The 57,913-nt window shown below is 36.8% G+C and overlaps 1 protein-coding gene across 1 annotated transcript; it reads left to right on the top strand.

Moving 5' to 3' along the window:
• The first annotated feature begins 5,491 nt into the window (after positions 1–5,491).
• Positions 5,492–48,872, top strand: LOC129250976 (zinc finger protein 205). Its single transcript, XM_054890488.1, has 5 exons — positions 5,492–5,753; positions 32,565–32,705; positions 45,182–46,038; positions 46,107–46,203; positions 48,545–48,872. Exons 1-5 carry the CDS (start codon positions 5,549–5,551, stop codon positions 48,685–48,687), a joined length of 1,443 nt encoding a protein of 480 aa, XP_054746463.1. The 5' UTR covers positions 5,492–5,548; the 3' UTR covers positions 48,688–48,872.
• Positions 48,873–57,913: the final 9,041 nt, after the last annotated feature.

The following is a 57,913-nucleotide window of genomic DNA, read 5'->3' as shown; positions in this document are numbered from 1 at the left end:
TTAGTTAGGTTACATGGCTGCACAATATAAAAATCTTTTCAGGTCGCAGTGCACCAATAGCCATTTATAATAATAATAAAGACGCGGCATGGTACAAGTAAAGAAACAGACGAATTTGTACTAGATTTTCATCTGCATTTTTGATAAATCCCCACTAAGCAGGATCTCAAAGGTTCACTTCCAAACTTACCCTTGTATTAATTCACAACGCAACCAACTATCTAAGACTCAAGCTCTATCTTCAGAGAAAATTGAGCTACTTCATAACCTACCGCGAAAATAAAAGGAAATAAGTTTCCAACAGTAATCGGCCGCCTACAAGTAGTTCTTCGAGTTCAAACAGATTTAACACATCCTATTTGTAAGCCAACTTAGACACGCACGCGGTAAACTGTTCCTCCTCGGGTCAAACTTTTCAAAGTTGGATGCAAAATCCCATTATATGTATTAGTAATGATCTTCTTAAACATATTAATTTAACGGATGCTTTATTAAAAGTAAAAAATTATTTAAAATTAATATGGCCTTTTATAATAGGCTAGCTGTTCAAACAATGTGAAATGAAATGAGTAACCAACCAATTCCGTTGTTAATTCCCTAGCAACACTGTGGCAATGAGAGTAAGAGTAAAAATGTAGTGAATTTGTTTTGCTCGCTTTATTGTCATACTAAGCTGCTCAAAGGTTTACCTCTGTACCAGTCACCAGCGGAATTTCTCAATAAAAGCGTCACAATCATTGGCTCTCCCCACCAAAAAAGCGTTTGACACAGTCGCTCAATGTACTCATACTCGTTTTATTGACTAATAACACTCACTCACGCTTACTCTTAAACATATTACCGATTCGTGAGTGAGTGAGTGCCTGAGTTGATAATACTCACTGGGTTACTCGTTGCAAAGAGAATGGTAATGATAAGCATTTGATACCCACAGGCAAAAACAGCATTCATAAAGGCATATAGGCACAGGCGCATATACATATTTACATATACACATACATACATACATATTTAATCACATGACTTTTATGACTCTACACTATAGCAGTACATACAATAAGCGTAAACCACCCCCAACCATTTACATAGGCACACACACACACATACCGAAAAATGCATGTGCGCCTCACCCCACTTTTAATGTCGTATGTTGATGCTGTAAAGTATGAGTAAGTGCACCCTTCCCCCATACCACCAAGTGCTCGCTAGCTTGGCAGCAGCAACGACAGTTCACATCGTGGCAAGTGAAAAGTGAAACATTTCCCGTTTAGCGTATACGTTCATGTGTATGTATGTATATATGTTTCGACTCACATGCGATTTCCACCCTCGAAATGTAAAGCACAAAAATAACAACAAGAAAAATATCAATAAAAGCAGTAAGAACAACACATGGGAACAACAATAAAAAAGAGGGATAAAGGCAAGTATCAGAATAGCGACGCCAGTTGAAATTCCAGCCAAGGAAAATATACCATCTACAAGGTATAGTAGGTAGTAGTAACATAAAAGAAAGATCACTTAATTCTTCATGAAAAGCAGCTACTTCGTGATTTCATTAACGGCGTGAAGGCCGAGTTTAGCTAAATAGGCTCCGAGCTGGGGTCCGTATCTCTGCAGTTGGTCTTTCCAGCGTACAGCAGGCCCACGAATTCTTCCACTCGCAACAGTGAGCACTACAACGAATACTTCACTGATGATGTTTTTGTGTTCATTCCTTCGATATGGCCTACCTAGCGAGGCCACAGGATCGTAATTTCCACACTATGCCTATTGGCGACCAGCGTAGACGAGTGAGTTTGTACATGACTACCATTTGGTGGGTCTAAGCTCCAAGCTCAATATGGGCAGCTATCAAACCACTCAGTGTCGCTTTGTCCATAAAACTTTCACAGTAGTCCAAAAATTATCAAGAGTTCAACTTGACATCAACTTTTCCAAACTCCAATTCACTTATTCTCTTCGGATATATCTACATGTACATATGAGTACTTCGGTCGTCGTAGCCAAATGGATTGGTGCGTGCCTGCCAAAGCAGCTCTGGGCTACCAAAAATTTACGAAATCCGTCATTTTATCAGTAGTCTACACTTTTTGTGGTATAACATTGATTCGACTTACGGTATACTTTCACTTTACATGCGCTGAAAAAAGGGCATAATAAATTAGAGAAAGCATAGCAAATCAAGCTCGCTCGCCACTCTCCCCCTCATTAGAAACAGAAAAGCGACAGGCGACAGCCCGCAGTTAGTAGGATAGTCAGAGGCTGATCCCAGTAGGAACTGAAACAAAAGAATGTATCACTCATTCGCTGAAAGAATGTCACAACCCAAAAACACCAAAGTGACTAGAAAAGCAGCCTTCAATTTACTAAGTAATAGATATTTCTTTATTTCTTATTTAAGTCAATGGTAACAACCTTACTGACTAGATTTACAGTATTATATAACAAAAACTTAAGAACAAAAATTGAATAGATAGTTTATTTGACAAATAATAAGACTCAAATAAGGCAAACATAGACTTTGGCATCGCAAAATCAAGATCAAGACTTCGAGGAAACCGATTAAACTCTTCAAGCCCTCTTGTAAGAGGGGCGACATTAAGATAATTAGATGTGAGAACTTCAACATAGAATAGTTTAAGAGAGAAGTACTGTATATTAGGTACATTGAAACTTATTCGGCCGAGTAGATCTTGCTGGAACGGCTCCCAAGATAAAGCTGCACCCCTTTCCTGTTACATCTTTGGCAAGCCTTCGGGTAAGTTCCTCATGCGTCACCATTAAGTTAGTGGGGCAGGCTCAGTTCAGAAATTCTGACATTGCCATGAAGGCCCGCTAGCCTTTATGACAAAATCTTTATTCCACTACAAATACGGCACCAAATTTATGCAGCTTAGTGTGAGAGCTCCTACGAAAGTTGCACGGCTCAATAGTGCACTATTTTCGCTCCAATCGCAACATCTCTTAGAGGACCGTGCAAATTTAAACTAACACATTTCCCATTCCAATTGCAAATCCTCAAATTAGAGCTTGTTGACACATTTAAAGAATTTTTTAAATTCTTATAGAATGAGGTTTAAACGAAGCAGGCCCCTGTACCCAATACCATCCGGAGCATTATTATTGTATGTCAATTAAAACGGGTAGACATATCTTAATGGGAGTGAGTTTTTGACTTACGAGCACTCAATCTTAGAATAGTTAATCTTTACCAAAAGCTCGACACGCTGCTTGCCGAAACTTGATGGCTGGGTTTCTCATATATGCCAAACTGCAGGTTGTGGTGTTACAAACCTGAATTGAGTTAAATAGAAAAAGTTGCACCTCCGCTTATACTGCAAATAGAAATACACTGTGTAACATCTAATCCGACACGAATTTTTTGATAGATAACGACGAGTAGTTCTTATGAAGAAGTTTTCTCGCAAATTTTCCTTTGTTTTACATATGAAATATGAAACCGGAAAACAAGAATTGGGGGGAGAGCAATTCTGACAATTCAATTCTCTTAGTCATAGTTTAAATACGTATTGGGTGTTTGGCCGAGCTCCTCCTCTTATGTGGGGCGTGCCTCTTAATATTTTCCCCCAAATGATGGGAATAGAGTTTTATGCTGCTTCCGAAAGGAAGATGATTTTTTATGAGTTTTTTTTTTCATGGCAGATATACACTTGAAGGTTTGCCATTGCCTGCCGAGGGGCGACCGAAATTAGTGTTTCATACCCGGAGTTTCGGGCCTGGTGCTATCGAATTTTAATCACGTACGAACCCACTCAGCTGCGTTGGCCGCCATAATGACAGATAAAAGCGCACCGTCCAGACTTTTCTGGCGTGAATTTAACATATTTCTATTATAGCTAACGCACTAGAAGGCTAATCATTTCCTATGGGTCCTTCATGCTCATACATATGCACATATGCACGCACACATATGCATGACAATCGATGGGCCCACCCCCGGGGTGGCAACCCAACTCAACTCAGCTCAACTTTCAACATTACTCTACTTGCTTTGAATTTTTGTGTTGCTACGAGTATTGCAGCAGATTGTTTTTGTCGATTCTACTGTTGTTATTGTATGTGCCTTCTACCATCTAGTCGTTTGTTTGCTGTTGGAGGGAGCTTTTACTTAGTTTTCCAAAGTCGTTCTCAGTGCTTAGAATTATTTTTAGTCTGCTACTTGTTCCTTTTCTGTTTTGACTACTTCGACAACTTCGTTAATGACATGCGTTGAGCTGCTCGTTGTGTTAGTGGAGCCGCCTTCTTAGGCTAGAGAGAATGAGTCTCATAGCCAAGACCAAAGGAAATGGCAATTTAGTGCCAACGTCTCAGTTGCCAATTTAACAACAGCACCGCTTGACGTTTACAGAAATTGAAAGTTAAAAACAGAAAATCTTTCCTCACTGTAACTACAGGGACACGTTGTTTTCTTGTTTTTTCCCCACTTCTTAGTTACCTTCTCAGCGCCACAACTGCACACCACCCACCAACCCCAGTTCTTAATGGATTGAATTGGCTGGCACTAGGCGTGCAACTGCATAGAGGGTGAGGAAGAAGTAACACCAATACATCAAGCAACTCACCCTTAGCCATAGTAGAGACACCTCGGCAGGTTTGCTGGCCCACACTGTATGCAGACAGGAATTGCGCCGCGCGCAGACGGACGAACGGACGAACAGTGGACGCATTAACTATTCCGAGTCGGCAGTGAGACGTCTAACACACGCGCGCACGTAACGAAGTAACAGTTATACATACATATGCACATATATTTACATACACATACACATACACATATTTATAACTGCGTACGCATGAGTGTAGATACATACATTCATACATACATACGTAGGAGTGTAGTCGCGGCCCATCGCAGTCACTTCAGCAGAAAGGCTAGTGGTGCCGTGATTAAATCATCGCCGCCACACTGTGCGCTCGAGAAAAACGAAAGTTAAGCTCTTCAATAGTTTAGCAGCAGCAGATGAAGTAGTAGGAATAGCAGAGGCAACAGCAATACGCAGAAATAGCCACCTTGTCGTTGTCATCATCAACGCTGCGGTACGGACGTTGCGACTAGTGAGAGAGTCTATAAAAGCATGATGGCGTTGTTTCAGTAGGCAAAATGTTAAATCTTTAAAAAAGTGAAAAGTGAGAAAAGCTTTTTAAAAAACCACAAACCTTTTTAGTTTTAAAAATAAAAAAATAAAATTTGATTCAAAAGAAAATAATTCCCAATATTTTTAACAATTCTTTTTATAATAGCAAAGAAACAAGAATCTTCTAAAAACTTAGTGTAACATGAAAAGTTGTGCAATTAAGCCACAACAACAAAACAAGTGCTTAAGTGTGCTGAAAATAAATTGCTAAGCGTGTGAAAGTAGTAAAAACGGATAAGCAATAGGAGAAGCGGTCATCATAACGCATCCTGCCAAGTTTTATATTGTGATTTTCATTTTGCTAAAACTTTAAATCGTAGCTGATCAGTGCAAATACCGTTAGCTGGTGACTTTTTTCATCTATACCTCAAACTCAACGCTAAGGTGTCATGATGAATTTCTCCGCGTTTGGTGGTCCTTTTTCCGGCATACATCAGTTTGCGGCTAAATTTGGCCACGACACACAAGGTCCGCCGGGCGCCTTCGCCACGCCCACCGGCATCAATGGCAATGCGACGGCTGCAACGGTCGGCGATAATCATGTGCAACGCTATCAGACGAATGGCAATCATTTCAATCAAAATATACCAAATGGTGAGTACCATAAAAATTTGTATTTTCACAAACAAAAAAGAAGAAAGAAATAAAGCGAATGCCAAAAGCGTAAGCTATAAAAATATGTACAAAAAAAATACAGCTGCCTAAGATAGTAAAAGAGGTATTTAACAAGGTCGTTGTAAGGCAATTGTATCACTCGGCTTAAAATATGCAGCAAGCAATTGACAGATATTTTTCATTAGCACGAGAATAAGACGAACTACATGATAAGGCTTTAAATTTGGAAAACTTTAATAGAGCAGCGCATATCCAACGAGAACTAAAGCCAGCTATTTTATTATCGATTATTTTCGTTTTATTTTCACTACCATACAAAAACACCACCCACTTTTACCACCCTGCTCCAGCGTACAATCATGTACATATGTATGTCTGTTTTTATGTGTATCTGTGCACATGTTCATACCATATATATGTTACTTGCTTGTGTGCGCACTTATAAATTATGCTTTTATTGTATAGGCTTTTCGTGCTTTTGACTCATTACCATGCCACCCCAGCCACTTTAAGGAATCGAGTTGAAAACGTACTAAACACACAACTCAACCCCCAATTGCAGTTTAAAAAGCGTTTGTAACAGCAGTAAAACCAACTCACTTTACTCAAATAAACCCATACAAACAACCCTAATTCCGCGTACCCCTTCAACGTGCAATACAATGCGGCAAAAGTACAGAAGTCAATCAAATAGTAGGTGCAGCAGCCAGGCGTTGCGGGCAAACGCGTTGTAGGCTCCACTGCAGCATGCCTTCCCCTTCCCATCAAATGTTATCACTACTAGGGGCGACTGTTAAACCAAAACCAGCTACACTCGCTGCGCGGCCATTGCACTGCCTGCACCATAACGATTGCCATCCCCAGCAGGGCTCCAACAACCGCCACCACCACGTTTTTGCTGACATCCCTCCTGCTCATAACCCTTGGCAGGGATGGTAAAACGCTTTGGCGGCAACGCCGCTTTTGAAATTGCAATGAACTCAAATTCGCGTAGTGCTACGAGTACTCGCTCCCCGCATACGCATGCAGTGCAACTGACTGTCTTCTTCGCGCTATACTTTTGCCTCTTATACTTTGCTTTTGCTTAACTTCACTTACCCACCCCCGTTTGCGCAGGTTGTTGCCATCTGTTTGCCCATTCCATGCCATTGATTTTGTTTTAGACGTTTAAGTGTGTACATATGCATGCATGTGTGTGTGTGTACGAGATATGGTTTTGTTGATTGCTTGAGTTGCAATATTTGCATACTTTTTGTTTTGTATTTTAAATTTTTTTTTTGCTTGAGTTGTAATATTTGCATAATTTTTATTGTTTTTTTTTTTAATATGTTTTTCTTTTATTTATTATTATTTTTTTTTTTTGTTTTTTGTTTTATTTTTTTTTCTTTGCCCTCTAACTTCCGCTTTAAATTACCGACCCACTTACTTCTTACCTGTCCACCGTCAAAGCTTCTTCGAAGTGCATCATTGTTGTTGTCAGTTTAATTGGCAGGCATGCCAATCGCCAGCAGCAGCAGGGACAATGGTCGAAAAAGTACGACTCGCTAAAAATTGCATTCCACAACTTCACCCCAACCTCACTTCCGCTCGCTTCATAATTCGTAAGCAAGTCAAAAACCGGCAGCGTGCAGTCTTTCAACCTAAAGCAAGCAATCCATCCATCGTCAACCAGTCAATCACCTTCAATCATTCCAACATTTATCCAACCAGTTCCCCACGCACGTGCATACATACACACACCTCCTTTCAACCATCGGCATTGCCCGGCAGCGCGCTCAGTTTCATAATCACATATGCACTTACAAACATACTTACATTCCCCGAAGTGACTTTCTCCCTACCGCAGAAAAGGGTTGAGTTTTGCGTTTTGAAGGATGCTGCTATTTCATAATTTAATTCATTGTCATGGCAGCGCTATACGCGCACGAAAAATGCGCAGCCATAAATACACACACACGTGTGTGTGTGTATGTATGTGCATAGAGTACATTTCGTTCTTTCGTCCATCCTTACTTTCTTCTTTCGATTTGTTGCTTCACACTTTGCAATTGCTCAGTTCTTTGCAACAGCTTAGCTCAGCTCAGCTCAAAGTTCATTGATCTCATGCTGCGTGTAGCATATTGCCATGCCATTTATTGCAGGTATTGAACAATAAATAATTTATGTATTGAAATACTCGTGTGTGTGCACATTTTTTTTATTTTTGCTTTATTCCCTGAGGCTTAACAATTACTTTGTGTGTTATGTCTTAGAATAATGCTTGTATTGTTCATCAGAAGAGTTTGAGTGCAATTAATTTTATGCAATACTGACATACATACACACACATGCATAATTTCTATTAAGAATGCAATACCCTTACATTTAATAGAAGATAAATTAGCAGATTAGGTATGAATGAAATTATTTTAATCAGATAAATGAAATAAGTCGCAAATGCTCTATAAATCTTTCATGACGCCTGTCCTGTTCCATCGGCGTATTCGCAACTTACGTAGAGAAATTAAGTAATGGATACCTGTTTGCGATAGCCAATTAGGTGGAATGATGGTCGTGCAAGTAGGGTACCAATAGGCCTGTAGATTACTCCGTTTCTGTGCGCTGGAGATACCTGCTGCAGAAGAGCTTGTCTTCAACTGGTGTACTTAAACCAACTGTTAACTTTTATGAGCTGGCGAGGAATAGAGTCTTAGACTCAATTTTACTAAGACATACAAGGTTACCTTCCTGCCTAGGGAAGAGTGGAACACTAGCCCAACTTGGCTACATAATGACTCGCAAAAATTGTTTGTAGATGGATCCAAAACGCTCCAGGGAGTAGGAGCAGGAATAGTGCGACCTAGAGCACACAAATCTTTAGCACTGAGTACAGGCACTACAATTTTCCATGCGGAGCTTTTCGCCATAATAGAAATAGTGAAAATCGTATCCAAAAGAGGGTCAGGGTCGGACAGTCAATCAGTCCTCAGAACCTTAAATACCTTTACGCTTAATTCAAAAGTCCTTATGGAGTGTAACAATGCACTCAACAAACTTCTTCTTCTTCTTAATTGGCGCGAATACCGCTTACGCGATTTTGGCCGAGTTTAACAAAGCGCGCCAGTCGATTCTTTCTCGTGCTAACCGGCGCCAGTTGGACACACTAAATGAAGCCAAGTTCTTCTCCACCTGATCTTTCCAACGCCGAGGAGGCCTTTCTCTTCCTTTGCTGCCACCAGTTGGTCGCGCATCAAATACTTTCAGAGCCGGAGCGTTTGTATCCATTCGGGCGACAAGACACAGCCAAAGTAGCCACTGGATCTTTATTCGCTGCGCTATGTATATGTCGTAGTAAAGCTCATAGGCTCATCGTTCGATCGCCTGCCGATGGATGAAAGGAGGTGTGTGTATGTATATATGTACATACGTGCGTGGGGAACTGGTTGGATAAATGGAATGATTGAACGTGATTGACTGGTTGACGATGGATGGATTGCTTGCTTTAGGTTGAAAGACTGCTCACCTTCACCAACGTTCGAAGGCCTAAAAATCTTCCGCAGAATCTTTCTCTCAAACATTCTAAGCGATGTCTCATCGGATATTGTTATCGTCCAAGTTTCTATGCCATACTTTAGGACAGACAAGATCAGAGCCTTATAAAGTGTTAGTTTCGTTCGTTGAGAAGTGACTTTGCTACTCAATTGCCTACTTAGTCCAAAGTAGCACTCACAAAACTGGCGACTCTTAATCAGGTCTCCCTGCTTTGGGTACCAGGACATGAGGGACACGAAGGAAACGAGAGAGCGAAAGGTCGGAAGGGCTATTTATTGGACCAATTTCTTTTTCGGCCTTAACAAAAACAACCTAAAACAGAAAAGCAAAAAATGTATCCAAATAAAAACCACAGAACAATGGAACGACACAAACGGCTTTAATCACTACAAAAAGTTCCTGAACTTTAATACCAGGAGAGCAAAATCTGCCCTAACCCTAAATAAAAACGGCCTTAGATAACTTTGCCGAGCACTAACAAGCCACTTTGCCTGCAATAAACATTTCAATACAATAGGACTACATTAGCACTAGTTTATGCAGGTTCTACTGTGACGAAGAGGAGTCCATGGAACACTTAATCACCAATTGTGAAACCTTAGGTCACAGGAGTCACAGAATTCTGGGCTCGTACCTACTAAATGAAGACTTACGAATAGCTAACACTTGTTTTTTTTTGGGTTTTTTGTCATTGTACCGACCTCCGAAGAAATCTGAGTAGATATTGTGGTGCCAAGGAGGCAAAGTGATCGCTTCTTAACACATCAGTGCCAAACACCTCAAGCCTGATTCGAGCGAAGGCTGGGCAGACGCAGAGAAAGTGCCATCTCATCCTCCATCTCGCCATCAGTCTAACCAGCTGTCTACAGTCCCTTCTGCTTAATGACAGGAGGATCTGCGACAGTCGGTCGGACGTGACAGGTAACATCAGTTTTGTCCATCTGCAGCCTCTCTCTTCCTACCAAGCTCGCTTATGGGTTAAAGTAACCCGTTTGCTAACCGTGGTTTTGATGGTTGCAGAAGGGAGTAGCAGAATAGGCTACGGGCCAAAGAAGTTGGTCTCTTACGTTATTGACAATAAATTTGTGTCAGATTTTCTATGCAACCCTAAGAAATATGTTTGACGAGAAGAGTAAAGCGTCTCTTGAAGCAATAATTAAAGGTGATGTAAGATGTTTAATTTTCATCCTATGTCGGCACTCTTGAGCTACTTAACAAATCCGTGATGACCTCTTGGAAAAGCTACTTTTTATTTCAAAGCATCTTTTAAAGAAAAAGTAGTCAAAGTACAGAAATTAAAACTTTTGCTAAAAAAGTTAGCAGGCAATACTGTTTTGCCATTCTGCTTTGCTTTGACTTTCGCAACTTTCACTTCGCATCTTCCAAAGTTCTTTAAGATACAATAAAAGAAAACATTCGTGGCACCATATTTTTGTTTTTAACAATCTTCGGGGAAAATTTTATCAAAGCTGCCTATGCTTTTGATAACAATTAATTTATGTTTGAATATTTTAATAGACTAAATGTGCCATAATATTGGGTACCACATAATGACTTTTGTCGAAATTGTCAAGATATTGAAGAAGAGGAAACCGTAGAGCACCTTCTGTGTACATGCGTTGCTCTATACAGAAAAAGGCTTTCCATGCTCGGTAATGAAAAAGAAAAAATTAACACCCCCTACTTATACAAAGGCAAAAGTTATCGTTCTGATACTTGCGTATACGTATCCGATGCTTGAATAACGCACTTGACACTTTATCGAAAATATGGAATTATTATTAATATCAGTATTATTGGTCGGCCGGGGGAGGCTATTTCACGATAATGGCTAAGTTGCAATAAAAATATAAATAATTAAGGGCCATTCATAAAATAACCTGAAATTATTCTATAGTTTACATCGACCTTTCTTCAATTTTTACTACCTTTCCAGAAAGGGGATAAACTCATGCCCTTTTTCCCATACTTCCAAATTGCATTAATGGATTAAGTAGAATCTGAAACCAGTTGTCAAACTTTACAGAACCTTTTATTATTGAATCTTTGAAAGCGTCTGTTCAATGAGGAAAAAAACATCATGAAAATGAAATGGCAGAAAAAAAAACACGAAATGAAATTAAAATGAAATAGAGAAAATACAAAGCCGATAATTTTCAAATGATAATATACTTTCTTTCCTCATACAAATCCAAATGATACTCATTACAAATCCAAAATCCAAAATGAAAAGGCTGGGATGGTGTGCGGGGGATGAATCGCTGTTTTCGACTTTTCCAGGGGCTGTGGCATAACGCAATTGCAATTAATCTCTCAACCAAAAAAATAATGTCGCTTCTATAATAAAAAAAAACGGGTGTTGATTGGAACAAAACGAATTCTAATTCCATTTACCAGCTCCAAGAACGCCTTTGAGTTGCATTTTGTGCTGATGCTGCAAGAAGCAATAGCTGGGAGGCAGCAGAAACTTTGAAGAATAAGCAAGTTGTTCTTTTTTTCTGAACAAAGCCAGAGTCCAATGAAAAGTCGATTGTATTCACCAGTGAAGTACAGTATGAAAATCTAATAAAATAAACTTATCTACTAAAAACTAATGAAATTCGTTCTAAAGTTAAGTTAGTCTCCATTTTCCTCACACTCCATTTTCTTCCATTTTTCACAAGGAAAGTGAAAATTATTTCAGCTTTGAAATATGATATTAATTGCTAAAATTAAAGCTAAATTGTATGTGTGTGAAAACCAAACTCAATGATGCAATTTAAAACTTAATTGCGTTAGCTCATTCGCCTGTTTGGAGATAGTCTTACTGTGCCTTTACAAATTGTGCAAAGTACGCACCTTGGAAATGAGCTTCATAAATATTGAAGTTATTTTTTTAATTTTGACGGTTGGTCGGTCAACCGTATATTGCTTGCATGGAAATAATACTTAACTGAAATATATAATTTCGAAGTTAAAAAAGTAATTATGATGACGGTATGTCTTCTAAAAGAAGTATCCTTCTTTGAAAAACAGTATCCTCCACGAAGGAGGCTTTATTCAAAAGATGCTATATTTGTATTCGACAGGGTTAGTCCAATGGGTTGGGGCGTGACTACCATGCGGTAGTGCCCGAGCAAAAAATACCAAATTATAGAACACATTGCATCTCGGCAAAAAACACAACAAGGACCCTTGTGAAAGAAGTAAAGATAGAGTGAATATCATTGGATAAAAATACTCCTAGTTCATATGCATATATGTACATATGTATGTATGTGAGTATGTAGTATGTATAGTAAGTATACATATATAATTCACGCACAAGAAGGATAGAATACAAGATTGAGGCAACCTTAGAAACGAAGATAAGAGGAAGAATAAGCGAAAGCAAGAGGAGCGAGAGGAAAAAATGCATTTTGACGCTTTTTTATTATTCGTGTATTCACAACTCAAAACGCGACACCTCATGTTTAGTATTTTGTTATTCACTGACTATTTGCAAAAAAGTAACTTAAAGGAAGCGATGAAGGCGGCGAAGAAAAAAACGAAGACAACACTGGCCACTGTCAGCCCTTCTTTGGCTTCGGTAGGAAGTATGATGTTTTGATTCCAGATAGATATCAATGGTTAAGTCCAGAGAACCTATTAACGGGATATCAGCACACATTCTACACCGAAGGATCCAAAACCAGTGACGGTAGCGGAATAAGGAATAAGGACAATACTTAGACGAAGACACTAAGTACTCCTATGCCAAAGGTATTATTTACGGAAGTCAATGCCATCTTGAACGTGGCATACTGGATGATTGAGAAAAAGTGGCGGAGTAGCAGTATTGGAATTTGTAGTGACAGTCAAGCCCCTGCTAACCCACGCGGCTCTTCAAAATTAGTCGCTGAATGTAAGACAAAACTGAACAGTGTTGCAAAACCAAACAAAGTTAGTCTTATTTGGGTGCCTGGACATTGTGGTATTACAGGGAACGAGTTAGCTGATAAATTGGCTAATGAAGGCTCTGCAAATATGCCACTAGGCCCTGAACCCTTTCTAGGTGCCAATTCTGCATCGATCAAACTATGAATTGACGACTTCATGAGGTCTACCCATAGCGGACGTTGGTCTGGGTTGAACTCGTGCCAAGTGCTTTCTGAAAGAATCAAACAGGAAAATAGCGATCTTTCTCCTAAAACTCAGCAGAAAGATCCTGAGAGTACTGGTATGTGTAATCACAGGGCACAACGCTTGTGGTCAGAATATGGCTGTCATGCCTATCCTGTCTTGAAGATGACTTGGACTTGTCCAACCCCCCACAAATCTAATCTAATCTAATATAGTTTTTTATGCTGACGTCACTTAACCCTTTCGGTACGGAAAGCCGCTAACGGAAATACAAATTATTTTATATGTTTAATAGTTGCAATGGGTGAAATAAAAGTCTTTTGACCCATCAAAATTGTAGGTATCTTCAAACATTGCCGGGACATATAAGTCCCGTTCGGACCGAAAGGGTTAACAGCCGATTCTGTCAAATTAGAACAAGAACAAAAACAAAAACAAAGTATCGGTGCTGTGGAGGGCATCATCTTTGGATTATCTACATCTCATTATTCGGGGATAACAGACAGACATATGGTTTATAGTAGTAACCCGCTGAGGCCAAGAGGTATTAAATGTGGGAATTTTTTTTTTTTATTATTGCGGCCAGCCCTCAGCAGGCAGTGGCATACCTCCGAGAAACGAAATGAGTCGCTTTATAATGAGAAAATTCAGCGATGATTTGCTCGAATTGCGTGATGATTAAGAAAATTTGTCGGACGTAATGAATTAACCAATGCATATGTGTTAATCACGTTTTTCCAAAATAATTTTGAGACTCAGCAGTTTAAATGGCCTTGGCCGAAAAATCCACTTTTCTGTCGATCAACGGTTAACGCTGCAGTTTAACTTCTCGTGGGCTGAAATTTGGGTTACATGAATTTAAAAAAAATTGAGCTTTGCTGATTTGAAATATTTCTGCCTGAAAAAATGCCTGCATATGCACCAAATAGGCCACATTTTAAAAACTACCGTCCGTGCACAAAATTGAAATAATCTAGTATACTAACGCGCTTCTTGTTTAAAAACTATCTCAGATTTTTTGATTTTTAGGCTACTAATGTTTACGTTCATTAATAAATTTTCTACGCTACTTGCATTGACCACGAATTGCGTGGATCACCAAAACGACTCGTTCTAAGTTACTCTATTTTTAACACCTTCGAGTATGTAACTTATAAAGCTTACATTTCCACACTTCACTTCTTCTTCTTCTTCTTAATAGGCGCGATAACCGCCTACGCGGTTTTGGCAGAGTTTAACAAAGCGCGCCAGTCGTTTCTTTCTCGTGCTAACCGGCGCCAATTGGGCACCCCAAGTGAAGCCAAGTCCTTCTCCACCTGATCTTTCCAACGCAGAGGAGGCCTTCCTCTTCCTCTGCTCCCACCAGCTGGTACCGCATCAAATACTTTCAGAGCCGGAGCGTTTGCATCCATTCGGACGACATGACCCAGCCAACGTAGCCACTGGATCTTTATTCGCTGCGCTATGTCTATGTCGTTCAAACATCACTACAGCTTTTTAATAGATCTCTCTAAGCATATTTTTTAAACATAAGGTCGCTTATTCTATGCTCACCATTTAAAACTTTCTTGGGTTTTGGTAATGACGGTAACTTTTCCAGGAACTTTTCAAAAACTGATGGCACCCTTTTATTATTGCACTTAATATTTCACACCTTTTAATATTCTTGTCATTGATAGTATATGGGAGGTATTGGCTAATTTATGATACAATTTTGTTGATCGACTCACAATTTCATTTCTTAATTTAGCTTTGTAAAGGACATTTCCATCCAAACCAGAGTTTTATTTCACATGAAGGTCATCTGAGAAACAAATGGTAAAACTTTCCATATTTTGTTACGAGTGAATTATGTTCACAAAATGTGCAAATACATTTTCGGCACTTTTTAGCTCTCGGTGGATTATTAATTAAAGACTCCAAAAGCTTCTTCAGACTTTCAAAAACGTTGACCTCACCTTTTATTTTTGATGTTCGGGAACAAAAAGAAACCATTAGGTGCCAATTCAGAGCTCTAAGACGGATGGCCCATTAATTCGATCTTTTGAGTGCTCAAAAACACTCCTGTGTGAGCCGTAAGAGCTCGCATTGTCTGGGTGAAGGATGATTCCTCTTTGGCGGTTGGTTTTCCTTAATTCCCTGAAAACTTCTGACTAATAAATGGTTGTATACCACTCAAAATTGACTGTTTTAAGTTCCTCTAGTGGTACAATTTTTCAGATGTTTACAGATTTTCCGAAAAAATAGGCGATCATTTGCTTTGAGACGACCACGAATCGCATTTTGGGCAATTGTCAAGTTATGCGGTATCTAACGAGAAAAAATCTTCTGGATGACCAAATGTTCACGCAATATTCAATGTATGCTGGTCTCACTAATGCACAAGTACGCCTTTATCTGCCGCATGACGATTTTGCGTTATCAATTGACACATTGCATCGATTGTTTCTGATACAACAAACGTTTTTGGATGGCTTTAAAGATGTTTGTATTCCAAGGATCCACGACCACGTTGGAACCAGCACTTCACAATGGATAAGTATGGTGCTTCAACGCCAAAAGTCGAAGTAAATTGACGAATGCACTCTTTTCTCGATAATCCACGTCGAAAATCGTCATGAATCATCGCACGACAATTTTCCCGAGTTAATTCCATATTTTGGGCGAGATACATTTTTCAACTCACTAAATAGGAAAGCTCGTAAGAGAAAACGTTAAACGTAATTTATGTTAAAAAATATTAAACTTTTCGATAAAAATATCGAATTAGAGCTCATCCGTCACGTGTGTTGGAAAGGCGCAAAATATAAAAAGCAAACCCTCGTAACTTTTTTGGATTTCCCAGACGAGAACAGGCATCATATAACTGGCCATAATAATAAAGTTTCCTATTATGCGAAGCTTCATAAAAGAAATCAAAGCATTAAAGAAATGTTCGCCGCGAAATTTCTTGCAATAAATACTGTACTGTGCGAACACAAAAATTCGATAGCAGCAGGTCAAAATCTCGATTGCAGCGATAGTGACTCAATGTCAAACCCTGAATATTTATTTCAATATCTGGAATCCAACGCCCCTTAGTAAGTTAATTTTTGGCAAAATCATTATTTCTTATATATCCAACTCGGAATTAAGACGAACCATGAAAACGATTTTTAAAATTTTTAAACGTATCTCCTCCTTGCTTCATCACCACCTCTATTTTTTGCAAAAATACTGATTTTATATTTCATGCATTTTGAATAGAAGATAAAATTTTTGTGAATAAGCCTCTTCTTTTCGCCAAGCGTTAGCAAACATGGCGTCAAATAAACATATCTTGGCAGCGCTGGAATAGAGCTGCCTAAATTTGCATTTGTTTGTAAAATAGTGAGTTATGCCAGTTTTATGGGACGCCTATACTAGTTAGGGGCGAGTCTTTCTCGATAACCTTGTCGTTGCTTTCAAATGCAAATTTTTCGTCAAGTGAGCTGAGCAGAGGGATAGCGAGCAGAGAAGTGGCGAATATAAAAGGCCCAATATCTCGATTCCAGCACTACCTAGCGGGTCCAAATAAACTTATGAACCATCCCTGGCCTCCCAGCCAAATGAACAACAGAGCTATGGTTGAGAGGTTATATACAGTTAGAAGGCCAAAAAAAGCGAATTTTCTAGAATTTTTTCTGAGAAAACTTTTAAATTTATTGATCTAAAAATTTGTACACATATTATGATATCTTTTAACTGTATTTAAAGATTTTGTATTAATAAAAATATTTATTTTGAAAGGAGCTACAGCTGATCACCGGGTGCTCCTCTCAAAAAAGACGTTTTGCGGTGACCAATATATCTCCGAACTAAATCCTCTGAAATAAAAAAACCAAACAGATTTCGTTAGAGTAATGTTAAATCTAGTAATTAATGGAAGGAATAAACAAAATAATTGTTTTTTTAAAAAATGGCCGTCTCTCAAAAAAAAAAATCGATTTTTAACCAAAATTCCGGCCTTAAATTGTTTATAAAAAAAATATTTATCGGTGAGAAAAAATCTTCGATAAAAAATATATTGAAGCAGCTCGTGTTAAAATGTGAGACTAATCGGCTTAGCCGTTTTCGAGTAATGTTGGTCACCGACTTTGAAAACTCTAAACATAAAAACGCGCTGCCACTCTGAAACTGCATTTAATTGCGTTTTGATTATTTATTTACTTTTATTTACATTTTATTATTATTATTATTTTTTTTTAATATAGTTTATGCTACAAAAAATTTTAACAATCGTTAAGTGGAAGAAAATTCATAACACCGTCAACATAAAAAACGCGAATTTTTAGTCACTTTAAACTGGCTTATTATTATACCAAAATTAAAAGGACAACGCAACTATATATTAAAAATCTTTCTAAAAACTAAAAAATTTAATCTTTCCAAAAATTAAGAAATTTAAATTAAATAAGAGAAGTTTGAATTATTGATGACAGTTTATTGATTTTTTTTTTAATTTTTTATAAAGTTTGAAATTTTAAGTTATATGGTTTTCTTATGGTATAAACAATAATTTTATAAAAAATTATTTGAAAAATAAATAAATAGTCAAAACTTTGCAATATGTCGAGCCGCTATCATCGTGAATGATTGAAAGACTTCCGCTTCCTAAAATTGGAGCCGGTGGTTAAAACTCTACATACGAGTACATCCATATGTTATTCTTTAATTCACTGAAAGGTGCCATTTCCATGAAAGAGAAAAATATGCAAAAGACAAATTAAGAAAAAGAAGACAAGGAATTAACATAATTTCACTTTTAAACAACAACTTCCACTGCCATTTTTAGATGCCACTCAGCGGCATAGAAACTTGCTTAAAAACAGGAAAATCCGTATAAATAAGTATTATACGAGTATTGCACATAAATGGCAAAAAAGGAGACAAAATCATTTTGAAGTAAACTAGTGGCGTTTTTATTGATTTTTCGAAGTTACCGACGATGATGATGATGGCGATGTCGGCAATGACGGCGACGCTGGTGTTTTATGAAGTTTCTGAGACGATGGCTATGGTGGCAACACATTGCAGGCTAGGTTGAATTAATGTGTACAAGTAAAATGCTGGCGGTGGTGATGCGCTAACGATAAGCGGCATGATCATAGACAAGATGATAACGATGTTGAGAATGATAATGAAGTTACTGATAAATAAAAAAAAAACTCCGACTGCCAGTCTGAGAAAATGAGTTGAGGTAAGTTCAGTTTAGTGCACAGTGATGTGCAGCTAAAGAAGTTGGAGAGTCAGGTGTGCAAGGATGATAGGGAGGTGGTTGGTGCATTGCAATGGTGATGGCGATGGTGAGCTCCAACTTTGGTGGAGTGCTGTGAAGTCAACTGTCTTTCCACATCGCTTGCTGCAGAGGCGAGCGACCTCTCTCTAAAAAACGCCAACAAACCATTGTAAAGCACAAACAGAACAACAAAAAAGTCGAATAGAAAAAAAAATACAATAACAACAATGCAGGGTGGGAGAAGAACAAAAGAGAGAAAATGCGAAAAGCGAAAACACACCACCGGTTTAGCAATGCTGGCTGGCTTGAAAGTTAACGTGGATGGGTGTGTTTGTGTGTGTGAAAGCTAGAGTTTTATTATACACAACCTACCCACAATATGGCTATTAGATGCAGTGGTGGAGCTCTGCTCGTTGGAGCTCTTTTCAAGGAGATGGAGTGAAAAAGGGTGGAGGGGGGACGTGATTATCAGCGGAATGATGATGATGTATGCACGTGTATATGTATGTGTGTATATTTGTATATAATATGCATGCATACATATGTGCATATATGGAAGTGTGTGTGTGCATTTGTTAAGGTTTGAGTCATCTATTTATTTCATCCCCAAGCATTTTTCTGCGAAAAACATTAAAGTTGATAGTCTAGGCTGTCTGCAATAAAGTTGATAAATTTTGTTTGTCCATACAAAAAAACACTAAAATAGATGTGATGAGAAATCTTGAAAGGTCAGTAATAAAGGCTCTTTAAATCAATAACACGAAATTGATATGAAAAAATAAGAAACAACAAACATGTAAAACATAAAGAATAAAATAAAAATATAAAAATTAAAAGTATAAACATTTAAAATAATTTAGAAAAGTTTAAATAAAAAATAAGGTTTTGCCCATAACTATTATCATAACATTTCCAATAAACCTGCATATTAGAATTAAAGTTAGTTTATTTTTAAAGCCTTTTTATTCATTTAATGAATAACCCAAAAGTTTTGCTATAGTTTCAAATGTTTGTACCTATAATCCCAGCCTTTATTTGCAATTCTTCCATAAGTGTTAGAGTTAATTGTTCTTATTCATAATTCCTTCGTGGAAAAGCGTTCAGCTTTAAGCGTCCAAAGGTTCCCATTTTAAATAGCGCTCGACAAGCGGCGTTACCAATCAACCCCAACTATTAAGAGGGTTGCAAATACACCAACAAGAATACACATCTCCACATGTACTATAGATACATACATATGTACGTAAATAGATAGATATGTGTAATATAAGAGCACGCTTATTCATATAAAAAACACTCACATCATGCTTTCGAAACTTGCGCTCGTTTTCACTAATGCCAGCGCCGTATATCTTCAATAGTACGAGTACCCCAAGCTTACTCGTGCATATACTTTTACATGCGAGTATGTAGTATAAAATTATCTACCAACACCACCAACAGCGTTACACATCACAATCGAGCTACTCCTACAGCTACAGCACTATCCCTTTAAATTACTCAAACTGCTTTGTTTGCGCTCTCATTCGCTTCACCTCAAACACTCAGCATTTCGTATTTCTTCCGCAATCACACTCGTTAATCGTTATTCTCGCATGCTCCTACTCTACACTGGATCTTACTCTCATTTACATGCCTATATATTATATAAGTACTTCTCCCAACTAATATCTCTAGCCGCCGCTCTAAAATCATTACTACTTTCTACCCTCTACTCGTAGGTACATCGCATAATAACCTCCGAACTAGCAGAGTCACCCACCTTAGTGAGTTTAATGTATGCGGCATATAGGGACTCTGTGCTTAGGCATCCAATCATCTACATGTGGACATTTCCATCATGTCGAACGTGGCTACCGTACATAGTAAAACTGAAAAAAAAAACCGTCGGGTAAAACGATGTTTTGTTTTTACAATAAACTTAGCTTATAGCTCTTAATTAGTACTATAAAATTGATTTTGGAAAATTTTTCGTTTTCAAAGTAATTACAAAAAACTAAGGCATTCGCATGGGACAAAAACAGAACAGGATTTCGCGAACTTGAGTCAATATTTCAATGTGACAAATTGTAGACTGCTGTGCATTGATGTCTCTTAAAGATGGCTTTCATTTTACCCAAAAATATATTTTTATATTTTGTTTCATAAAATTTTAATCACTGCGGCATGAGACATGTCGCACGTGTCATTTTCCCCCATAATATTTATATTTTTTCTTACTCTTTTTACGAAATTATACATCAAATTAAAAAGAAAAAATTATTATTATTGGTTATAGGGGATATACACAATATAACCCTAACTTAATTAGCGCACAGGCTACTAGGGCCTTTGGTGAGTAAACAAAAAATACATATAACCAAGCTCAGTAAAAATGTTTTTGAATCGCCAAAAGTGAGTATTTATTTAGAGTAGAGAGAGTTTTATTTTCAAATAATGCGAGTGTTGTCTTTTGTATTTGACGCCTTTGTAACACTACGTGCGATGTGCTCTAGTACGATATTTTTGTCGAAAAGTTTGGCATGTTTTTAGGATAAACTTACTTAAACGTTTTCACTTACGAACTTTTTTTCTGTAACATACTTCGACTTTTGGCATTGAAGTACCCCACTAAGCCATTGTGAAACGTTGGTACAAGTTTAAACGTGGCCCTCGGTCCTCGTATAATTAATTTCGTGAAGACCGGCCAAAAATGTTTGTTGTGCAAAAGCAATCGATGCTGTGCGCCAATTAACCCCTTAACCTGCGATTTAGATTCGAAGATGTTGGCTGAAATCGTTTACAAGCCCGCGCAGTTTTTTTCTATTATCTAGTTTTAACACACACCATGGCACACGTAATATTCACTTCTGCGCGTAATATTTACGTTTGGCCTGACCATCGTACACCGGCTATGCCCGTCATTGTTGGTTAAGGGATTAATAACTCAAGATCATTAGGTGACATATCGCGAGATAAAACCATCCTTACGCATTAGGGGATCAGCTTACATTAAATATTGCATGGACACTTGATCGTCAAGAAGATTTATTCTGGCTGGACACCGCATAATTTTACAATTGCCCAAAAAAGAAGCTCTTGTCGATTGGTGTAAAGAAGTATTGAAGAAATTCTGGCGCGATAGTTCAAAACACATCTTGGATCTCTGCATATTAACGGCAAACAAAACAGCAATCGATAGTATGGGTATTCCAAGACGAGCTTAATCCAATAAAAATTGTTCGCCTAAGAAGCACCTCGAAACAAATGGTCATCTTTTTTTCCGAAAATCTAGTCATATCGTAACTGTAGCACTGGAGAAACTTAAAGCAGTAAATTCTGAGTTCTACATAGCCATTTTTTTGTCAGAAGTTTTCGGAGAATTAAGAAAAACAAACCGCCGAAGAGGAATCATCTTCCACTCAGACAATGCGAGCTCTTACGTATCGGCTCAAACAAGAGAGTTTTTGAACACTTCAAAGAATGCATGGATCATCTGCCTTAGGGCCCTGATTTGGTACCTAATGATTTCTTTTTCTTCCCAAACAACAAAAATAAAATACAAAGTGAACACTTTTCAACGCCTGAAGAAGCTGTTGGAGGTTTTAAAAAGCTCGTTTTGGAGGCATCCACGTTTGTGTAGCAAAATTTAATTGAAATTTGATTCAAGCGAATGCAGACTGAGTGTATTGGCTTTGAAGGAGAATATTTTGAAAAACAATTATTGTAAACCATTTTCATTATTGTTTTACTGAGTTTAGGGTATTGCACGCAAAGTATAAAATCCAAGCCTCGTAACAACAAGTTAAAAAAAAAATACGTGATGTGGATAAGGTATTGTGTAGTATTAAATTTAATAAAAAAATAAAAATAAAAATAGTATCAGGAATACCTCGAAATTGGTTATAAATACCTTCATTAAATTTGGTTGTTTCACAATGAAAATATACCAAAATAATATTTTATATTACTATTATTTATATTTAATATTTTGTCTGCCGCAGACCATCTGGTGGACATGCCCATATGTATCCTATACCCAAACACTCTTTGTCGCAGTACTCATACTCTTAAACACAACTACTTTCCGCGCATACTCATATCCGCTGAATGCAGAAATTCGATTCAGCACATTTCACCGAGTTATTTCCTCTTGGCATTTCATTCGTATGTAGGCTAAGCGCTCGCACCTCTACTCACTTTCTCTACACCACTCACTTTCTCACTCACTCATTCTATGCGCAATGTACATAATTGCACTTGGTTGAGTGTGAGAGTTTGCGCGCTTTCTAGTTATATTTACCCAAGTTCCAAGTTCGTTGAGAAATGAGTAGAAGAGTGGCTATTTTTTGCTCGTACGAGTAAGTTGGTGAAAGTGAAGTGAAAAGTGAAAAGCCACTGTTATGCGTACCATCCAAGTAGAGTTGGTTTTGTTGGCTGTTATTGCATTTGCTTTTGCTTTTCCTGCTCTACTATGCCAGAGACGATGAGTCCGTTCCGTAACTGGAGTAGGGTTTATAGACTCGCATGTAGAATCGTGTACTCGTACTGGTTTGTATTCGTACCCGTACCCGTATTTGGTGAATTTGCGTTTGATTTTACTTTGGCTGTTGGCTTTCAATTGTAGACCAATATTTCTTGGATATTTGTTTGTTTGGCACTACTTTTAATGGTTTATATTTGCCATTACTTATATAAGTACATACACAATATATTGCTCTAGTAGACGTATATTTTCATGGCTTTATTCGATTCAGATATAGTTGCAGACCACTGCTACGTATGTACGTATGTGTGTACACACTTATAAATATGTATGTAGAAGTTGTCTTGCTATTGAGTTATATTGTTTACAAAATTCTCAATTTATTAAATGTCTGCATTCGTCCTTTGCATTTTGTGTTTTCATTTTCTTTGTGCGGCACTTCCACTGTTTTGGCACATAATTTATTTAATTTCCATATACTTTTTTGTGTGCGCGTGGCTCTTTTGAGAATTGTGGCATATTTTCCTGCTGATTGTACATTTGCAGCACAAGCTGTGTTTTTTGTGGTCTTTGATTAATTGTATACATTCACACCCCTTTGTAGTAGCCATTGTAAAGCGACTAATCTACCACCTTTTAGTAGTACTGGCAAGGGTAGACCGCTATATGGTAGAGCATCTGCATTATGTTGCAAATCTTAAAGCTATTACATCTACGTGTACGCAATGAACTCTTACTTATCAGACATCTTTACACAATGAACAGTCATAATGATAAATAGCACATCTTCCCGAAAAAGAAAATTGAAGAACATCAAGAGATTACTGAAACGGGCAAGATATATTCTACATTTCCTAATTATCAGATGCCGATTTACACAGTTACTTATCCCAGTTATGCATTAAGTAATATGAGAAACATACTTTTTAAATACAACTCTGGGTGAACTCGTGTGGATGACTCAGACTTTAGCTGCTATGGGTGCAACCTTCCCACCGACTGGGAGGTTTAACGCTCACCAATCTAAAAAGAGTTAAATTACTGAAACAAAAATTCTTGAGCGGGTGAAACCAAGTCATTCCGGTATGTACGGGGTGTCTGGTGGCAGATTTTGGATTTAAATTTAAAGTTTCTTCCTAATCGTTGAGGGTATGAGCGGGAAGGAAACCGCTTTAGCTTCGTAATTCGGGCGAGTTATTTAGTCAGTGGACGGATGAACAATGTGCGTTAGCAATCTAAGAGTATTTCAAGCCCAATGATTCATGGGTCACTGCTCTTCGTAGTTTTTTTTTCTTGTACTCACCGTTTACGTGATGCCCTAAATGAAGCTTTGATTTTCTCGTGGATGCGAAGTTCCCGAGCAACATGTTTGATGGCAAGTAGCCCTCGGCCGAAGCCCAGCCGGACATAGAGAACAAATGAAAATATTGAACTAGTCGCGACAAGTTTGTACGATCATCCGGCTCTGTCCGTGCGCAAGAGAGCAGCTGCACTGTGACTTCCAAAAACTATTGTACATGAAATATTGAGAAAGGAGCTTAGACTTCACCCCCTCAAAATTCAAATCAAATCAAGTGAAAATTTGGATGCGAAGGTTCCGAGAAATAAGTTTGGTGGCAACCACTCTGTGGACGGGTCCAGCCGGACATCGAGAAAAAATAAAAATATTGTATTCGTAGCTACAAGTTTTCACGCGTCTGTACGTGTGCAAGAGAGTGGCAGCCGTGGGACTTCCAAAAACTATTGTGCATGATGAGAAAGGAGCTTAGACTCAAAATTCAAATCGTGCAAGCGCTTAAGGGGCTCAACCAGTGTGACTGACAAAAAAACAGGTGGTTTTTGAAAATTTATTTTTAAAAAAGTTTTACATTGATTGTTTTAAAACTTTGTAAGTATATTAATATATAATTAAACTTCAAGTACAAATTTTTTCAAAGGAAAATCTGGACTTTTCTTCTAATAATAGGGCATCTCTCGAAGGTCCAAAAAAAAAAGTTTCCCCACTGCTGCCTTTGTTACGGTCTTCAGAGTGCCTGAAATAAAAAAAAACAAAAAAGTCATTAAAGATGATGGTTGATTAACGCAGGATTGTGGTGAAAAAACGAAATCCAAAAAAATCCCGCAGTTTTGAAAAACGTATAAAAATTTAGCTTGAAAATGTGATAGTATTTCACATCGCAAATTTACAATTTTTATTAGATTGAAATATCGGAGGGTCATTCAATGTAAAAATGAATACTTAAAATGAGGAAACCAGATTCAAGTCGATCGTAAAATTAGTTTTTAAGTTACAGTGGCAGCAAATTAAGAAAACGCTATTTTGAGAAAAACGTTTTTAAAGAAAAAAATACTGATCTCACATTTATAAAACGATAAATATCATACCTAATCCTTATCTGCTATTCCAGGCCCATATAATTCACCTTCTTCTTCTTCAAAAAGTTGCTGCTTGTTTGCTGAAAAATATGAAAAAAATTTTTTTGAATTTTTCAAAGTTTCACACTGGTTGAGCCCCTTAAGCCTAACGCTTACAATTCGCATACAAATTTGCGCGAGTATATTAGAGCGATTTCATACGATAAACACTATATTTTGCAGTTAAATGGGACCTAATGGACAGAGCCCACTATTAAAACATCAACAGCCACTACTCAGTCCCTAAGTGACGGTTTGCTGTGTATTTTTAAGCAGTAAAATAATTGGACCATATTTTTTTGAACATCGTCGAGGGCAGACAATTTCTGTGGGCGGTGTCTCTTATCGGCGCATGCTGATTAATTATTTTCTGCCACTAACGAGAGAACATCCTGCCTTTAGTACCCTCACATGGTTTCAGTGAGATCGCACTATGCCGTACACGTCCAGAGTCACCATGGTGATACTGCGTGATTTCTTCCCTATCAAATTATAAGTCGTTTCGGTGATATATCTTGGCCTCCCAGGTCGCCCGATCTTACCCCTATGGACCTTCTTCTGTGGGAGTACCACAAAAGTAAAGTCTATGAAGCAAACCCAGTGCCCATCTCAGCACTAAAAGAAAATATGGCTTGCGAGGTTAATGGCATACGGCATCACTTCTCCAGCGAGTGACACGGAGTATGGAAACCAGATTTCAAGAATATATCCGAAATTTTTTTAAAAAATACTTTTTTAAAAAATTAAATCCGCACTTGTCTCTTTGTAATAGCTATTGAAATCTACTGTTGTCCTTAGTAATCCTTTTTTAATTTATCTAATTATGCCACCGGAAACCCTGTCCTTAGCAATGTATTTACCTTCGACAGTTCGCTCCCCTTTTCATAGCATGCAATCACAATCATAAACTCTGGACAAAGCTGCAACAAATTCCATAAATGACTAACCGGCAGCACTCGAGCAGAAGCAAAGGAACTTTGCTCTGCTTAAACTATGCAGGTCGAACTTTATCGTCGTGGACTAATAGAACGGAATAAATGAAGTTATAAACTACGACAAGGTGGCTTCTTATATCGCTCAAATATAGCAGGGTGCACAGCAATACCCTTATGCTTCCCTTCAAGGCCCAAATACAACACTTTGCAAACAGTTGCCACCCCTTATACCTACTACCGCAACACACTATTGCTGGAAGCTAATCCACCTTATAGGCATATCAAACCCACCACCCTATACTGAGAGATAAGGTAAATTAATACAAATGACAACAAATGAACCAGATGGTCTATCGGCCGACAACCTACAACATTCACCGAGAGCCAATTAACTCCTTCATCAAATTATCATCGCTCCCAAGAGTCTCGTTATCAGAAATCAGTCACCATATATACCGGCGAAGAGCTCGAGTGACGCCCGAAAAAAATTCACAGGAAATTTTTTATTCGCAAGTTAGGAAAATATGTATTGAGGATTTCTCTTCGAATTATTCGACCACAATAATATGAAAAGCTGAATATTATTAAGTATAGTAGATTGATTGACATTTCTGTTCAAATTTAAAATGCATCCATTGCAATGCGAGTTTTACGTGAAGAATAACAAAACGTAGAACATCGGGCAACTAAGAGATAACTGAGAGACAATTCTAGTGCATTGGAACTAACTGAAGCGTAAAGTAATTTATTGTTTGAAGTTTTTAAATATTTGTGAGATGTACTAAACAATTTATTACTGCACTCATGACAAAATTTGCTATTCCACCAATCACCAAATTTAGCGCAGCATTGAGGTTTTATGAGAAGGGGGATCCAAAAAGAGTGTTGGTAAAGCTTTTGAAGTAAGCCTTGCGCATTCATTTCTAAAGTTTCGTTTCTGAAGTTTTGCTTGCCTGATATAGGAAGAACAGCGTATAACTCCTCAAGACTTTTATAAGAAATGTCTTGCTTTTTCTGCATCCTACTCAATTAAATGTCACTTTAAACTTTATTTATAGTTTCACTATACAAATAAAAATAAATGGAGTTAGTTGAGGTTTTCAGTGTTATTCTCTAATATAAAAATAAGTACCTTACAAATTAAAATTTTGTTGTTCGCCTTTCAAAACTAATTGGAGATAAAAATAAGATGAGCATTGAAAATAGCTTCTATTCTCGCCAGAAGGGAAATTTCCGAGTGAAATTCATATTAAGAGAAAAGTGGAAAGTGAAATATTTTTGGTGAAAGATAAATTCAAAATAAGGCTGATTCGGTTAAAAGATTGAAAATTTTTATGAAAAAATTTATCGAATTTTTATAAAGCTGTTAGCTCTGCCTTCTCCAACTGTACAAAGCGGATGGGTCTGGTGGTGAACGAGGACAAAACGAAGTACCTCCTGTCTTCAAACAAACAGTTGACGCACTCCCGTATCGGCACCCACGTCACTGTTGACAGTTATAATTTCGTGGTTGTAAAATACTTTATATATTTAGAAACCCGCATTAACACCGATATCAATGTCAGCCTTGAAATTCAACGTAGAATCTCTCTTGCCAACAAGTGCTACTTTGGACTAAGTAGGCAACTGAGTAGTAAAGTCCTCTCTCGACGAACAAAACTAACACTCTACAAGGCTCTCTAAGCGAAAGATTCTGCCCAAGATTTTGCACGTTGGCAACGGTGAATATCGCAGGCGATGGAACGATGAACTGTATGAGCTTTACGACGACATAGACATAGGACTGGCTGGGTCATGTCGCCCAAATGGATACAAACTGTCTCTGAAAGTATTGGATGCGGTACCAGCTGGTGGTAGCAGAGAAAGAGGAAGCCCTCTTTGCGTTGGAAAGATGTGTCCAAAATATTTTGAAAAAACAACAAAATGGCGGACTTTTGAAAAAAACGTATGTTTTTCGTTTGGAAATGAGACTGCAGTTTTCCCATGCTAGTACCTGCCAGAATGACAAGCCTACAGAATAATAATCAGTTTTACTTTTTCGTTTCAGATGTCTTGAAGAGCCAAAATCCTATTGACAAGCCACCTATCTTTTTTTAAGACGCTTACTTTGGTGCCACACTACTACAAAAAAATTTGTCAAACAAAAAATGTTTTTGTATACCATTTGATGCCAATAATAACATACTATAAAATCAAAACGATCACATTTTATTTTCTTAAAAAAAAATTCCTAAAAAATATATATAAAAAATGGGTATTTGACCAGACTATTACCTTAGGGGTCTATAAGTTCGGTGTTATGTGGTCATGGAAATTTTCAGCCATCCAATCTTATGTCACCATCGTTTCGTGTGAAGGAACAGAGTCTTGTTAAAAGATATATGGGTACACCATCAATACAGAGTTTCACTACTGCACAACAACTTCCATAGGATTATAAAATAACAATCTGTCATTTTTGTGGTTCGTCTTTTTAAACATCGTGTTATCGTTGCTATCATGTTTCACTCAGTTTTAAAAGGCGAACAGCAAAATTTTAAAGGTATTTATTTTTATATTGAAAAGAAAAATTACACTAAAAACCACAACTAACTCCGTTTACTTTTATTTGAAGAGTAAAATTTAGTTGAGTAAGATGCAGGAAAAGCAACACATTTCTTATAAAAGTCTTGAGGAGTTATACGCTGTTCTTCCTATGTCAGCAAAACTTCAGAAAAGACGTATGTTAGAGATGAATGCGGAAGGACAACTTCAAAATTTTTACCAAAACTCTTTTCGTATCCAAAAATTAAATAAACTTAACTTTTGTTAGGTATTTGGCCGAGCTCCTCCTCCTATTTGTGGTGTGCGTCTTGATGTTCTTCCACAAATGAAAGGACCTACTGTTTCAAGCCGACTGCAAACAGTAGATATTTTTTATGGCAGAAATACACTCGGAGGTTCGACATTGCCTGCTGAAGGGCGACCACTATTAGAAAAAACTTTTTGTTCATTATGGTCTCTGACCGAGATTCGAACCTACGTTCCCTCCGAATTCCGAATAGTAATTACGCACCAACACAATCGACTACGGCTGCGCATAACGTAGGTTTTATACCAGAGATCTTCACGCACAATTCGATGGATAAGACCTTCTGAAACATTAAGTTCCCTTGCAAGGTTTTGACTTTGATGGGTCCTCGTCAATGATCGCTTGCGCTTGTTGAATAAATCCTGCAGATCAGACAGTGTGAGAACTTTCTCGTATTTTTTGCGTTTTGCAACAGATTCTGCACCGCTACCTGATGTCTCCAATTTACGGCAAACGAGGGCACTTACACCATGCACGAAAATTTAAGATTTTTAAATCGGTGCGATTTGCAAATAAAGCGACGATAATTTCATGTCTCTTCATTTGTTAAGTTGAGTTGTAGTCATCCATGGCTTATCTGAGAAAGAGCAAACAGCAGAATTAAAAAGCAAAAGCTTTCGTTTTTTGTACAAATTTTTTGAGCATTCGTTATATGGAGAAAATTCACAAGACCATCAGGAAGAAAAATTGTCAAAAATATGCATAAATTAACCATTTGAAACTTGCACTTTATTGTACCAAAATTTAATCTGCTATAAAACTGCAGATACCATAACAATTATTTTTAGACATTCTATCTCAACCTCGTAGAGTTGGAATGAAAAGTGCGAGAAATTTTTCTAGTTTTTTGATAAGAATTTGAAAATGTGTCTGAACATAGAAAGAAACAATCAAATGGGTATACTGACAGTATAAGTATTTTTACTTTAAGATTATAAGATATTTCATGTCCTTTATTTATTTTTCTTCACTATGTTCAATTGTATGTGAGTATTCTTGTACGCAGCCAAACTTCCGAGTGATTTATTTATTAAATTACCTCAGTACATAAGACAGCACATGAATGTTCTATTTAAATTACAAACATGCGCCAGCACCAAAGTTACAGCTGCTAATGAAATATTAAAAACTTCCGTGAAACATATGAGCCGACGCGACGGTTGTGTACATACGAAATTATACATAAAATGATGTATATATGTATCCAAAAATTGTCCTTAAAGCACTGAAGTATATGTATGAATGTATAAATGCGTAGCGACACGTTTCCTATATAAAAGTGTGCCTACCAAAATTGCTCAAAAAAAGCAAATGGAAAACAAAATAAGTAATTGACAACAGCAGCCTGAGCCATGCTGCAAAGTATATGAAGTGTATTGAAAAAAAAAAAAAAAAATTAACAGAAAACCCACACAGATTTTCTAGACGAATATCGCACGAATGCCGACCGTAAAATGTATGCATAAGTGTATGCAGAAGCACACGTTGGCTGGTTGGTCGGACGACGGCGCGTATACGTAACATTTGAGCGGAGCATAGCAGAGCCCAGATATCGGCTATTTGCCGACGCTACCAACAAACAACCGGCTTTTCTATTTCCGTTTTCCTATATAAGCGTTCTACTGATTACAGCCAAATTGCTCAAACATACATACCTGCATATATACATTTAAATTTATTGTGTGTATGCCTTCACATCCCTGCTTTCCCCTTTAAGCACCAAACATCACTGGGACATTTGGCAGACATTCGGTGTCTATGTTGGTGGGGCGTTTGCTGCCGAACTGTCGTTGAGCTGAAGGTTCGGCACGGCACTGTTGATAGGTGCCACACACCTACACACCGACACACACACACACACTCACACAAGCATGCTCTCATACATATTCATGCACGCGTCAACGCAATCGCTCGAATGGCCTTGGCAGTCACGACGAGCCAAATAAATATTATGGATACAAACAATCATAGCTCTACCCAAGTATAGGTACAGGCCAGCCAGCCAGCAACCAATACAGAAAGGAATGTGTAGATGCGTATATACTACGAATATAAGTATGTATGTTTGTATGTAGGCATCAAGCAGCCCAAATTGGCTATATGCGTGTTCTGACGCAGCTTGTCGCCGTAAGTATGTATGTATGCTCCAACGGTTCAGATGGCTCGGGCGGCACCTCGGCATCTCGGCTCACCGTTTTTGCTCGCTTGTTGACAACCCTTAGTTGCGCTATAAGTCGGCAGCTGATCGCTCGCCTTTAACTGCAACAACAAACTTTTAGGCAGCTGTAAGTGCTCCACCATAGTTGCCGGTTACGCGGGAGCGGCTAGGTCATATGGGATTTTGGGCACTACTTTTTTTGCATATTAAATTTTTCGCCGTCGTTCTCGACTTCGTCATAATCATCGGTGCCATCGTCTGGATTTAGGCTGCCGAAAGCGCGTTACACGCGCACACGTAATTTTACACGAATACATGCATAGGCGTGTATATGAAAAGCACGCATGACTAAAGGTATACGCGTACAAACATATAAGAATATTTTTCGAGTTTGGGGGCCCGTACCGCAACGACTGGTGTCCCAAAGACCACCTTAATTTTCTCATTTTCCTTGTCCTCCATCAATGACTTAGCCTGCTTCGTCTCGCCAATCTCGTTTCGTTCTTCGGTATACGCCGACAGATTGCCGGCAAAATGTCGAGTTTGAGGTGACGTAGGGACACAGTCGCATTGTGGATTCCCAGCTGTCTGTGCACATACATATATACATACATACATACATACATACATATATGTCGAGGCTAGCAGCCAACCAAGCAACCAGCTGCTCACTCAGCCAGTCAGTTATTAGTCGAACGGTGGTGCTGGTGTTTAAAATCGCACGCATAGATTCATCTTCAAATGCTGTGCATACAAAAACTCAGTTTGTGATTTATATAGAAAAAATTTATAGTTCAATTTTTAGATAAAGAAAATACTACAAATAATTACGCTGTAGCTCCGGCAAAAAACTCTATTATCGCGTGCAATAATAAGAATCAGACAACCATAAAAAATGTGTAATAAATTTTATTACTTTGTATGTCTGCGGTGTTGTAACAGTGTCAAACTTTTATACCTCACACATACAAATTTCCATATTTGTCATATTGACCGAATTTTCATTTGCTTTTTGCTTTTTCCACTTCATTTATCACTATTCTTAACTAATTCGTTGTCATTTCTATCTACTTTCAGTTTCGGCTGCCAATAATACAATGCAATACGGACAAAATATATCCATACCATATTCACAGCCGCAAACCGATTTGAATTTTCTCAACTCAGTGGATCATAAAGGAAAGATACATCCGAAAATAGAGCGCGACCGTGAAGAAGGTAAATCAATTGGCCTCCAAAAAGTGTATATCGATTTATGAACCAGGAAGTTACAACGATGGAAGATAAAAGAAATTTTGAAAATAACTTTTAGCACCCTGCCGGCAAGGATTTTTGCGAAATATCTAAGGCCGCTATTTTAATTACTGCTTTCGAAACGCTGAAAAATTATCATAAAAATGCTGTTGTTTCCTTTTCAGCACTCAAAAGCTGTTCCAATTGCATTTGAGTTAGTTTTTTCTGTGCTTTGAAGACTATAATTAATAAACATTTTGAGTTGTACTGATAATAAGATTTCGAGCAAAGGCCAGCATAGAAATTTACGCTGTAGAAGCTTTTTTGAAAAGGTATTCAATGTTTTTTCCCTTTATCTCAAAGATGAATTTAACATCTTCTCATATTTAAATGGGCAAATATGGTTTCTTTACATCGCTTTTACGGCTGAACTATATTTTTAAGGTAGAAAAAAGTGTAAATCAAACGAAAGTGGTTTGATGCTGCACCGAAAAAAGTTAATCAAATTTCAGATTATTTTAATATAAAGCGAAAAAAGCAATTCTAAAATGACACCAAATCAAATGCCGAAATATGTACTCCTAAATGTATGCTTTAATATTGACGCAGGATTAGCGCTGCTTACGGTTCAAGAATAAGATTTAGATCAAGGTGAAGGTGAAGGTGAATATGTAGATGAAGAAAAGGATAAAGGCAAAGATAAATATAAAAATAAAAATACAAATAAAAATAAAATAAATACATAAAGATAAAGACAAAGATGAAAGTAAAATAAAATAGTGAATACAAGGACATAGGTGAAGGTGAAAATGTAGTTAAAGTTAAAGATAAAAATAAAGATAAATATAACGATACAGATAAAGCACAATAAAAAAGATAAAATTAAGATAAAGAACGAGATAGAAATAGAGACAAATAGAGAGATAGAAGAGGGATAAAAACAAAGATAAGGAGATAAAAATAAAGATAAATAAAAAGTGAATTTAATTACTGAAAATAGTGACTACGGTGAAAGTGAATATGTAGATAGTAAAATAATAAAAATAGAGATAGGGATAAATGTCAGGGTAAAGATAAAAATAAAAATAAATAGAAAGCAGAAAAGAAAAAATAAGATGAATAACGGAATAGTAATAGAGACAACGATAAAGCTAGAGAGATGGATGGAACCAAAGGTAAGGAGACAAAAACAAAAATAAAGAAAAAGGTACTTTAAATACTGAATATAAGGATAAAAATGAAAGAGAATATATATAAGATAAAGGTAAGATAAAGATAAAGCAGAAAAGAGAGAGATAAAGAACCTTATAGAAATAGAGACAAAGATAGAGGTAGAGAGAGCGATTAAGACAAAGATAAGGGGGAAAAAATTAATATAAATCTGAAATTGAATAATGACAACTAATAACAACGGAAATTGTTATAGTTTGAACTTTCGATTACAAGCAATACTACTTATTTAACTATGCTATTGAAAAGATGTTCCAAACAGTTTAAAAAGTAATCTTCAATCACTAACAATGAAATAAGTGCTGGCTTGCTACTCCGACCAGAGAATTTATATCATTTTAATAGAGTAGAGGTTGCCTCCTATTACATGCTCATACCACCCTAAAGGAATCGGTGCAATCAATCGTATGTACGATTTTTAAGGCCACCTGCTCCTCATCGGGAGAATGCAGCGATACTTTGTAACCCTATATTGGGTCCCGGCATGCATACTCGACTTCTTGATGAAAACTTTGTAGTGCAATAAACAGCCCGACTCGAGCGCCTGCACCTAAAACAGTTGCCGAATACGATTTAGTGGCACTGTCAAGCGTATAACCATCTGCAATGACCACTGAAGTCGTCGTTTTAAAATTGTATTATATTATAATGTCAAAAAATTTAAAAAAACGAACTAGAATAGGTCAAACAAATTTAGAAGTATATTTTTTATAAGAATACCAAAAACGAAATTAAGTCTCCGTAAAGGTTCGTATCTCGGTGAAACACCAAAATGAAGAAAAACTTTTTTCTAATGGCAAACTTCCTAGTGTATTTCTGTAATGAAAAAGCTCCTCATAAAAAATATCTACCGTGCGGAGTCGGCTTGAAACTGTAGGCCCCTCCATTTTTGAAACGAAATCAAGACGCACGCTTCAAATGGGAGGAGGAGCTCGGCCAAATACCTGAAACGCGTGTAAGCGCCAGTTATATAGATATATAATATATTACTTCTTTATACTGAAACCAAACTTTTTAATATGTCAAATAGGCAGATACGAGCAGAGGATGGGCGTGCAACATATGACTTCTGTAGAAGCTGCCTAGATGAGGAAGATACGATCTGTTCTGCTCTATCCAGACGTAGACGTAGATTTACCATTTAAGGTAGACAATTTTTAATAAATTGGAAGATCTCAGTACTGTGGAGCTCTGAGATTTTCCAAAATTTTTAAAAAGCCCAGTGTGTGCTTTAGGTGAGATAAGGATAAGTTACCCACACGGCATCAAAATGGGCTATGAGTCTGAGTGTGTCCCAAAGTGGACATTCGCTTCAACCTAACCTACCCTAGTGAAACGTATGCCACCAAAGAACTATTTCATTTGGAACTTTATTTCATTCAGCCCTTTCTTTTATGAGAATATTGAATCTACAGTGCATGTAATCAAATGGAAACGCAACTTCCCAATTTAAACTTCTCGGGTATATCAAATTGGAGATCTGTTTGGCTTAATGGTACTGGCACTGATATCTGTGTCAAATTTCATGTTATTATCTTCAAAAATTTCATGCACGATTCAATTATTAAAGGTTTGCATTTACGGCTGGTGTGCCAAACAGCATCTAAACCTTCTCAATCCCCTTATCATTCAGCGGTCAGGCCTAGCCTTAACGCCTTCCCAACGTTTCCTATCAAGTGTGTTTTAGCTGAAGCTGGTCTTCCATTTATCACTGAAAAATGTCAAATAATTACTCTTAAACTTATAGCCAAATTTTCAAGCACTACAAATAAACTTCTTTTCAACACATTTAAGACCGCTTCTGGGCACAATCGCTCTTTCAAAATTTGTTCGGTCATCCGTCGTGGCATCTGCAAATGCAACAAACTGGGTATATCTTTACCGGCATCTTGCTCGAAAATTAGTAGTCAGTGTCCCTGGAAACTCCTTCCTGCATCAATAAATGTCGACCTTCATGCTTTCAGTAAACTTAACACAAATGCGGTAGTTTTTTATAACGTTTTATGGAAATAATTCATTTGCAGTCCTTAAGGGGGGGTAGGGTTTAGCGCTAAAAAAAAACACTTTTTTTTGAATTTTTTACAGAAATATGGCTTAAGATACTTTAATAAAATCAGTTACATGTTATTGTACATCTTTTCAATAAGTTTTTAAAAAATATTAATAATAAAATATTGACAAATAAGCCCATGACAGAGTTTTTTTGGAGATATGTTTTTCGAGAGGTGCTCTGCGGTGCCAATCGGCATTCGTCGTAGAATCATCTGAAACTAAAAAAGTCGAATTTTTCAGTTAAAGTATGACGTAATGCTCCCCCCTACATTAATAAAATTTTTTCTTTTCATTTTTGTAGTTTTGTTGGCAAAAAAACGTAAAACGAGCATTTTTGGAGAAAAATTTCGCCATATTTGTAAGTGAAAAACAACCTTAAAAAAAAAAAAAATGAAAAAAACTGTAGGGGGGAGGTATTTTTGATTTAGAAAACGTATGCCAAATTTGAAAAGAATCGGTTGAATAGTTTCGGAGTTGTGATTGGCACCGACTTTTAAGAAGTCGTTTCGGGAAAAACGCGTTTGAAAAAATGACTCTGAGAAATTATCGATGCTCCGCATTCGAGGTAGAGTGCCTACAAAGGCTATAACTTTGAGAGTTCTGCTCCGATCCACTTAAAATTTTGACACAACATTCTTGAAAAGATTTACTATAAGATGAGTGAAGAAAAAAAATTTCGATTTTGTGACCCTACCCCCCCTTAAAAGATTAGGTAACGATTTTCACCGATGGTTCACATACTGACATGGTACAACTTTTGCTGTGGTAGAGAATGACGGATGCCTAATATGCAATGGTTGGTTGACTCCGAATAGCTCCATTTTTTCTGCCTTCAAGCATCAGAGAATGCAACAAATAATGAGGGAAAATTCTTAATATGTACAGACAGCTTGTAAGTCTGTCTAGCGCTAAAAAATATCTTTAATGGTAATCAGATCGTTTGTTGAATCAGGGATAAATTAATGAAATAACCTAACAAAAGAAAGCTTCTTTGGATACCTAGCCATATAGGCATTCCTGGAAATGTATTCCAACCCCTCGATCATTTTCGACACATTTTCTCGAATGACATCCATAAAACTATCAACCGCCATTCTTCCCACTTAAAAAAGGTTGAATGGTCTCAATTTAATCATCCATACACCCTTATAAATCCTGATTGTAAAAAATCCCTATTCCCAACTTCCCTTTCCAAACACCAGATCACAACTTTCATACGTCTGAGACTCGGTCATTCTAAACTAACATACGAACATCTTCTCCTCGGGTGATTTAACTTATTCCAAGAATTATGTTTTATGAATTAATTTTTAAATTTAAAACCGTTCGCGAAATTGCGAAGTTTCGCCAACATGAAGCTATTATTTTGCCTAAGCAAGAAATGAATTCTTAGTCGACTAAAAACTACTAAAACTTTGAACATCCTCACGCCTTACTTTACTATGCTTTGCCCACGTAAGTTTGAAGTTTTGAGACCCAAGTCACGATTATTTTTACATTATTAACAAATTGACAAAATACCTAAACTTATTTAAATGAATTATTTTTATATTAAGAGCTTTTTTTAATAAATGTTTTGATTTGAATTTATTTGTGGAAATGTTTAATTAATAGATACATTATTGTTTTGGAAGAAAGCTTCTTGACGTCGGCACTGGCATTTACGTGCACTGGAAACTTCATCCATCCATGTGAAGGCTCGTTGGAAACATGTTCTGTCATTCCCAGCTTCTTTATCATGAATTCGGCATTATATTCTATCGCATCTTCGTGGAGATTATCCAACCCTGCTCCCCATTTTAGATCTTTGTTAAATGCTAGGTTAGGTTATGGTGGTTGTTGTTGTTGTAGCAGCATAAACATTCCCCATACTTACATATGGGGAATGCTGCTGGAGTGACAGTCCTTGGCCGGATATAAATCCGGGTCGTTTCGGTAACGTAGAACCGACTGTCGTGGAAACGAGGTTATGGTGGTAGTCGGTCTGTACGACCAACTCACTTAGACCTTACAGGACCGTTGTGATACCACTATACTACACGGGAACCCCACTTACGTTTCTTCGTTGAACCCTTTTGTGGCTCTTATGAAACGTAGAATTGATTCCATCCCTACGCCAGAGAGCTATGTAAGAGAATTGAAAAAGTATTTACCTAGACAACCTGCTCTGATTTTAGCTAGGGTTGGACAATTGCAAAGGAAGTGTTCAACTGTTTCTTCCTCTTCTTCATCTCTATAACTTCTGCAATATTCTTGGGAGAAAACTCCTAGTCTCGAGGAATGCCTGCCAAATAGCCAATGACCGGTTATACAAGCCACGACCTTCGAGATATCATCTCTTGAGAGGTTAAGCAATTCCTTTGTCCTTTTCTTGTTTATTTGCGGCCATAGTAGCCTAGCTGTTACAAGTGTATCTTCATCTCTCCATGATCTATTGACCTCTTGGTTAATGTTGTTTTTAATTATTTGTTTACTCGTGCCCAAAGGTATTCCAATGGTACTTTTATCACTGAGTAGTTGAAGTTCTAGAGCTAGTAATCAAGTGTCTTGCTGAAGGAGCCGATTTGTCATGAGAGAAGGAAGAAAAGGAAAAAGCTGCTTACTGAGCAAACCTGTTATTATGATCATGGGTTTCTGGGTTTGACAAACAATTTTTTTACAAGTGATACATGATTTATGAAAGCAGGAACACAAAGATTTAATATTCAAAAATTTTTAATTGAGCTACAGAGGCACTTCTTAATTATTGACATATCTAATGGATCAATCCTGAAAAAAACTGACACAAAAATTTAGCCTCAATCAAATAATAAAATCCTAACAAAATTGAATTCAGTAACCGAAGGATGAAAGTGTTAGGCACGAAGCTATTAAAAAATAAAAGTCCGAACCTTTGCCTTTGTCGCGACCTGCCAGTTACAAAATCAAAACTTGAAACTCGGAGAACTTATAAAAATATACTTACATACATATGTCCTAAGAACGTGTGAGACTTCAAGGACGCACATTATCGTTAGGCATATACATATATTATATATAACTGCTACTTTGTGCCAGCCGGCCTGCTTTCCCCTCTGCCTGCTGTTTATCAAATGTGCCTAATAATTTTGTTGTCATATGGCCACCTAACTAGAGGACGCTGCATAACCATCGGAACCACCACAACATTGCTGATTTGCTCCAGTTTCGTACATCCCGCTTAACCCTTATGACCAGCAGTCAGCCAGTCGCCGCCTTCGTCGTCTCAGCCTCAGTCGTGCTCGTAATCCATTAAATAGAAAACGTGCGTTTTTTTAGCAGCTTGCAAAAGTTATCAAACCTGCGCCGGTTGGGTCGTTTTTGGTGCCTAGCCTACAGTTGGGTGGAGGAGGCGAATGGCGTTAAAAGAAGGTTTTGCTATTTGTATGCAAATATGTTCGTCGCTGCGCCAGTCAGTTGTTTTTAAACACAATTTCATGCCATTTTTTCTTGTATTATATTTTTATGTAAGGGGTGTTTTTTCAAGCATGTGGAACAGAATCTCTGTCCGACAAGCTAACCAAATAGGCGCACCCACATGTTTTTTCCCGATTCTCTTCACTATACCATAAAAATACAATTTATAAATTTTTTGTTTCAAAATTCACGCCTTGTGCGGACAGCCTACAAGCATCCCGCACGCATTATATACATTAACTTTTGTGGAATTCGTGCGAATTCATAATGCGCATACCGAAGCAGTTATCGCCGCTGTAGATTTGAGTAAGACCGAGGACCCCAATTAGTAGATTCGATGTTCTCATGTTTTCCGACTGGCTCAACAACTTGACCTCTGCCCATTCACTACATGAAAATTTTGTGAAAAAATCTGGACCTACACCGTCGTATAAAATGCAACTGGTGCAAGAATTGAAATCATTGAAGTATGGTTTGGGTCGTACGTTACAGGATGGGCTAAAAAAACGTGAAATTAAATCTCCTTCGGGGATGAGTCTCATTTAACAAAATTGTATAGGAATCCTCACTTTATTTAAACGAGCTTTTGGTGATGGAATCATTTCAAGAAATTGGTCGCCTAAGGCACGCGATTTGTCCTTTTTGGTCTACTCTTTGTGCAAGTACGTCAAGCTGATGAAATTGATACGATTGACAATATGAGAGTCAGCATTAGCCGGCTATTAGCGCGATAAAAGGCCTTTGTTTATGGTGCAAAATTGTATCGACTAGATAGCCCCTTTAAAATACAGATGCGTTAATTTAATATGAACTTTTTACAAACACTAAGTGCCAAGCTAATAAAGTAAGCAAAGTTTGAAAAGAGGTGTTCCACACATATAGAAAAAATCACCCATTATGTCGGTGAATATTTTTATGCATACATTTCCATCCATTATGTATAAGTATGTGTTTGTGCACGGAATTTTATAGTTATGTTTGTATGCTGATATTACTGACACACTTTACAACATTTTGTATGTATGCCTGTATTTTTCCCTAAACACAAGCATGAACTTATGTCTGTCTATCTGATTGTCTTATGGTAAAATTTTGACGCATAGGTGTGGGTAAAATATTTTCCTTGTTCTCTTATTCTTTTGTTACTTTAATGTAATCTCTTTTTTGTAGCATTTAAACTACGCTAAAATTCCATTTCTTCAAAGTGCTTCTTTTTGTGCAAAACATTATTTTCCTCTCCTTCTTTCTGCGCTTATGACTTGTTTCTTACACGTGGTTGGATTACTTTAAGTTGATCCTTTTCGATATTCAACCAAAACTTTGTATGAAACCATATACATACACACATATGTACATGAGCATATTGCGGCATTATATATAAATATATACTTTGTGTTTGTGTTTGTCGTGCACAAAGTTTATAGAACATAAAATGTGCCGTTTATGTGTATGTGCTCTATACACATGCATAATTTATGGCTGCAATAAATGTCCTTGGCGGAAGCCACGCTGTACCAAATCAATCCATCAGCTCAAGCAGTATGTGCCTTTGTATGTATATGTGTATGACTTACCGCAAGAAGGCGAATGAGCACTCGTTCCCTTTTATTGTTGGGGTAGGTTGCCCAAATGGTTTGACATTTTTTCTTTTTATTTCTTTTATTGTGCTAATTCGAAAATTAACATCCTGCTGTTTGTTGGAGCGCCAACTAGCCAACCTGTACAAGATCCATGTAAAATATTTATTAGCATAAAGGCAACTTACAGATTTTTGAGGTATAAGTTCGAAGCTTTTTGCACTAGATATTGCATCAATTTATATTATTTAGTAATTTATAGGTAACATTACGTTAAAAAAAAAGTTCTTTGAGAAGTTTGGTGAAGCCATTTGTGTGTTACAGCGATCCAAAACGTTTTCGGCGAGAATGTGGTTTTAATAATTTTTTGGCGATATACAGCTATGGTCAAGCGTTTAGCGCACTTAAAAAGAGTTCAATATAATGCTCGATTAAATGATATGAAACCAAATTAAGTGCAATTTTTTTAACTAATATAAATATATTTAAAACTTTAAATAAATAACTTAAAGTAGACAGTTTTCCCTAGTAAAAATATGTAAAATTAGAAGTTATTCTTATTTGGTCATAGTGGGACTTGGACAAAGACTCAGCGCAGTTTTGATTTCTGTAAAAAATATGAAATATTTGTAAGAATTGAGAAAAGATTGTTGACTATTATTATTTACCATATCAATATTTGGTAGAATAGCCGTTATTCTGTATAACTGCTTCACACCTGCGTGGTAAACTCTCTGTTAACTTTTGGCACCTGTCCAAAGGAATAGAGTTCCATGCTTCCTGTACACCTTCCCAAAGTTCATCGATATTTTTAAATTTTTTTTGTCCAACTATCGCCTTCACATCATTCCACAAGTTTTCGATTGGATTTAAATCCACTGGCCAATCGAGCTGGGTAATATTTTCCTGCGAAAGCCAGTTTTTGATCACTCCCGCAGTATGTTTGGGATCGTTGTCGTGCATAAATATCCAATTTACTGGCATAAACTCGAAAGAATATGGCTCCATATTATTTCTAGGTATATATATTCAGATACATATGCTTATCCATATTTCCTTCTATCTGTCCTGGGGGGCCAGTCGATGTCGCCTCTTTTTGACTCTAGATGTCCCGGAAATGTTCGTTGCAGACATTCAATTGTTGCATTCGCAGTGTGGCATGGCGCACCGTCTTGTTGAAACCAGTAACCGTCTAAACCGTCACGCATTTGCGGGCAGACATAATGAGCCAACATCCATCAATATCGGTTTCCATCGACCGTTTCGTTTTGTCGGTAAAAATATGGCCCAATGATGATTTTGGCGCAAATGCCGGCCCAAACTGTTACTTTCCGATCATGCAATAGCGTTTCATGGATCTCGTGTGGATTCTCAGTTCCCCAAATGTGGCAATTTTGTTTATTCACGCTGCCAGAGAGGTTAAAATGTGCTTCGTCAGTCATTCAAATTTGCATCCAAAAATTGGGTTCATTGTGGTTTCACTGGCGCCAAAATGCTGAGCACGACGACGGTACGACATTGTTGGCTCCTGGGCAATGCTCTCCCCCGCACCGCTTCAACAACTTCATTGGAACGTCTTGATCTTTGATGAACGGCATGTTGACGATCTCCTACTGTCCCGTGCTTAAAAAATTCGACACCGAACGACGAATAGTATTGTCAGACGTTACATGTTTGCCGCGATACTTTCTGCGATAGGCGCGTTGAGTTAGAACAATAGAACGACTATTTTCGATGTATAGCGTCACTATTTCAGTGCGTTGTTTCGGTGTAAAGCGATCCATGGTTGAAATTGTACCGAACTGACGAATCGAAAACATGTATGTTGAAGTCGATCCGTTAGTAAATGACAAATTTATTCAGCGTTTACATACCGATATAAAAGATGGCGCACCCTGTATATGCTTTTGAAAGGGGCATTAGAGCGTGAAGATTGGACGATAATTTTGGATGTCCAATTTGATCCTAGACGCATGACATGGGCATAAAAATTAATCAATGGATATAAAAAATCAGTTAATTCGTTATTGTAAGATTTTAAAAGGGGGCGTCCATAAATTACGTGAGGTGTTTTTTTCAATTTTCTGTACCTCCCTCCCCCCCTGATGAGATGTCGTGAGATTTTATTCAACCCCCTCCCCATCCCCCAATCTCACGTGAGATTTTTCAAAATGTGGGTTTCTTATGTAAACGCGTTAGATTGTTATTGTAAAAAGAAAACAAAATTGCCTCGTGCTTTTATTTACGACTAGGTAAGACTAGTAATCAATATCTGAGAGTTGTAAGTGTAATAAAAATTTAACAATACTCGTAGAAGACTTAAATCGTAACTACTGCGATTAGAAAAAGATTATTGGGACCAACATGTCCATATGATTTTCAGTAAAATCATCTGCTCCTTCAACTTCGTTCTGATCTATCCACTCTAAGCCGTTGACGCTTGCGCACAGTAACTCATTAGCTCGTCTTTCGACAATCCGTGAGGGTCGCACTTTGCGGTACACACGCGCTTGCTTAGCTGGTGCAATGTGAGCTGCTCGCCTGTGCTCTGCAGCTCTCGTGATAGATGCGAAGTAAATACCGCATGTACTGCAGCATATTTTCTCTAATCATCACGTATACTTGGGCAATAGAGATCATAAGGCGTGCTGATAAAGGCATTCAGCGGTTGAATCGGTAGGCGTATTAGAAATGGAGCAAATGACTTTCCGTCATGTTCTTTAAAGTCCGGAATTATCAAACGTCAATCAACCTAAGTGATGGGGTATGGAGGTGGCAGAAAACGGTCGTGAAGAATCATATGCAGATCACTCCGGCGTGGGCTGCAGCAGTTCTGATCATCGCATTTCACAACCTAAAAAAAAACTAAAAACAATTTCCCTTTGTAACTCTTAATAAAAATTTGTTGACATTCACGCTCGTTAAAAAACTAAAACAAAAAAAAATAGGGACGCATAAAAATTTGATATGAATCAACTGCAATGTACCTGGAGTAAATATTGGCTCTCTCTAAACAAAGAAGGAACCTGTCTGTGTGTCGCTGCCACTCAGCTCGTACGCTCTTGTTCATCGAGTCGCACGTTCGGCTGATAGTGGCGCGAAAACAAACGACGGGCTACACTGTACCGTAAATTCAGATTAAATTGAGCTATTTGGTATAAAACAAATATGGTGGTTTGACAGCAGTAATGTATAACGTATGAATGAAATTATTTTCTTTCGAACGAATTAGTGAATGATCTACATCATACTACGATTACGCTTAAGATTAAATCTGGATAATGGACCAAAATAGTATAATTTTTCTTTGTTTCAACCAGAAAAAAAATTGCGTGGTATTTGCCGAGACCGCCCCCTCTCTCCAACGTAAGATTAGATGTGATTTGACTCGACCCCCTCCCCCCTTAAATATCTCACGTAATTTATGGACGCCCCCAAACAATAATTATTATTTTTAAATATGAAAACAAAAACAAAAAGGCAAGAAAGTTTTATCCGTAATGCAATTACTTCGTACTCTCATTTTCTTTTATAATAAAAGTTCAAATGCTTAACGATTTTTTTTTTTCAGAACTATTTCATCAGATATAAGAAATATATTTTCGAAGTAGAAATTAAATCGGACAAATAACACAATTTGTAAGATATCTCGGCACCAGCGCCACATAGCGGGAAAATATACACTTTTTCCACTACTTCTTCTGTAACATATAAGCAAAAAAAAATAAAAAAAATAAAAAATACGAAGCTCCAGACCCCTTTTACGTATGTATGTATATGGGTTAGAAAAATTCCAGTTAGAAAATATATTAGAAAAAATACTTACAATTCCTAGGCATTCCTTTAGCTTCAAGGTAACTCGCTATTTTGTCTCAATCGACAGACCAGGCTGCGCAAGTGGAAATTGAGTCGATTTTAGGCATCCAAAAATTGAAAATTTCAAAACAAATTTTTTGACGCTTTTCCTTTATTCTGGACATTTGTTAAATATTTTTGGCAACGCCATAAAACCATCGCTGATTGTTTTAATGTGAAACTCAAACAGAAGCCTAAAAAAGAGATATAAAAAATATATATTAATACGTACATATATGTAGATATAACCCCTAACAAGCCTCAATTCCAACTAATTCGACTGATTTTTTTAATGTATTGTAATTTTTCCAGTTTTGAATCAACAGATATTACAGAATGTCAATCAATCATGGCAAACATTGGCCAATACTGCCAACACCGTCGATTACTCATCGCATTTGCTATCTGCAACACTGCCAATCTCAATACAACACTTCCTCAAATATTCCGAAACAATAAAGAAGGAATCCTCAGGTATTGTCGGCTCACAAATCAACTCAGGGAATTTGAATTTGAGCAATTTGGATACGTCACCATCGGGTTTTAAGGGTGACGTCCTCAAGAATGGCACCAATTTGAGTCTTGCACTTGGCGGCGTCGCACTCGCCCCACCGTCCAATCAACAAGCAAATGGCGCCACACATCATAATGGTGGTATTGTTGGCATGGAACATGGCGGTCATATGACCAATATGACAGATGCTACCAACAACGGCGCATCACTACATCCGGGTGTGAATGGCAATCCACCAAACACAAATGTTAATGTACAAGCCAATAACGGTCAACCCGCCACCGCCAATGGTACAGTCACAAATGGTAATGTTGTAACAAGCACTGCACCGGCTGGCACCACGACTACCTCAACCGGTGGTACCACTACGACCACTGGCAAAAAGACCAGAAAGAAGAAGCCACCAAAGGAGAAGAAACCACGCCCAAAACCGGGTGAGATTCGTGAGATCAAGGCGTTGGACGGTTCCACGCTATATTGTTGCCCCGAATGTCAGATGGCCTATCCGGATCGCAGTCTAATCGAACAACATGTAATCTCACATGCGGTGGAACGACGATTCGTTTGCGACATCTGTAATGCGGCTTTGAAGCGTAAGGATCATTTGACCCGTCATAAACTGTCCCATATACCGGATCGACCACATGTGTGCAATGTAAGTTGAGCTCAGAAAAATGTGAAATAAATGTCAGCAATGTTTGGTTTTTTGTTATTTTTCAACAGATTTGCATGAAATCATTCAAGCGCAAAGAGCAATTAACTTTGCACATTGTCATACATTCCGGAGAGAAGAAGCATGTGTGCGTCGAGTGTGGCAAAGGTAAGCGAACAATGGAATTCTGTAATGAATTTTTTTTTATAAAACAAATGTTACAAAGATAAGGCTAGAGGTCAGAGAGATTTTGTATCTTCCAATGGAAAATTGGTTAGTTAGGTCAAAGAGTAATCGCACTGAAATAATCAATAATAATTCTCAATTATCATTATCTGCAATTCTCAACCGACTTATGAAGTAATTAATTGAAAACATAAACAAGTCATTCATTGTATTTTTTACAATATTCGCAATATTTTTCATGCAACATTTTTTTCGTTAATTTTTTTAAGCTTCTTCCAGACAGAGACTTTTCAAGCTCAGATAAATATATTTGAAATCCTTCGAGGTTAATCAGTAATTGATTGGAGCAATAACCGCTTAAGCAATTTGGGCCGAATTTAGCAAAACGCACCAATCGTTTCTCTCATGTTGTTGTTGTAGCAGCATAAACCTTCCCCATATACAATATATACGGGGAATGCTGCTTCAGTGACAGTCCATAAATCTAGGTCGTTCCGGTTAGATTAGATTAGGTTAGATTTGTGAGGGTTTACCAAGTCCAAGCACTCAGTCAAGAAGACCTGAACCGGATAGATTACTGTGGAAGGAACAAAGAGACAGAATAGATAGAGTATGGATGGTAAGACGGAGAAATTGGTTGGAGGTCACTCTTCCGCGAATGATTCCCATGGTAGCCTTATGGTGACCACGGGCGGAGCGCCCTGTGCTAACACCTATCAGTACTCTCAGGTCCTTTCTACCAAGTTTTAGAAGAAAGGTCGTAAATTTCTCGTTAGGTTCTTTCCAAAGTTTCCTAAGTTAGTCTGCAGAAGCCAACTCAGACCAGCGTCTTCTACGGGTAGACCTCTTGAAGTCGTCAATCCATAGTTGAACCGCTGTGGAATTGACCCCTACGGTTCAGGGCCCAGTTATAAAATCTACTTATTACTCTACTCCTCTTCAGCCTCCTAGTATATATTGCTTCATCGCAAAGAGATGAGGCTTCAGCATTGATGTGCTGCTCAATCCTATTGGCATGCTTGACAGCGTAGAGATTTATCATTCATTGACTGTATGGAATTATAGGTCTCTATGTAGGTCGTCCTTTCGCATATATAATGTCCCAGATTACGTTGTTTTGAAAACGTTGAATGATTTCTACATTACTTTTTGCGGTGCATCCCCACAGTTGAGCTCCATAAGTCCACACTGGCCTAAGGATTTGTTTGTAAATTAACAATTTATTTCCAATGCGTAATTTAGACATTCTGCCGATAAACCAGTACAAGTTTCTATATTTTAAATTAAGTTCAGCGACTTTGATTTTGACATCTTGCTTCCACCTGAGCTTAGTGTCTAATGTCATGCCCAAGTACTTTGCTGTACAAGCATAAGTTTAAGTTTTAAGTTTAATATTCCACAAACTAGTCCAGTTTGTTATTACAGTCATCGATTCCTGTAGCTTCGCAGTAGATTCACCCACGTTTTCGCCAACAGCGAGGACGCACGTATCGTCCGCAAACGTCGCTATTTTGCAGGATTTAGGAACAGGCAAATCGGAAGTATACAACAAGTACAATACAGGTCCAAGTATGCTGCCTTGCGGAACGCCTGCATTGATTTTTCTAAGGCTGGTATATGCCTGACCATGTTTTACGCGAAAATATCGATCTTCATACAAAAATGAAAAAAAAAACAAATTTAATTTTACTAATTTCAAAAATGGCGCTGAAGTTGACCCTCCCGAAAAATTGGATGTGTTGTCCATTTTGGCTCTTCATTTATCTGAAACACAAAAATCAAAAAAATTATTAATAAGTATGACTGTAGCTCTGTCCCGTACTAGAATAAAAACAAACAAAATTGACAAAATGGCGCGGTTTTGAATTTGACACTCTAAAAATCGTTTTTTTTTTTTCAGTTTTTTAATCAAAAAAATACGAAGTAATGTAACAATATGATTCTAGTACGCACGATAGCTATTGATATTGTGAACAATATATTAAAATTTCAAACGATTCGGTTGAATAGTTTTTCTTTTTTTGACAACACCAGACCGAAAAAAGTCGTTTTGAGATAAATGAGTTTAACGTTTGAGGTACAGCTACAGGTAGTTAATGGGTTGTAAAAGCTATAATATTGGGAATTTCCGGATGAAAATTTCACGGTATATTCTTAAGATACTATACTTTCGAAATACTGAAAAAAAACAAAAAATCGATTTTTTGAAATTTCCAGACCGGCGGGTTCCCGCCAAAGTTCGTCTATCCTGGTTCGCATAGAATTAGTCATGGCGCTATTATTATTATAATTTCTTTCAACTTTCTCCATTTTGTATTTCCAGGTTTCTACCGCAAGGATCATCTGCGCAAGCATACACGCTCGCACATTGCACGTCGCGTCAAGTCTGAAGTCTCGGCGCAGAATGTCAACGCCGGCAGTGGTAGCGGCAACAATGTGCAAAATAATACGATACAAGGTTCCTGAGGTTCGTACAAGGACTTTTGGTAAATATGCAAAGAAACTTCACACTGTAAACTGCGCCATTTTGAAGTTAACAACATGCATACGCGCGCTTGTCAAAGGCGTGTGGGATGTTAGTTGTTGTCTTCAATATGTGCGCAGTTGGAAGTTTCTCTGAATATTTACTGACTGTCCTGCTAAGCCTTAAACGATGAAAGAAGATGATAAAGAAAATCCATAGGAAGAATGAAAAGAAACTGATTTTTTTTTCCAATTTTTCAACAAGAAATACATTTTTATTGTTGATGTATTAAAGTAATTTTGTTCAAAGGATTTGCACTACGTAAGATGAAAGTGAAAGTAGTTCTGCATAGGGGTGTGAATGATGATAAAGCAAATCGCACAAAGCTAAAAGAAAGTATGGCGTTCCATTTGTATAATAGTTGAGCGCTAATAACAACTACAACAACTAGTTATAACTGAAACCGTTTAATAGCAATTTTGATGTACAAAATATTTATTTAAAATATGTATGATGTTAGGAAAAAGAAAAACACAAAGAAAAACGACGAAGATGAAATAAAAATAACATAAAATATTTATATACGCTGATGAAATGATAGAAAATACTTAATAATGACATAAACACACGAATAGCAACTCATTGAAAAGGAACGCGCAAACAATTATCATTGATGCATACGAGTGCATACATACATGCATACACATATGCACACATATGTACATACAATTGTAGGTGGGGATGCGTTAGTTAAGTACGCAAAACTCGAAGCGCATTTAGACTTAGATTCAAAAATAAAATGGATACGAATATAAGCATAAGTTGAAGGAGAAAAGATAAAATAGTTTAATAAATTTAGTGAACAATTTTTATTTGAATTATTTTAGAGGATCTGTGATCTTTTCTGAATATTAAAAACAAACGCATTAAACAAGACGAATGATTAATGAAGGATATACGAGCGATTTCGCTGAAAATAGGTGTATAAGTTAAAAAAAGAAAAGGAAAGTGGACACACTGACGAATAGCGAACATAAAAAGGAAATAGCTATGTAAGAGAACGCAGCCTGTAAGCGAATGCAAGCAAAAACTGAAGCAAACACTTAACGTTTTTTATGTGTTGCAAACTTGTAAAAATTTTAATGTGCAATTCTTAAACGATAATTTAATATGATATTTTTTATTGATTTTTATAATTCCAATTTTGTTGTGCTTTTCTGTTTTGTTTACGTTTTTCTTCGATATGAAACCAAATATTTACTAAATATTAAGTAAAATGCAGCAACGGCAAATAAATGCTTTGTGAAAAATGCAAACATTGAAAATATAAGATGTATTACGCATACATATATTATATAAAAGATATGCAAATACTAAATTTAAGCAAACACGCACTTAACTAATTGAGTTATTTTTTTAGAACTGCTAAGGCTACACGTACTGCAAAATTCTTATTATATGCATACAAAAAATAATACGCGTGCATACATAAATATGTATACGCAATGTAAATAAGTATTGAGAAAATGTGTAGTATTGTAAAAATAAGTATTGAAAATTCTCAAGTAACTACTTATTAGATACTTCGTTTGAATTTTAACTACAAAAATACTCGTACATACAAGCATACAACTAATACATAAATATTTGTAGGTTAGGATTCAACTGAATACGCATTAATGTAAGAAAATAATGCAGTTAAATCAACTTCATTAGCACGACAGCCATACATTTTTCAATTACAACCAAATTTAAACGACGAGTGCTATTTAAATTTTATTATTATTCATAACAGATTTTCAATTTCTACGATTTCTCTAACAAACCACGATTAGATCGCTGAAAGAACAAATCTTGTGGCCATTATCACAGCAGCGAGTTAACTCCAGGTTTGCTGTTCAATATCAGTGGGTTAATTTCCAGTAAGCCAAGGCGCATTCATAAAAGGTGGTGGTACTGGACCAACAACAATGCTTTGTACGCAAGACGACTTGAGTATCTAAGGTGGCGCCATTAAAAAACAGTTATTTTATTTTTCGCAATTTTGACAAGTCTGACGTCAGCTCCCTGCGCAATACAAAGCAAATAAACAAAACAAACAAAAGGAAAAGAAACTACATGTTTGTGGAAATTCAGTGAATGGCTTGATAGTATTCTGATTTGTGCGATTTAAAATAATCAAACTGATGAAAACGAAGTGCCGTGTGTTAAATTGTGAAAGCACAAATTAATATAAAGCCTCAAAATGCATTTTGATTGCGTTTTTATGCGGAAGACGCCGTGGCTAGGAAGAATGTGTGTGTATATAATTTCTTGTGTTTGGTTGTTTCCCTTACTTTCGCCTACACTTCTTCTTCACAAACAAGTAATTCCCCTTCCTTTTGCTTGTTTATTCAAAGAAAAGAAACAAATTAGCTGATTTATCGATAATAACTTTAATAGATTCGCCTTATTGAAAAGTGAGCGTAGAAATCAGCTGATTTTGAGCACCAGGCAAAATTAAAATACAAATTTAAAAATCGAATTATCTGTTTCCTGTGTTTTCAATCAAATTAATCTCTCAGATTTCCAAAATTTACCGTAAATCTTGGGCGATGTAGAAGATTCTAATTAATTCCTGTAATAAATACAACTGATGGTTTACTCTTGCAGACGTAAATATTTCTTGGCGGCTGCAGCCAATACAAAAACAAATATACAAAATTTTATTAGGTCAATCAGCTGTTTGCCTTTGTTTTCATTTCAAGGTTAACTCTTCACCGGAAAGTCGAATTTTATAAAATCATAGGTTAACTCATGCATCTGAATTAAACTTAATTTCAGATTAACTCGCCACTGTAAAAACGGCCTTTAATCAGTTTAAACTGTACGTGCAACCGACTTTTCCGGGTAAGCACAGAAATATGTAAACACTTCCCATTTTTCAATTTAAATAATTCACGTCTAGTTCAATAATTACGGATTGACACTTTTAAGGTACAACTTTTCTGAGTAAATATTTTGCAAGCTAATTCACCGATTTTTAGCAATTTTTATATATGTATATATAATTGGTGCGTATACCCTTTTCGGGTATTTGGCCGATCTCCTCCTCCTATTTGTGGTGTGCGTCTTGATGTTGGTTCACAAATGGAGGGACCTACAGTTTCAAGCCGACTCCGAACGGCAGATATTTTTATGAGGAGCTTTTTCATGGCAGAAATACACTCGGAGGTTTGCCATTGCCTACCAAGGGGCAACCGCTATTAGAAAAATGTTTTTCTTAATTTTGGCGTTTCACCGAGATTCGAACCGACGTTCTCTCTGTGAATTACGAATGGTAGTCACCCACCAACCCATTCGGCTACGGCGACGGCCACAATTTTAGCAATTTTTAATTCCACTAAATATATAAAATGCTTAATTAACGCTGGATACTGGAATGTGTGTTTTGAAGATAGCGGTTTATGGAAAAAACGAACTTATCTATGATTCAAAGTAAAATTAGGTTTCATCATAATCATTTCCTTTATCTCCTATTGCAGCTTAGGGCCTCCATAGGTTTGGTATTAGCCGTTTTTCTTATTAGGATCTAGATGCCACATATTGTGGAAGTGAGAGATGAAGTTTACTTTCACTGCTAATAAATTTCAATATTCATTTAATTCAGTTCAAGAACGAACCCCTTAGTTCGTGAAGCACTAAAAGTTCACAATCAGATTTCGATTCGGCACAGTTTCCAAGTAAATGTTCAATTTTCTATAGAAACGAATTTCCTTCCATCCACGTTAAATACCCACCCGTTAAATTCACCTTGTACGACCCATATGCAGTTTACAATCGTAGACATTTCCGCTTCACACGCAAACTTTTTCACGTCTACACATTACTTCCGTAATACACGACATAACTTTCAATCTCACTACTTTTTTACACTGTCTGCCACTGTCAAATTCTTACCAACATTTTTTACAACATAAATCACTGAGGCATTGGTTGCATTTTACATAACGCCTAAAAATATGACAAACAAGTTAATTTTCCGAAGCAAAATCAGTCAGACTGAGGTAACGGTATCCGGTTTGACGATATGACTGAGCGCGCGCATGGAGCAGCGCTACCATCTTAACGTACATATTTCGCTGTTCGAAACACTGTTCGACTTGCCAACTACTGTGAAAATTTCATGCAAGTAATAACTACTTTACAGCTACACAAATTTTTTAAAATGTTGAAATAAAACAAAGTATATGCGTACAGTAATTAAGATAAAAAATATATACAGAATAATAATAAAATAAAATAATACAAACATTGCCATTACATCAGTTAAGTACAGCATAAATAAGTAATTCTGAACAATAAACAATAAGAAGCAAATACAACATACAATACTTACAATACAAATTTTGCAGTAAACATATAGTTCAATTCAAGTTCATACAAGAAAAAAAACAATAACTGAAAAATAAAAACATATAAACTTTATTTTTTGTAAGTTAGTTAACTAAGCGAAATAATAATACAACAATGCAAAAAATTCAATAAAAATAAAAACATTTAAAGCATCACCAAAACTACGGAGATTATTTTTCTACTAGCTACTACATAGGTGCATAGAAAATATGAAAAATAGCAAACGTTCGACAGATATATTCAAATGCTGCCAAAAACTACTTATGTACATAAATGCAATGGGATTTTTCATAAAATTCAAACGCACGGCATGCAAGCATAAATGTATAACAAGAAGAATTACCAAAATATTTATTTTGTTTGAATAGTCCCGTCAAACTAACACATAAATAGTAAAAAAAAGTATAATACAACAAAAAGCGAATCAAAGTTCAAACACTTATTTCAAGTGACTACAAATATTTGTTCAAAATAAAGGCATTTGACTCAGCATTCATAAATATTTCGTACTACAAAACACTTAAATGCTACAAATACATGGATTCCATAAAATCATTCTCATTCCAAGGGAATGATTGGTTAATTCATATCCATAATCATAAAATCAGCATAAACTCGAGTATACATTTATATATAATCAGCATACTGTACATATGTATATGTATAATAAAATAAAATAAAAAATACAACAATATAAACCATACGAAGTAATAAAAAAATTTAGGAAACCTTGTAGTTGCTGGTGTGGAAAAAGAAAAAGAAAGAACCAGAGTATTAAAAAATACCTCTATGTATCTAGCAAGAGCAGTCGTTGTTTAAATACGCCTTGTAATATGTTTACATACGAGGATTTGACCAACTATATTCTGATAATTTAGTGATCCGAACAATAGGAATAACAGCAGAAGAAAAACATTGACAGCTGACTGTTTTGTCAAATTTAGTTACAGATGTTTAAACACAGAATGCGGCATATAAATTTTCAGCGAAAAAGTTTGGAATAATAAAACCCATAGCAAAAATTACAAAAGGCAATAAATATTCGAGATTAATAAATGAAAATATTAAATTAGAATTTTTGAAACTTTTATTTCTGCAAGAAATTTTAACAGCTAAGAATTGTTGTGACTTTCAATTCAACATAGAAAATTGAAGAGTGCGAGCTGATATCTGGAAATCTCCTTACTTATCTTGAGGTTTATATTCAAAAAACTTACTTTTGACGTCTTTTCTTTGCATTTAGTTTTATCCAAAGTTGTGCCGCGTTATATGCAAATAAAAATTTTTTCGCTAAAGATCATAATGAAAGTAATTTGTAGTAGATAACATTATATATATGATTATTTCAAACGTAGCGATTAGCTTAAAATGGAGATAATCTAATGTATGTAAACACACCTTTACACCACTTTGTGCGTATTTTACCACTCACTTTTCCTTTTTCTATATCAGCAAAATACATTCATACAGCTACTTTTACTTTATTTTGTCTGACAATCGATTTTCAATGTATGTATGTAATTTAAAGCAAACACAAAAAACTTGTATTTGTTGTATTCTAAATGTTTATTATTATAGCCGCATATAACATGTCATTAATGTTTTTCACATTGCCACAAATCAACCAACAAAACCCCATTCAGAATTATAGTATACGCTAAACATCTCAATAATTGCAGACGTTAATAATAATTCAAATGACAGTTGAATTCACAAACAGATGCATAAATCTACGAATGTGAGTTACATGTGAAAAGTACAAATCGTAAAGTAAAGTAAAATTAAATTATCTTTATTTAAAACAACGCATTATCAATAAAAAAAACGTCAGAATTCTGAAAATCACTTAAACACTTAAGAGTTTCAGTCTCTTTGAATTACTCTATAGAAACTGCTACTCGATTTTTCTCAACGACAAACGGTGTTATACATACTTGCGCTCTAATACCATTCCGACTAACCGAAAACAAATGTTTTGTGTTTTTGCATAACACGTGACAGAGTTGCTCCTTGTGACAAACTTGGCAGTAAAGACGAAAGTGTTTCTTGAATTTTTCGAATAAATTCATTGGCAAACATTGCGCTTCTAACTGTTTACTGGCATCACACAGAAAATTTTCGCATTTATCCATTTCCTTTTTTTTTTCATTGAAATGTGCTTTTATCTAAAATCAACTCTTTTGACTGAGTGTAATCGCGGATATATACTCAGAGATAGTAGAAATTCTATAGATCTATTTCCGCTTTCGTAAACACAATGCCTACTTTGATACTTATCCATACGGCGAGTTGCTTAAAACCTGAGTTTCACTCAATATTCCATCAAGCAATAACCCCAAACTTCATAAACATTCTCATTAACGGATTCATTTTCATTTGCACTTATGAAATTCATGTGAAGTATAAATTTTGTGAATTAATAATAAATATTTAAGACAAAAACGAAATCAAGAAGCAAATTAAAGTAAACAACAACAAAAAAATTAAATGAACTCAGGGATAGAGCCTCCAAAAAATCGAATAAACAAAAAGAAAAAAACCCATGCAATATTTTAGCAAGAAAAATAATAACTATTACGAAATTTTAAAAATAAATTTTACAAAACTGAAAATATATGTATAAACTGAAAAATAAATAATTCTATGAGAAGCATAAAAATGTAAAGAAACTCAAAGGACGAGTTCTAAACATATTAAAAATATAAATAAAATTGATTGATAGAAAAAACCAATAAGTAATCTACACATAAAATTTAAATTTAAAAAATTGAGATTGATTGAAAAGTATTAATTTAAAATTGTACACATGTAAAAGGGATAGTTAATGAAATTTTCACAACTTCTTCACACCAAAAGTATTGCACAACACTTTATAAATAATTTATATAAAGCACAAGAGAAAAGTCTAAGTACATTATGAATGTTTACCGTAAAGTGTTATTTTCCCAAACACACAACACAAAACAATATCCCCCTTCGTTTGTGATAAAATACCGTTTAGTTATATTTTTCTTATTAGCTCAAAAGAATTGTTAAAAATTTGGAAGCAAGAGTTTGACTTTAGTTTTCATTTACAGGCGTCACTGGAGGGTACCTTGGCGGCAATACAAGCAGACGCCCTTTCGCCCTTCTCCTTATTGTTAGCCGCCTTCTTTAATAAAGCAAAGCTCTTTGCACACAGGTCGGTTGGGAAAATACGATTTAATGGGGCACTGCCGTCATCGTAAATGCTGAATTTGGAAGTCTCTCGATTACCGACAGTCCATAAGAATGATTCAGGTCTATTTTCCATCTGCGTGAACTAATTGCTAGTCTCGTCGGCATAATCAGAAGAAGATGTTTCCGTATCTGAATATTCAATGAGTGATCGGCCACGCACACCTTTCGTGCTGCTGACAACTTTAGTAGTGGCATCATTATTGGACAGTTCCATATTTGAGTCTCCCCCATTTGGCATAGTTCCATTGGAGATACTACCAATTGTTGTCTCACCACACCCATCGACTGTTGCCTTAACCGAAATAGACAAAAGTGTATGAGACTTTTATGACTAACTAAACACTTTGCGATACGCATTGGGGCTGTCAGGAATGTTCAGATCAGTCGGGTATAAGTGAAGAAACCTTAATCAATACACACGGACAATAGGGAGCTTGTGAGCATTCGCTGGCGTGACTTATAGAGCAGACTTTGTTGCTCATCTTTATGAAGCCTGCTCCTCAAGCCGAACTTAATATTTTTCTCTACTGGTTCGCGATACGGGGTGGCGCTGTCAGGAATGCTCAGATCCAAAGAATCGGGTATGCATGAAGAAATTTTATTCGATACCCCTGGACGATAGGAGGCTTTTAAGCATTCGCTGAGGTTATCCTCATCTTCGTGGATCCTCGAGCAGAGCTTTATATTTCTTTAACAGTTCCAGATACGAGTTGATACTCTTCAGCTAGGGCCAGCGCGCTGCAGCGATGATAGGCAACGTTGCTGTTCGGCTACAAATGCCTTTTTCGTCACCTACAAGTCATTGATAAGTTTTATAACATCTTCGCTACCACACACTAAGTCGCTCAATGCCATCGATGTGTTCTGGCTATGGCTGGTGCCGATGCTGGTCGACTTGACTTTGCTATCCATGGGGCCCGTTGAACGAAAGCCAAAACTACAGTTCTCAGCGCAGTTATAATGGATCGTAACTCACACTGTCATTCTTTATTTAAGTTAACTGTTCGGCAACGCTCCTATCTCGTGCTCCATTATTCTGATGAGTCCCGTTCTCCTCACCGACTGCGAAGCGTTCCTCATGGCACTGCTGAGACGTTCGTTTTTTCAGTTCTCCGCTCTATAGAGGGATTTTAATGACCAAGGACGATTTTGTATGTAGACACAGCCATTGTTGCTTTCTACGCAAAATTAATCACTTATTGTTCAACTAAACTCTTCAGAGCTGTGTTTTTTGATTCGGTTCGACTTTAATCTTCAAGTCTGAACTTCCCTCTACTTTAACTGAGGCAAGTTAGTGCACGCATAAGCATTAGAAAGAGCAATTTTTCTAGTTAAAAAGAAGAGCAATTTGCGAAAAAAATGCGAAACCAAAGCAAAATATCCGTAGCATGCCAAATACGCTTGTTCAAGTAAATCTTTTCCGCAAGAAAATGAAAAACTTCCAAGTCCTTAAAATTGCATAGAAAATTTGTATAACCATGCCAAATGTTTTATTGGTTTTAACATTTTGGTCTTCACAATTTCTTTACCCTTTTACATTTTCAGTGAAAATTGCACCGTAAAGAATCTTTCTCTTCGATCAAAAAAATATTTCTTATTCCCGAAGAATATTTC

The sequence above is a fragment of the Anastrepha obliqua genome, chromosome 1 (assembly GCF_027943255.1).
Source record: "Anastrepha obliqua isolate idAnaObli1 chromosome 1, idAnaObli1_1.0, whole genome shotgun sequence".
NCBI lineage: Eukaryota > Metazoa > Arthropoda > Insecta > Diptera > Tephritidae > Anastrepha > Anastrepha obliqua.
This window is presented reverse-complemented; position numbering and strand designations above follow the sequence as displayed.

Excerpts from the sequence above, each read along its gene's own strand:
- LOC129250976 (XM_054890488.1), top strand. The coding sequence starts at position 5,549 with ATGATGAATTTCTCCGCGTTTGGTGGTCCTTTTTCCGGCATACATCAG. Across the intron at positions 32,706-45,181 it reads AGAGCGCGACCGTGAAGAAG|TTTTGAATCAACAGATATTA; the intron begins GTAAATCAATTG and ends TAATTTTTCCAG. Across the intron at positions 46,039-46,106 it reads ATCGACCACATGTGTGCAAT|ATTTGCATGAAATCATTCAA; the intron begins GTAAGTTGAGCT and ends ATTTTTCAACAG.